Source organism: Salmo trutta, chromosome 23, assembly GCF_901001165.1.
Source record: "Salmo trutta chromosome 23, fSalTru1.1, whole genome shotgun sequence".
NCBI classification, from domain to species: Eukaryota; Metazoa; Chordata; class Actinopteri; order Salmoniformes; family Salmonidae; genus Salmo; species Salmo trutta.
This window is the reverse complement of record NC_042979.1, coordinates 49421211-49493299: the sequence shown is the minus strand read 5'-3', so window position 1 is coordinate 49493299 and position 72089 is coordinate 49421211. Positions and strand designations below refer to the sequence as shown.

Below are 72089 nucleotides of genomic sequence, written 5' to 3'. Positions count from 1 at the left end.
AAATTATTTGTGTTTCTTATTGTTTTCTAGAAAATTGTGAAAAAAATTACATTGAAAAGTATCACTATTGTGGTTCATTGGATATCACTATTGTGTTTCATGGGTATTGTGTTTCATGAGATATCACTATTGTTTTTCATGGGTATTGTGTTTCATGGGATATCACTATTGTTTATCATGCGATGAAGAAGCTTTGATTGGATGTTTCTGCTTAAGTCTGACGACACGGTGTCTCTCTGATTCTAATGTGTGTGTGGAGACAGTGTTAACTGAGTGACAGTGTTAACTGACAGTATTCTGCTTGCCTTGGTGGAGAGTGAGAGAGGGAAGAGAGCGAGAGAAGGGTCAGAGAGAGAGGAGGGGAGAGTGAGAGAGGGAAGAGAGTGAGAGAAGGGTGAGAGAGAGAGGAGGGGCGAGTGAGAGAGGGAAGAGAGCGAGAGAGAGAGGGAAGAGAGCGAGAGAAGGGTGAGAGAGAGGAGGGGAGAGTGAGAGAGGGAAGAGAGCGAGAGAAGGGTGAGAGAGAGGGGAGCGTGAGAGAGGGAAGAGAGCGAGAGAAGGGTGAGAGAGAGAGGAGGGGACTGTGAGAGAGGGAAGAGAGCGAGAGAAGGGTGAGAGAGAGAGGAGGGGAGAGGGAAAGAGCATTAATAGATTGACTTGAACTTCCTAAGATTGTCAGGGACGTTGAACTGAGATTGACCTGTGAACGAGGAAGTGGAACATAGTGCAGTACATAATCACGCTAATCAGTGATTGGCTGATAGGCAGAGGGCAGTTATTACTGAAAGACAGTGTTGATAGTTTGACATGATGAACAGGCTGACAAGGTTTTTCTATCTGAAAATAATAAATTTTAACTCACAAAAGTAGAGTTTTTTTTATCGCCTGGTAGCTGGTAGCTGGTAGCTTTGATGTGTATGGGAGACTTTTTTATGATGAGACTTTTTTTTATTTGTGCAGTGGAAAATAGTTATCCTGAGGCCTGTATTTAAATGCCGTGTACAGTCATCTAAACAAGCTGTGTGTGTGTGTGTGTGTGTGTGTGTGTGTGTGTGTGTGTGTGTGTGTGTGTGTGTGTGTGTGTGTGTGTGTGAGAGAGAGAGACGGTTCTCAGGATGGTAATAAATCCACAACAGATAAATATGCAAAGTCAAGGTTAGCAACAGGAGTGTCTGCTTTCCTAGCTTCACATCACAATGCTATTTGATTAGCGTAAGGCTAAATGTATACTGTGGCTATTGCCATATATGTCTTTAAAATGTACAGGTGTCTCTTAATATGACAATGCTTCTTGGGCATATGATGCAAAAATAGCACAAATCCTATAATTACATCAAGCTGAATTTGGTCTCGTAAACTTGAAAAGAAAGTAGTAATTTCTTGAATTAGTAAATGAGTAATCATATTTTATATTTGGTGGGATAATGCAGTTTGCCATGAGTGAATATTAAACCATTTAAGGGTTAGGGTCAGGACACAAATGAGGAAGTAGCAGATGAGCAATAACACACAATACAGTAATAATACACTATACAAGTGTTAAAATATTGGTGTTGTGGTTAAAAGGGTTATGAATGTTATATCTGAGTGTTGATTCTAGTAGCGTTAACACCAGTGTTATATTTCAGTGTTGATTCTAGTAGCGTTAACACCAGTGGTATATCTGAGTGTTGATTCTAGTGGGGTTAACACCAGTGGTATATCTGAGTGTTGATTCTAGTAGCGTTAACACCAGTGGTATATCTGAGTGTTGATTCTAGTGGGGTTAACACCAGTGGTATATCTGAGTGTTGATTAAGATGGCTTTATTTATCGTTATAACCGCAAAATACTTTGCTATACTATTTTACCGTATATACCACCATCCAAAGTGGAGAGCCCCATGATTGAGGCTCTGTAGGTTACATCGTGGAGTAGACCCTACTGGGAGCGGGAATAGGTTACCCAGTGAAATAGACCCTACTGGGAGGGGGAATAGGAGGGGGAATAGGTTACCCAGTGGAGTAGACCCTACTGGGAGCGGGAATAGGAGGGGGAATAGGTTACCCAGTGGAATAGACCCTACTGGGAGCGGGAATAGGTTACCCAGTGAAATAGACCCTACTGGGAGGGGGAATAGGAGGGGGAATAGGTTACCCAGTGGAGTAGACCCTACTGGGAGGGGGAATAGGAGGGGGAATAGGTTACCCAGTGGAATAGACCCTACTGGGAGCGGGAATAGGTTACCCAGTGGAATAGACCCTACTGGGAGGGGGAATAGGAGGGGGAATAGGTTACCCAGTGGAATAGACCCTACTGGGAGGGGGAATAGGTTACCCAGTGGAGTAGACCCTACTGGGAGCGGGAATAGGAGGGGGAATAGGTTACCCAGTGGAGTAGACCCTACTGGGAGGGGGAATAGGAGGGGGAATAGGTTACCCAGTGGAGTAGACCCTACTGGGAGCGGGAATAGGTTACCCAGTGGAGTAGACCCTACTGGGAGGGGGAATAGGTTACCCAGTGGAGTAGACCCTACTGGGAGGGGGAATAGGAGGGGGAATAGGTTACCCAGTGGAATAGACTCTACTGGGAGGGGGAATAGGAGGGGGAATAGGTTACCCAGTGGAATAGACTCTACTGGGAGGGGGAATAGGAGGGGGAATAGGTTACCCAGTGGAATAGACCCTACTGGGAGGGGGAATAGGTTACCCAGTGGAATAGACCCTACTGGGAGCGGGAATAGGTTACCCAGTGGAGTAGACCCTACTGGGAGGGGGAATAGGAGGGGGAATAGGTTACCCAGTGGAATAGACCCTACTGGGAGGGGGAATAGGAGGGGGAATAGGTTACCCAGTGGAGTAGACCCTACTGGGAGGGGGAATAGGAGGGGGAATAGGTTACCCAGTGGAATAGACCCTACTGGGAGGGGGAATAGGTTATACTGTGGAGTAGACCCTACTGAGAGGGGGAATAGGTTACCCAGTGGAATAGACCCTACTGGGAGGGGGAATAGGTTACCCAGTGGAGTAGACCCTACTGGGAGGGGGAATAGGAGGGGGAATAGGTTACCCAGTGGAATAGACTCTACTGGGAGGGGGAATAGGAGGGGGAATAGGTTACCCAGTGGAGTAGACCCTACTGGGAGGGGGAATAGGAGGGGGAATAGGTTACCCAGTGGAATAGACCCTACTGGGAGGGGGAATAGGAGGGGGAATAGGTTACCCAGTGGAGTAGACCCTACTGGGAGGGGGAATAGGTTACCCAGTGGAGTAGACCCTACTGGGAGGGGGAATAGGAGGGGGAATAGGTTACCCAGTGGAATAGACCCTACTGGGAGGGGGAATAGGTTACCCAGTGGAATAGACCCTACTGGGAGGGGGAATAGGAGGGGGAATAGGTTACCCAGTGGAGTAGACCCTACTGGGAGGGGGAATAGGAGGGGGAATAGGTTACCCAGTGGAATAGACCCTACTGGGAGGGGGAATAGGTGATGTGATGAAGAAGCAATGTAAAGCCCTACCTATGTTTATATTTTAACCACTTGTATGTTCATATTCTGCCTCTGTTGGTTTATATAGTAGGCTACAGCTATATAATTATTTTCTCATTAAAAAGAAAATCTGTAATTTGTGACTAATTCTCTATTATTATTTAATTGATTATGCAGCTGATCGGTTTCCCTGTTGGAGTCATTTTACAGTCTTTCATGACCTAATAAAATATTGTCACTGTTAACACTAACACTGATTCACCTCTCACTGATTCACCTCCCACACACACTGATTCACCTCTCACTGATTCACCTCCCACTCACACTGATTCACCTCCCACACACACTGATTCACCTCTCACTGATTCACCTCCCACACACACTGATTCACCTCTCACTGATTCACCTCCCACACACACTGATTCACCTCTCACTGATTCACCTCCCACACACACTGATTCACCTCTCACTGATTCACCTCCCACTCACACTGATTCACCTCACACACCACAGCCACCACAAGGGGGGGGGGGGGGGGCACATGAGCTCCTGTAGCCCCTGTCATCAATCTGTATTTTTGTATGTAATAAATAATTTGGACATTAACCCGCCAAAAACTCATTGATAAACCTTTTTAATGTCCAAATGAACTAGGAAGCTAAGGGTTTGTTTCTGGGGCTTCCGAAAGTCTCTACCCTCTCTCTATTCCTGTGGAGTCTATACCCTCTCTCTAACCCTGTGGAGTCTCTACCCTCTCTCTATCCCTGTAGAGTCTATACCCTCTCTCTATCCCTGTGGAGTCTCTACCCTCTCTCTAACCCTGTGGAGTCTCTACCCTCTCTCTGTCCCTGTGGAGTCTCTACCCTCTCTCTATCCCTGTGGAGTCTCTACCCTCTCTCTATCCCTGTGGAGTCTCTACCCTCTCTCTAACCCTGTGGAGTCTCTACCCTCTCTCTAACCCTGTGGAGTCTCTACCCTCTCTCTAACCCTGTGGAGTCTCTACCCTCTCTCTAACCCTGTGGAGTCTCTACCCTCTCTCTAACCCTGTGGAGTCTCTACCCTCTCTCTAACCCTGTGGAGTCTCTACCCTCTCTCTGTCCCTGTGGAGTCTCTACCCTCTCTCTAACCCTGTGGAGTCTCTACCCTCTCTCTATCCCTGTGGAGTCTCTACCCTCTCTCTAACCCTGTGGAGTCTCTACCCTCTCTCTAACCCTGTGGAGTCTCTACCCTCTCTCTATTCCTGTGGAGTCTCTACCCTCTCTCTATCCCTGTGGAGTCTATACCCTCTCTCTAACCCTGTGGAGTCTCTACCCTCTCTCTATCCCTGTGGAGTCTCTACCCTCTCTCTATCCCTGTGGAGTCTCTACCCTCTCTCTAACCCTGTAGAGTCTCTACCCTCTCTCTAACCCTGTAGAGTCTATACCCTCTCTCTAACCCTGTGGAGTCTCTACCCTCTCTCTAACCCTGTAGAGTCTATACCCTCTCTCTAACCCTGTGGAGTCTCTACCCTCTCTCTAACCCTGTGGAGTCTCTACCCTCTCTCTAACCCTGTGGAGTCTCTACCCTCTCTCTAACCCTGTGGAGTCTCTACCCTCTCTCTAACCCTGTGGAGTCTCTACCCTCTGTCTAACCCTGTGGAGTCTCTACCCTCTCTCTAACCCTGGGGAGTCTATTCACTCTCTCTAACCCTGTGAACATAATGTTACATTTCACTGCTATGCGGATGACACACAGCTGTACATTTCAATGAAACATGGTGAAGCCCCAAAATTGCCCTCGCTAGAAGCCTGTGTCTCAGACATAAGGAAGTGGATGGCTGCAAACGTTCTACTCTTAAACTCGGACAAAACAGAGATGCTTGTTCTAGGTCCCAAGAAACAAAGAGATCTTCTGTTGAATCTGACAATTAATCTGGATGGTTGTACAGTCGTCTCAAATAAAACTGTGAAGGACCTCGGCGTTACTCTGGACCCTGATCTCTCTTTTGAAGAACATATCAAGACTGTTTCAAGGACAGCTTTTTTCCATCTACGTAACATTGCAAAAATCAAAAACTTTCTGACCAAAAATGACGCAGAAAAATGTATCCATGCCTTTGTTACTTCTAGGTTGGACTACTGCAATGCTCTACTTTCCGGCTACCCGGATAAAGCACTAAATAAACTTCAGTTAGTGCTAAATACGGCTGCTAGAATCCTGACTAGAACCAAAAAATGTGATCATATTATTCCAGTGCTAGCCTCTCTACACTGGCTTCCTGTTAAGGCAAGGGCTGATTTCAAGGTTTTACTGCTAACCTACAAAGCATTACATGGGCTTGCTCCTACCTATCTTTCCGATTTGGTCCTGCCGTACATACCTACACGTACGCTACGGTCACAAGACGCGGGCCTCATAATTGTTCCTAGAATTTCTAAGCAAACAGCTGGAGGCAGGGCTTTCTCCTATAGAGCTCCATTTTTATGGAATAGACTGCCTACCCATGTGAGAGACGCAGACTCAGTCTCAACCTTTAAGTCTTTACTGAAGACATCTCTTCAGTAGGTCCTATGATTAAGTGTAGTCTGGCCCAGGGGTGTGAAGGTGAACGGAAAGGCTGGAGCAACGAACCGCCCTTGTTGTCTCTGCCTGGCCGGTTTCCCCTCTTTCCACTGGGATTCTCCGCCTCTGCCCCTATTACGGGGGCTGAGTCACTGGCTTACTGGTGTTCTTCCATGCCGTCCCTGGGAGGGGTGCGTCACTTGAGTGGGTTGAGTCACTGACGTGGTCTTCCTGTCTGGGTTGGCGCCCCCCCTTGGGCTGTGCCGTGGTGGAGATCTTTGTGGGCTATACTCGGCCTTGTCCCGGGATGGTAAGTTGGTGGTTGGAGATATCCCTCCAGTGGTGTGTGGGCTGTGCTTTGGCAAAGTGGGTGGGGTTATATCCTACCTGTTTGGCCCTGTCCGGGGGTTTCATCGGATGGGGCCACAGTGTCTCCTGACCCCTCCTGTCTCAGCCTCCAGTATTTATGCGTCGGGGGGCTAGGGTCAGTCTGTCACATCTGGAGTATTTCTCTTGTCTTTTCCGGTGTCCTGTGTGAATATTCTCTCTCTCTCTCTCTCTCTCTCTCTCTCTCTCTCTCTATCTCTCTCTCTCTCTCTCTCTCTCTCTCTCTCTCTCTCTCTCTCTCTCTCTCTCTCTCTCTCTCTCTCTCTCTCTCTCTCTCTCTCTCTCTCTCTCTCTCTCTCTCTCTCTCTCTCTCTCTCTCTCTCTCTCTCTCTCTCTCTCTCTCTCTCTCTCTCTCTCTCTCTCCCTCCTCTCCTCTCTCTCTCTCTCTCTCCTCTCTCTCTCTCTCTCTCTCTCTCTCCTCTCTCTCTCTCTCTCTCTCTCTCTCTCTCTCTCTCTCTCTCTCTCTCTCTCTCTCTCTCTCTCTCTCTCTCTCTCTCTCTCTCTCTCTCTCTCTCTCTCTCTCTCTCTCTCTCTCTCTCTCTCTCTCTCTCAGCCCTAGGACCATGCCTCAGGACTACCTGGCTTGATGACTCCTTGCTGTCCCCAGTTCACCTGGCCGTGCTGCTGCTCCAGTTCCAACTGTTCTGCCTGCAGCTATGGAACCCTGACCTGTTCACCGGACGTGCTACCTGTCCCAGACCTGCTGGAACCTTGACCTATTCACCGGACGTGCTACCTGTCCCAGACCTGCTGTTTTCAACTCTCTAGAGACAGCAGGAGCGGTAGAGATACTCTCAAAGATCGGCTATGAAAAAGCCAACTGACACTTGTGTTACTGACTTGTTGCACCCTCGACAACTACTATGATTATTATTATTTGACAATGCTGGTCATTTATGAACATTTGAACATCTAGGCCATGTTCTGTTATAATCTCCACCCGGCACAGCCAGAAGAGGACTGGCCACCCCTCATAGCCTGGTTCCTCTCTAGGTTTCGGCCTTTCTAGGGAGTTTTTCCTAGCCACCGTGCTTCTACACCTGCATTGCTTGCTGTTTGGGGTTTTAGGCTGGGTTTCTGTACAGCACTTTGAGATATCAGCTGATGTAAGAAGGGCTATATAAATACATTTCATTTGATTTGAGTCTCTACCCTCTCTAACCCTGTGGAGTCTCTACCCTCTCTCTAACCCTGTGGAGTCTCTACCCTCTCTCTAACCCTGTGGAGTCTCTACCCTCTCTCTAACCCTGTGGAGTCTCTACCCTCTCTCTAACCCTGGGGAGTCTCTACCCTCTCTCTAACCCTGGGGAGTCTCTACCCTCTCTCTAACCCTGGGGAGTTCTTACGTTCTCCCCTCGGGTGTAGCTCGTCTGAGGAGGAGACGTAAATGCCTGGGCCTAAACACACCAGGTAACACGGATGAAATGGGAAGAAATGTGGGGTGCAATGGGCGATGAATAAATCAGACCACAACCAGAACTCAATTTTAACCCTCAGGGGATGTTTAGTGAATTAGTTAAATAAACAATATATAAACACCCATAAATAATCAGTAAGAAACAAAACAACCACAACAAGGGAAGGTAAGAGAAGGGAATGTTTGGGATCGGGGTCCAAGTAATGAAAATAAACAAAAGGTCCCTCCTCTTCTACACACCTATTCCTTCCTAACACATTCTAAACCCTAACCCACTGTCCTACCTGGTTCCAAGAAAAATACAAGGGTGACACCCGACCGGCTAACCTAGTGTATAAAACAATGGGTTATCTACGTCAGAATGTACACCCATGGGCAGATCTACCTTTTCCCTTTTCCAGGACCTAGGTAGGGTGGAGCGCCTCAGGGGACAGGCTGAAACACAAACAAAGAAATTAACACCAATAATCAAACAAAAAACAAGTGTCCTCTCTCTCCCCCTCTCTTCTTCTCTTCTCACACGGCAAACAGATATCCTCTCTGTAATCAGCTACAGCCACACCCACCATCGTTAGCCGCAACTCGGTACACCTGTAATGCCCAGGACACAAAACACACTAACAGGGGAAAATGGGGAACAAGAAAAACGTAACACATAACACGCCCCCCACAAAAAAAGAGTAAACCCCTGGGTTTATGATAAAACCCTTACATACATATATTTTTTCTTATTATACCAACTACTTACAACACCACCTAGTTGTCAATGCCTTGTTCTTGTTTTTTAACTAGGCACGGGACAAAGCATCCGCAACTATGTTTTCTGAACCCTTTGTGCTGAATTTCTAAATTATAACCCTGTATAACCAACGCCCAACGCATAAGACGTTGGTTGTGGTTATACATGCGGCTCAAGAAAGTTAAAGGGTTGTGGTCTGTGTATACCACAACAGGCAACACACTGGAACCAACATAAACCTCAAAAAATTGTAGGGCAAATAACAGCGCCAGGGTCTCCTGTTTGATAGTGGAATACCGTGACTGACAGCTGTTGAATTTACGAGAGAAGTAGCAAACTGGGTGATCTAGACCATCGTGTTCCTGTAATAGTACAGCACCTGCACCTACTGAACTGGCATCCACCTCCAACTTAAATGGTTTCTGGAAATCAGGGGCAGAAAGAACAGGAGAAGTACACAATAGTGCTTTTACAGAGTCAAAAGCAGATTGACACTCCGCGGTCCACTCAAAGGACACTGAAGGACTGAGTAACCTAGTCATTGGGGCTACAACTGTTGAGAAATTCCTACAAAATGTACGATAATAACCCGTCATGCCTAAGAATCTGCGTAATTCTTGTCGAGTGGCAGGAAACCGGGTGATAGCATCCACCTTAGTTGTTACGGTACGCACCTGACCCCGACCCACCTCTTTACCCAAATATGTAACAGTTGCCTTTCCAAACTCACATTTGGCTAAGTTAAGGGTCAAAGAAGCATTGGCCAAGCGTGCAAACACAGCCCTCAATGTGCTCATGTGATTAAGCCAGGTAGTCGAATGAACAACCAGGTCATCCAGATATGCTGTACAATCAGGAACATCAGCCAACACAATATTTACCAAACGTTGAAACGTGGCCGGAGCATTCCTCATTCCAAAAGCCATCACTGTGTACTGGCAGAAACTGTCAGGAGTTACAAAAGCAGACACCTCAGAGGCACGAGGGGTTAAAGGCACCTGCCAATAACCTTTTAACAAGTCAAGCTTCGTAACATACGCAGCCGATCCAATGGTGTCTATACAGTCATCCATGCGAGGTAAAGGGAATGAGTCAGGTATAGTTACATTATTCACTTTCCTGTAGTCAGTGCAAAACCTTTGAGTCCCGTCAGGCTTTGGAATCAGCAGACAGGGGGAACTCCAAGGACTGCCACTGGGGATTGCCATCTCATTTTCCAGTAAATAAGTTACCTCTTTCTTCATCACTCCTCTCTTGATTGAATTCACACGATAAGGGTGCTGTTTGATTGGAGCAGCATCACCTACATTTATATCATGTTTCAACACATTGGTACGACTGGGAACATCCTGAAAGAGACTTGGAAAATCAGTGATTAGTAACTCAATATCAGCCCTCTGCTGATCATTCAAATGCAACAAATGGGTTGGGAGAGACGCCACGATCTCAGAATTACACAAACGAGCACACTGCTCAGGAGTATTCCGCATCACCAAACCGTCCTCATCATTTATGCTGACTCCTGGGTGAATAACCAGGCTCACAGAAGCAACAGAGGATACAACAGGTTTTTCACTGGTAATGGGAGACTCGATACCACCTCTAACAAGATAGGCTTTAATCATGTTAATGTGACATACCCGAAATGGTCGTCTACGGTCTGGCGTTTTGATAACATAATCAGTATCACTGAGTTTTCGGTCCACTACATATGGGCCAGAGAAACTGGAAGAGAGACACGAGCCGGGTACCGGCAACAACACCAAGACTTGGTCACCTGGTTGAAAAGAACAACACACAGATTTAACATCAAAATTACGTTTCATTTTCTTTTGTGTGGAAGACAGATTTTCTCTGGCTACAGCACAGGCGTCATGCAACCTCTCCCTGACTTGACTAACATAGTCTAGTACATTAGTAGAGGACCCAACTGAATCATCAGCCATAAGTTGTTCTTTCAGTACCTTGAGAGGCCCTCTCACGGTATGACCAAAGATTAGCTCAGCTGGGCTAAACCCAAGAGACTCTTGTACGGTCTCCCGAATAGCAAACAGCACGTAGGGCACCCCCTCATCCCAATCTTTTCCTGTGTCCATACAGTATTTACGCAACATAGCTTTTAGCGTCTGATGCTAACGTTCCAGCGTGCCCTGACTCTCCGGGTGGTAAGCGCTAGACATCTGATGGGACACTGACAAGGACTTCAACACACTTCCAAACAATTTGGATGTAAAATTTGTGCCTTGATCCGTCTGTACAATTTTTGGAAATCCAAAGGTAGAGAAATACTTAATCAGCGCCTTCACAATTGCCTTACTTGTGATTTTACGCATAGGAATCGCCTCTGGGTACCTTGTAGCAGTGCACATTATTGTTAACAAGAATTGATTACCCGACTTAGTCCTGGGTAAGGGACCAACACAATCGATGATTACCTTCTCAAACGGCTCTCCCATAACCGGAATAGGGCAGAGAGGAGCCGGGGAAATAACCTGGTTAGGTTTCCCCACCACTTGGCAAGTACTACATGTACGGCAATAGCGAGCCACATCCCGTTTCATTCCCGGCCAGAAGAAATGACGGAGGATTCGGTCGTAGGTTTTAGTCACCCCTAGATGACCAGACCAGGGAATATCATGAGCTAGGGACAACACCTTCGTCTGAAACGGGGCAGGAACTACAATCTGGCAAACAGAACTCCAATCATTTTCTAGGTCAGCACGGGGAGTCCATTTTCTCATCAGAAGCCCCTTCTCAAGGAAATACATCACCCCTTTCCTGTTTTTCTCCCTCAAAGGTAACATGGAGGAAAAACATTTGGCCAAGCCCACATCCTCTATCTGGGCAGCTATTAGCTCCTCCCGAGTAACTGACAACCTTAAACAGTCCACCGAGGAAGCCATTGTCTTGTCTTTATTTCCATCATCATGATCAGAACTCACTGGGAACACAGGAGTAGAACACTGAATATCTTCCCCATTCAACATAGGTGCAAGCACAGAGTCAGCTAAGTCTACCATGGTACCTAAGCGACGTGACTGCGCACGCGTAATGGCACACGCTGGAAATGCTTCGGGAAACGTAGTTCCCAAAACATCAGCACTTGACTGAGCATCAGGCTTGTCTAGCACTTCTAACACAGGCACAACTTTGCCTCCTGCTAGATCGTTACCCATAATTAGGTCAACCCCCCATTTACGGGAAGCTCGGACTGTACACCGATTCTGAAATATCCACTCACTAGATCAGAAGTCAAATGGACAGTATGTAACGGAACAGGCACACAACCCATTTCGATCCCCCTCAATAATACACTAGAGCCACAATAAGACTCTTCTGACCAAGGCAGAACACTCGAGAGAATTACAGACTGAGCCGCACCCGTATCTCTCAATATCAAAACTGGCTTTTGGTCTCCAGAATCACCTGTCAGGGAAACAAAGCCTTTAAATAAGAATGGGTCGTACGTGTGATCAGGACGACTTAGTACAACTTCAGGACTCTCCTTTACAGAGCTCTTATTGGTTACTTTAATCAAACCCACACTTTTATGGAGTTTAGGGGTTGAAGCTGGTGACTTGTGTTTTAGAGACATACATTCCGAAATTACGTGTCCTACTTTATGACAGTAAAAACATGCGCGTTCCTCTTTTTGATTCAGCCGTGTACTTCCTGAGTAACTGTCACGTCCTGGCCAGTATAAGGGTTAATTAGTATTGTAGTTTGGTCAGGACGTGGCAGAGGGTATTTGTTTTATGTGGTTCAGGGTGGTGTGTTTGTTAAAAGGGTGTTTGAATAAGTATTCTGGGGTTTTTGGCCACTGTTTGGTTTTCATGTATTTCTGTTTAGTCTAGTGTGTGTGGTTCTATGTTGAGTTAATTGGGGTTGGACTTCCAATTGAAGGCAGCTGTTTGGTGTTGCCTTTGATTGGAAGTCCTATATTAGTTGGGTGTGTTTGTTTTGTATTTTGTGGGAGATTGTTCTGTGTTTAGCCTTGTGCCTTACCAGACTGTTTTTTGTCGATCGTAATTCTGTTTGTTATTTTGGGTGTTCATTTTGATAGTTAATAAAAGTCAAGATGAGCCTGCACATGCCTGCTGCGTTTTGGTCCTCCTTCACCGACGACAACGTGACAGTAACGGTGTGAATTGTAGACAGAAGAGGATACAACCGGTCTAGTCTCACTACGGTGTGGGGGAAACACCGTTTTATGTGTTAACACAAATTCATCTGCAAGCACCGCGGCGTCAGATAACTTTAACACTTTCTGTTCATTAATGTATACAACCAACCGCTCTGGGAGGCTGTTTTTAAATTCTTCCAATAACATTAATTCATGAAGACCTTCAAAGTCTTTGATTTTACTCGCTGAGCACCATATGTCAAAGAGAGACTCCTTCTCTCTAGCGAATTCAACAAAAGTTTTTATAGAGGATTTGGAGTGCTTTCTAAACTTTTGTCTATAAGCCTCCGGCACAAGCTCATACCCACAGAGCACAGTAGCCTTAACTATGTCGTAATTAAGACTATCAGCGAGAGAGAGTACCCAATACCTCCTGCGCTTTACCGGACAATTTACATTGGAGTAAAAGCGGCCACACGTCCCTAGGCCAATTCAAAGCCACTGCTATGCGTTCAACTGCACAAAAGCAAGAGTCAACCTCAGACTCACGGAATTGTGGAACTAAAGCAATATGCCGGCTAATGTCAAAGGTAGAGGCAGATCCTGGGGTGGAAAACACACTATTGGAAACGGCAGGGACAGCGGCCAACCCTCGCCATCTCCGCCTCTAATTCCAATTTGCGCATTTCGAAGTCCATCTGCCTTATCTTAAGGTCCTTTTCTGCTTCCAACTCCAGTCGGCGCATCTCCAACTTGAGATGTAGCTCATCCTTTCGGATTTGTGCTCGCTCTTCTGCATCCATCTGCAAATGTATAGCTGTAGGCATAGGAGAAAGAGGGTCAAATCGAGGCAAGGTGGCCGGGGCCTTATACTCGACCTCATCGTCGGGCCTAGACGGGGTACCCAGAGCATCCACCACCTCTCCAACCGTAGGCCGAGGCAAAACCAACACCTGCTTTTCAATCAGCGCCGCTAACACCAACCCCTTGCGCCTTAACAAAACCCCTTGGCACAGAGATATCGAAATGGTCTGCCAAAGTCTCTAAATCCACTCTCCTACAATTCTCAAAACCCTCCCACGTTGGGTTATCCAGAAAACTTCAGGTTAAAGTTGGCCATATTCTAAATCCACCACCTAACTACTACACAGCACTAAACACTACACCAAACACAACAACCACCCAATCCACCTTTACTACCCTAGTGTGCGGGCACAAGCTGGATTAATAAATATCCCGGATGAGCCCCCATCTTACGTTCTCCCCTCGGGTGTAGCTCGTCTGAGGAGGAGACGTAAACGCCTGGGCCTAAACACACCAGGTAACACGGATGAAATGGGAAGAAATGTGGGGTGCAATGGGCGATAAATAAATCAGACCACAACCAGAACTCAATTTTAACCCTCAGGGGATGTTTAGTGAATTAGTTAAATAAACAATATATAAACACCCATAAATAATCAGTAAGACACAACAACAACAAGGGAAGGTAAGAGAAGGGAATGTTTGGGATCGGAGTCCAAGTAATGAAAATAAACAAAAGGTCCCTCTTCTACACACCTAATCCTTCCTAACACATTCTAAACCCTAACCCACTGTCCTACCTGGTTCCAAGAAAAATACAAGGGTGACACCCGACCGGCTAACCTAGTGTATAAAACAATGGGTTATCTACGTGAGAATGTACACCCATGGGCAGATCTACCTTTTCCCTTCTCCAGGACCTAGGTAGGGTGGAGCGCCTCAGGGGACAGGCTGAAACACAAACAAAGAAATTAACACCAATAATCAAACAAAAAACAAGTGACCTCTCTCTCCCCCTCTCTTCTTCTCTTCTCACACGGCAAACAGATATCCTCTCTGTAATCAGCTACAGCCACGCCCACCATCGTTAGCCGCAACTCGGTACACCTGTAATGCCCAGGACACAAACACACTAACAGGGGAAAATGGGGAACAAGAAAAACGTAACACGTAACAGGAGTCTCTACCCTCTCTCTAACCCTGTGGAGTCTCTACCCTCTCTCTAACCCTGTGGAGTCTCTACCCTCTCTCTAACCCTATGGAGTCTATTCCCTCTCTCTATTCCTGTGGAGTCTATACCCTTTCTCTAACCCTGTGGAGTCTATACCCTCTCTCTAACCCTGGGGAGTCTCTACCCTCTCTCTAACCCTGTGGAGTCTCTACCCTCTCTCTAACCCTGTGGAGTCTCTACCCTCTCTAACCCTGTGGAGTCTCTACCCTCTTTAACCCTGTGGAGTCTCTACCCTCTCTCTAACCCTGTGGAGTCTCTACCCTCTCTCTAACCCTGTGGAGTCTCTACCCTCTCTCTAACCCTGTGGAGTCTCTACCCTCTCTCTAACCCTATGGAGTCTCTACCCTCTCTCTAACCCTGGGGAGTCTATTCCCTATCTCTTAGACATGCTACAAGGTTTTGGGACATTCTCTGGTTATAGGTTAAACCTAACAAAAAGTGTGCTCCTGCCAATGAATCAGTTAGCAGAAGGTATTGGGTATGACCACTTCCTGTTTTAGCATCAGATCTTTATTTATTTGAGAGAATGCCAAGAGTGTGCAAAGCTATCATCAAGGCAAAGGGTAGCAACTTTGAAGAATCTCAAATATTGTCCCACCCTGATCTGTTTCACCTGTCTTTATGCTTGTCTCCACCCCCCTCCAGGTGTCGCCCATCTTCCCCATTATCCCCAGTGTATTTATACCTGTGTTCTCTGTTTGTCTGTTGCCAGTTCGTCTTGTCAAACCTACCAGAGTGTTTTTCCGTGCCCCTGTTATTCCTACTCTCTGTTTCTAGCCCTCCCGGATCCGACCTGTTCTGCCTGCCCCCCTGTCACTTTCGGATTCTGACCCGGTTAAGAAACTTCTGCCTCTACTCAACCTGCCTATTTTCCTACCCCTTGTATTTTAATAAATATCAGAGACTCGAACCATCTGCCTCCTGTGTCTGAATCTGGGTCTCGCTCTGTGTCGTCATGGTACGAACTGGCCATGACAGACCCAGCAGACTTGGACCGGCTCCGCAACGCCGTCTACCTGCAGGGAGTCACCATTGAAGAACACGAGGAGCTAATACAGAGCCTTATGGAAGGTCTCCATACGCTGTCGGGATGCCATGACCCCTTATGCCATTAGTTCGTACATCTCAACTATCAGTAGAAACCACATTTGTTTAATAAACAAGTCAGCCATATCAGCTATGAGGCTGAATGAACTGTTTTGCTGCCAGACAAGACTCCGCTGAAAGCCAGGTGTAACAGTGGTAAGGTGTTGGGACTCTGCTGTTGGGATAGCTTTATGCCCTAACTGTTTGTGGGCACCATTTGTCAGCGTTATCAGTGGTGGATTTAGGTATAGGAGACATGGGCAGTCGCCCTGGTTGACATTTTGCCGGGGCCGGCATGGAGCACCTGCACAAAATAATAATAATAATAATAAAATAAATACATTAGAATGGTGACATTTGCACGATCGGTTTTCTATCGCTTTATTTGCACGTCACGTCAATGATATCATTGTGGGTCAATTAACCTTGTCGGAGTGGGCACCCTGATTCTAGTTTGTGAGCTAGACAGGCTACTGCCAGGGAAGGTCTCCCACTCAGAAGAACGAGATGGGGAGGGGGGCAGGGGTAGGTTGACCTCAGGTCTACCCACTGGAAGCCCGAGGTAAGGAGAGTGGGGGAATCTATCAAATAGTGCACCTCTTAACTTTGTACAGTACTAATGCAATTAGATGTGTAATTTAGTTTGTGTGTTTCTTGTTTGAAGACCAATAGTGTAATAATCAGGTTCTCTTCTTTATAAGTGTGTTATTCTATTTGTGTGATATAGAATTTGTGCAATTTAGTTTTATTTGTGTGTTTTTTGTTAGTAATAGTGTAATAGTGTAATAATTCAATTCTTTTTTTTATTTTGTATTTATATACTACAATTTGTTACTTATTTTTGATATTTATGAGTCTTATTTTTGTATATATATATTTATATAGTTTTAAATGTTATGATTATTTATTTGTGATGTTCCTAATGTCTGAATATAAACTACAGTGTGGTGCTTTGGTGGGGGGGGGGCTGATTTGTTCTCCCAGGGAGCAATACAGGCCAGAACCGCCACCGACCGTTATAGAGCAACTAATGTATTGTTCAGTGTTGTGTAGTGGCTTTGATGGCAAGCATCTAAAAAAAAAATGGGGGAGCTTGCCCCACCAAGATTTACATGCTAAAATCGCCACTGGATAAAACATAGCCTATATCAGCTCTATAAAGGCAATGTTCCCACGGTGGCAGAGGCTGCGTTCACGATAAACGCTGCATATCGGCTCAAACGAAAATTACCTTTACATTTCTTGTGCGCAATCTGTAACTCTTCAGCGATACAGATTGAATACAGACCTACATTGGTGTACTGACATCGACATAAAGAAAAGTAAAGACTAAACCATTGAACCAAAGAGATTGTATTAATTAACGTGGAAATGTTACTCGTGCAGAATAAATATTGTCTCTGAGCAAACTAGTCAAATTACTTTTTTTATTTTTTATTTGTTTTATACATACTGTATTGTGAAACCGTTTCTTTGTTTTTGTTTTTTATATACTGACAAAAACCAAATTGTGTATACTATGATTTTCCTTCTTTTGACAAAATGTTAGATTGTATTCCAAAAAGATTTTCATATTATCGCACTGCGTTGTATTAAATGCACCTAATTTAGTTGTTTTGTCTTGTATACTAATTCATATTTGATTCCAAGCGGTTACTGATTTTTAAGCCTTGCAAGATTGTTTCTCTTTTCTACCCTAAACAGTCGTCCCAGTCCCATCCAGTGTTTTTTGTCATCATGTACGTAGCTCCTACTCCATCTGTTTGAAACACGGAACTACTGTAGGAGGTGAATGGGTAGGGTCGTGATGAGCACATTTCAACTCCGGTGACTCCTTGGTGAAGTTTGGCGCCGGCGTCAGAGAATTACACCGAGTCTGGTGGTTGTTGTTGTTTTATCGGGACTAATCATGTTGCCATTGGGGACACTGCGTAAACGCATCGAGCCAGTGGTCCTATGTGCTCAAATAGCAAGCGCGTTTTTCGACACCGGCTTGCAGATGGTAGTAAAAGAGCAATGCGCCATTGCGACTGATGCGCTGAATCCAATCCCCAACGAGGACAGCCGGCAGAAAGCTATGTCCAACTTTTACATGATATATAATATGCTGTCCAAGTTCGTTCCGATCCTACCAGCCATTATCTTAGCCAGGGTAAGTCAGTGCACAGCAATATTTTCGATTGGAATTTTAACACACACACACAATGTTAAATGTGGAAATAAAATGTGAATCGAAATTGTGTTAAACTAACAAGCAAATTCCGATTTAAAAGGTGGGATTTTCTTTCTTCATTTTTATCTCCATTGTAATTTCAGAAAATGTCCATAATATATCTAGGGGTTTAAAGTGAAATGATAGTGTTTGACAGTATTACTTACCCCGACAGTATTGTGATTGGCGGTGATATTCGCCTATTGATTTCTCCGGCCAGGGCAGCATCTTTTGTCAAACTGGGAAAGCCCTTCTGACTCTGTGGCTGTGTTATCTAGTGAAAATTGCTCATTTCCTGGTTGCTAAAATTCTACTCTATTCGCTCAATACATCGACAGCCTAGTTTTGCACTATCACAGGGGTCTGAAACTCCTGGTTTGCAGGCCGCATCAGCAAGTCACATTATGATGGCTTGCAAAGTGTTATATATTTCCTATTGGAATCCAGCCAGAGTTAAGATAGCCAACAATTGGATCTTTTAAATACGTGCGGCTGCAGTTAGAATGACTGCCAAGGTAGGGAAGATTGATAAATGAGACCGCATAAACCATCTAAACTGGAACAACTGTCTCAATAACGGGCGAAGTAAGTCCAACCACTTACAGATTGTTTTAATTTAGAAACGTTTATGTTACTTATCTTTTTGTAGTGTAATATCAATTAATCAATCAATGTGCAGAAACATAGATTAAAATTAAAATAACGATTCTATAAAGAAACCTGAAACAAAGTATGATGATAATGATGAGACCCCTCCCATATTTTTTTCACCCAAAGAATTAACGGAAATGAACTCAACGCAGTCGAGTAACAACAACAAAACTTAATGTATTCACTGCAGGGGGTTTAAATTTCAATCCCACTGGTGTTAAATCCCACTAGAATCAACACTCAGATATACCACTGGTGTTAAATCCACTAGAATCAACACTCAGATATACCACTGGTGTTAAATCCACTAGAATCAACACTCAGAAATAACACTTTTTGCCTCAACACCGAGATTTTAACAGCCACAAATTTGCTGTGTAGACTTTGTGTTTTGAAATCCTTGACAGTCTTTACTATACCCTATTGTTGTAACCTACACAAATTGCTGAAGCAACTATAAGTATTTTATTTAGGTCTGATGAAATGCTTTCATTTATTAATTTGTTAATTCATTAATTTGTTCATTCATTGAAAAGGTAGGGGACCTGGGGTACCGGAAGATCCCCATCGTTATCCCTCTGGTGGGTTACCTGGTCTCCAGAGTGGTCTTACTCCTGGTCATAGTGATGGAGCTCCCGGTACAGGCTATGTTCGGCGGGGTGGTGGTCCACGGACTCAGCGGCGGGTTTTGCTCCTACTGGGCCGGGGTCATGGCCCTGGTGTCGCTCACCTCCTCCAAGGAGGACCGCTCTCTCCACATGATGCAGATGGAGCTGGTCTATGGCATAGCTGGACTTATAGGTAGTTTGGTGTCTGGGCACCTCTTCCAGTTGTACAGTGTAGATTTTAAACAGGGGACTCTGTTAGTGAGCCTGAGTGTCTTCCTCTACTTTGTGTGTCTCATCTACACAATTTTTATCTTTCTAATGCCAACCGTGTCGCCAAGCGCACAAGAGCGCAACGAGACCAATGGTATCGACACGCCATATTCCAAGAATATTCTGAACATTCTGCTTCTTTTTGCGGGTGGGATTCTATATGACGTGGCGGTGGGAGGAGGCATGGAGATACTGATGACCTTTGAGATGAAGGAGCCACTAAACTGGAACGCCACCCAGGTGAGTTGAAATGCATTAGATTTTTGGGGGTTAAAATATGTGTGTGTGTGTGTGTGTGTGTGTGTGTGTGTGTGTGGATTTGTAGCCTGAGTACTGGTCTGTTGTGTCATCATGCCACTCCTGACACTGTCATGCCAAACATGTTTACAACAAGGAGTTGGAAAGATAGAAGCAAAAGATCTAGACCCAGGCTAGTGCATTTGGTCCCAGAGAGTAACATTTGAAAACATTCATTATAACACATTTCCAAACCAGCGCCCTCTATTGCAGAGTTGTGAGACTATTAATTTATAGCGGGCTCTGGTTAAACACATCAACAGGTAGGCTACGGTAACGCCGCCGGGTTCCTGGTCTTCCTGACGAGCTTCCTGGGTGTCATGGTAATGTCCAGATGGGTGAGTGACGTCACCCTCATCATCATCGGCATGGTGTCCTTCGCTGCCGGGATCTACTTCATGGCCTTCGTCACGGCAACGTACATGTTCTATCTGGGTAAGAGGAAGTTCATCATGACTGGTTTGATTTCAGACAATATTACAATGTAACACACAGGGTCCACAGTGAATGACAAGGCTCCTCTTTATTACAGTTAAAACCAGGTTAAACACACACACAGAGAGAGAGAGAGACAGACAGAGAGAGAGCGAGAGAGAGAGAGAGACAGAGACAGAGAGACACACACAGAGAGACAGAGAGAGAGAGAGAGATAGAGACAGAGAGACAGACACAGCGAGAGAAAAACACAGAGAGAGACACAAAGTTTTGAAACTTCTGTATGTGTAACGTTTACTGTTAATTTTTATTCTTTATTTCACTTTTGTATATTATCTACCTCACTTGCTTTGGCAATGTTAACATATGTTTCCCATGCCAATAAAGCCCCTTGTATTGAATTGAGAGACACACAGAGAGAGAGAGAGAGAGAGAGTGACAGAGAGAGAGAGACACAGAGAGAGAGACACAGAGAGAGAGACACAGAGAGAGACAGAGACACAGAGAGACAGAGAGACACAGACCCAGAGAGAGAGAGACAGAGACAGCACAGTACAACAGCAAGCAGCTGAAACTAATTGAGGAGTCCATAAACACAAACAACTTCTGGCAAAATTGGAAAAAATAAAATAAAATCAAAACAAGAGGAATTAGCGATACAAAATGGTGACATATGGACAACCCATTTTAAAACACTCTACAACACCGTTCAAATTGACACAAACGCAGAACAACGCCAAATTCATGAGAAGTTGAATGGATTAGAAACAGCTATAAAGGACAATCAAAATCCATTGGACTCCCCAATTACTGACCAGGAGCTCTATAAGAAACTTCAGGCCCTCAAATGTAAAAAAAGCATAGGGACCTGGTGGCATCCTGAATGAGATGCTCAAACTTACTAGTGCAAAATTTCAATTGGCTATATTAAAACTGTTTAATTTGATCCTGAGTGTAGGTTATTTCCCTGACATCTGGAATCAAGGACTCATAACCCCAATCTTTAAGAACGGAGACAAATTTGACCCTAACAATTACAGAGGCATTTGTGTGAACAGTAACCTGGGGAAGGTCTTCTGTAGTATTATAAATGTAAGAGTTCTAAACTTCCTTAATAAGCACGATGTCTTGAGTAAAAGCCAAATTGGATTTATACAATAACATCGCACAACTGATCATATTTACACCCTACACACCCTGATAGATGAACATGTCCACCAAAATAATACCAAAATATACACTTGCTTTATTGACTTCCAAAAAGCATTTGATTCTATTTGGCATATAGGACTGTTCTACAAAGTTATTGAAAGTGGTGTAGGGGGTAAAACATATGACATAATTAAATCAATGTATACTGGCAATACGTGCAGCATTAAAATTGGCAAGAAAAGAACAGAATTCTTTAACCAGGGGCGGGGCCAGGGTTGCAATCTGAGCCCTGCACTCTTCAATATTTACATCAACGAATTGGCCACTATTCTAGAGAAATCCTCAGCCCCTGGTGTTAGTCTCCACAATTCAGAAGTTAAATGCCTACTCTTCGCAGATGACCTATGCCTGCTGTTACCCACAGCACATGGCCTACAGCAGAGCCTGGACCTGCTAGAGCAGTACTGCCAGACCTGGGCCCTGGCAGTAAACCCCAAAAATACTAAAATAATGATTTTCCAGAGAAGATCCAGATCTCAGGGAATTAGACCAAAGTTCTCAATTGGTACAAAATATATAGAGTACTGTACACACTACAATTACTGAGGTTTAAAAATAAGCTCAACTGGACACCTTAATGATCCAGTGAATGAACTGAGACAGAAAGCACGCAGGGCATTCTACCCCATTAAAAAGCAAATTCAAATTGAAATACCTATTAAAATTTGGCTAAAAGTAATTGAATAAGTAATTGAATATGTCAATTGCACTTTATGGCAGCGAGGTGTGGGGTCCACTTGCAAAACAAGATTTCATCAAATGGGACAAACACCCCATTGAAACCCTGCATGCAGAGTTCTGTAAGATTCTCCTACATGTCCAGAGGAAAACTACAAACAATGCATGCAGGGCAGAATTAGGCCAATATCCACTAATAATAAAAACACAAAAAAGAGCAATTCAGTTTTGGAAACATCTAAAATACAGTAACATTACCAAGCCCTGCAATGCCAAGAGCTGAGCAAAGAAAAGAGTCCCCTCATCCAGCTGGTCCTGGGGCTGAGTTCACAAACCTGTTCTACTAACACACTGAAGCCTCAGGACCAGAACATTCAATCAATCAGAATAAACCAAATTACAACACAGTCAAAACAAAACTACATTGCTTATTGGGAAACACAAGCACAAACACAAAGCAAAATGCAGTGCTATCTGGCCCTAAATCGACAGTACACCGTGGCTAAATATTTGACCATAGTTACTGATCAAAATCTTAGAAAAACCTTGACAAATACAGGCTCAGTGAGCACAGCCTTGCCATTGAGAAGAGTAGACACAGGAAAACCTGGCTCCCTGTAGAGGAAAGGCTGTGCAGCCACTGCACAACAGCAGAACCTGAGACGGAGCTGCATTTCCTGACAAAATGTAAAAAATATAAAACAATTAGAGATTGTCATTTTCCCAAATTTGAAACCCTTATTAAAGGTTTAAAGACCTCTCTGATGAGAGTAGGCTACCCATCCTGTTGGGGGAGGACGCAGAGAGCTGTGGGTTGGCAGCGCACTACATTGCTGCCTGCCATAAGTTGAGGGACAGTGTCTGACAGACCAATCAACCTGCACATGTCCTCTACTGTATGATTATTGTTATTTTTGAATGTATGGTTATTTTGACCCTTGGTTATTGTTGTTACTGTTGTCCCATTGACAATTTTGATTCTCATTTTTATTTATTTTTATATTGTAAATATCCAAAATAAGCTTTGGCAATATGTACATTGTTACGTCATGCCAATAAAGCGAATTGAATTGAATTGACAGAGAGAGAGAGACAGACAGAGAGAGAGAGAGACAGAGAGAGAGACACAGAGAGACAGACGCAGAGAGTGTGAGAGAGAGAGAGAGAGACACAGAGAGAAAGACACAGAGAGTAAGAGAGAGAGAGAGACAGAGAGAATGACACACAGAGAGAGAGACACAGAGAGAGAGGAGAGAGACACAGAGACAAAGAAACAGAGAGAGAGCTAGAGAGCGAGAAGGAGCGAGACATCAATGATTTGCGTAACCTGTAAACCTTGACAGAGATGAGGAAGTGAAACACTGCCCAGCATGTCTGAAAGCATAGTTTTAAAAGGAAGCGTCACCTTATTTATTTAAAAACGAGTCTTATCTTCACACTGTAAAGTCTCTCTCAGCCCCTTCAAATTGTGGACTGTATTATTAGTGGAGAGGCTAGAAGAGGAACTCGCCTGGGGACTTGAGTCAACAGAATTGTGGTTACACCCTTCACACACTCACTCACTGCTTTCTTACAAAACTCCACAGCAGACAGAATATAATATAATAGACAGCTGACAGAATATAATATAATAGACAGCTGACAGAATATAATATAATAGACAGCTGACAGAATATAATATAATATAATAGACAGCTGACAGAATATAATATAATAGACAGCTGACAGAATATAATATAATAGACAGCTGACAGAATATAATATAATATAATAGACAGCTGATAGAATATAATATAATATAATAGACAGCTGACAGAATATAATATAATAGACAGCTGATAGAATATAATAATATAATAGACAGCTGACAGATATAATATAATATAATAGACAGCTGACAGAATATAATAATATAATAGACAGCTGATAGAATATAATATAATATAATAGACAGCTGACAGAATATAATATAATATAATAGACAGCTGACAGAATATAATATAATAGACAGCTGACAGAATATAATATAATATAATAGACAGCTGACAGAATATAATATAATATAATAGACAGCTGATAGAATATAATATAATATAATAGACAGCTGACAGAATATAATATAATATAATAGACAGCTGACAGAATATAATATAATATAATAGACAGCTGATAGAATATAACATAATATAATAGACAGCTGACAGAATATAATATAATATAATAGACAGCTGACAGAATATAATATAATAGACAGCTGACAGAATATAATATAATATAATAGACAGCTGACAGAATATAATATAATAGACAGCTGACAGAATATAATATAATATAATAGACAGCTGATAGAATATAATATAATATAATAGACAGCTGACAGAATATAATATAATATAATAGACAGCTGACAGAATATAATATAATAGACAGCTGACAGAATATAATATAATAGACAGCTGATAGAATATAATATAATATAATAGACAGCTGATAGAATAGAATATAATAGACAGCTGACAGAATATAATATAATATAATAGACAGCTGACAGAATATAATATATATAATAGACAGCTGACAGAATAATATATAGACAGCTGACAGAATATAAGATAATATAATAGACAGCTGACAGAATATAATATAATTAATAGACAGCTGACAGAATTAATATAATATACTATGACAGCTGACAGAATATAATATAATATATAGACAGCTGACAGAATATAATATAATATAATAGACAGCTGACAGACTATAATATATATAATAGACAGCGACAGAATATAATATAATATAATAGACAGCTGACAGAATATAATATAATATAATAGACCAGCTGACAGAATATAATATAATATAATATAATGCCAGCTGACAGAATATAATATAATAATAGGACAGCTGACAGAATAGAACTAGAATATAATTAATAATAATAGACCGCTGACAGAATATAATATAATAGACCGCAGACAGAATATACTATTAATATACTATAATAGACAGCTGACAGAATATAATGTAATATAATAGACAGCTGACAGAATATAATATAATAGACAGCTGCCAGAATATAATATATAATATAATAGACACGCTGACAGAATATAATAATCTATATAGACAGCTGACAGAATAATATAATATATAGACAGCTGTCAGAAATAATATAATATAATAGACAGCTGACAGAATATAATGTAATAGACAGCTGACAGAATAATATAATATAATATAATAGACAGCTGACAGAATATAATATAATATAATCGACAGCTGACAGAATATAATATAATCTATAGACAGCTGACAGAATATAATAAAATAGACAGCTGACAGAATATAATATAATAGACAGCTGACAGAATATAATATAATATACAGCTGACAGAATATAATATAATATAATAGACAGCTGACAGAATATAATATAATAGACAGCTGACAGAATATAATATAATTGAAAGCTGACAGCATATAATATAATATAATAGACAGCTGATAGAATATAATATAATATAATAGACAGCTGACAGAATAAATATAATAGGGACAGCTGACAGAATATACTATAATAGACAGCTGATAGAATATAATATAATATAATAGACAGCTGACAGAATATAATATAATATAATAGGACAGCTGATAGAATATAATATAATAGGACAGCTGACAGAATATAATATAATAGACAGCTGACAGATATATCATATAATAGACAGCTGATAGAATATATATAATAATAGACAGCTGATAGAATATAATATAATATAATAGACAGCTGATAGAATATAATATAATATAATAGACAGCTGACAGAATATAATAAATATAATAGGACAGCTGACAGGAATATAATATAATATAATAGACAGCTGACAGAATATAATATAATATAATAGACAGCTGCAGAATATAATATAATATCATAGATAGCTGACAGATATAATATAATATACTAGACAGCTGACAGAATATAATATAATATAATAGACAGCTGACAGAATATAATATAATATAATAGACAGCTGACTAGAATATAATATAATATAATAGACAGCTGATAGAATATAATATAATATAATAGACAGCTGACAGAATATAATATAACATAATAGACAGCTGACAGAATATATATAATAATAGACAGCTGACAGAATATAATAATAATAGACAGCTGACCAGAATATAATAATAACTAGGACAGCTGACAGAATATAATATAATATAATAGACAGTGACAGAATATAAATAATATAGTAGACAGCTGACAGAATATAATATAATATAGTAGACAGCTGACCAGAACTTAATATAATAGACAGCTGACAGAATATAATATAATATAATAGACAGCTGACAGAATATAATATAATATAATAGACAGCTGACAGAATATAATATAATATAATAGACAACTGACAGAATATAATATAATATAATAGACAGCTGACAGAATATAATATAATAGACAGCTGATAGAATATAATATAATAGACAGCTGACAGAATATAATATAATAGACAGCTGACAGAATATAATATAATATACAGCTGACAGAATAAATTAATAGACAGCTGACAGAATATAATATATATAATAGACAGCTGACAGAATATAATATAATATACAGCTGACAGAATATAATATAATATAATAGACAGCTGACAGGAATATTAATATAATGAGAAGTGACAGAAATAATATAATAAAGACAGCTGACAGAATATAATATAATATAATAGACAGCTGTGACAGAATATAATATAATAGACAGCTGATAGAATATAATATAATATAATAGACAGCTGACAGAAATAATATAATATAATAGACAGCTGACGAATATAATAATATAGACAGCTGACAGAATATATATAATATAATAGACAGCTGACAGAATATAATTAATATAATAGACAGCTGACAGAATATAATATATATAATAGACAGCTGACAGAATATAATATAATAGACAGCTGACAGAATATAATATAATATAATAGACAGCTGACAGATATAATCAAATAATAGGACAGCTGACAGAATATAATATAATAGACAGCTGATAGATAATATAATAGACAGCTGACAGAATATAATATAATATACAGCTGATAGAATATAATATAATAGACAGCTGACAGAATATAATATAATAGACAGCTGACAGAATGTAATATAACATAATAGACAGCTGACAGAATATAATATAATATAATAGACAGCTGACAGAATATAATATAATATAATAGATAGCTGACATAATATAATATAATATAATAGACAGCTGACAGAATATAATATAATATAATAGACAGCTGACAGAATATAATATAATATAATAGACAGCTGATAGAATATAATATAATATAATAGACAGCTGACAGAATATAATATAATAGACAGCTGACAGAATATAATATAATAGACAGCTGATAGAATATAATATAATATAATAGACAGCTGACAGAATATAATATAATATAATAGACAGCTGATAGAATATAATATAATAGACAGCTGACAGAATATAATATAATAGACAGCTGACAGAATATAATATAATAGACAGCTGATAGAATATAATATAATATAATAGACAGCTGATAGAATATAATATAATATAATAGACAGCTGACAGAATATAATATAATATAATATAATAGACAGCTTACAGAATATAATATATATAATAGACAGCTGACAGAATATAATATAATATAATAGACAGCTGACAGAATAATATAATATAATAGACAGCTGACAGAATATAATATAATATCATAGATAGCTGACAGAATATAATATAATATAATAGACAGCTGACAGAATATAATATAATATAATAGACAGCTGACAGAATATAATATAATATAATAGACAGCTGATAGAATATAATATAATATAATAGACAGCTGATAGAATATAATATAATATAATAGACAGCTGACAGAATATAATATAACATAATAGACAGCTGACAGAATATAATATAATAGACAGCTGACAGAATATAATATAATATAATAGACAGCTGACAGAATATAATATAATATAATAGACAGCTGACAGAATATAATATAATATAGTAGACAGCTGACAGAATATAATATAATATAGTAGACAGCTGACAGAATATAATATAATAGACAGCTGACAGAATATAATATAATATAATAGACAGCTGACAGAATATAATATAATATAATAGACAGCTGACAGAATATAATATAATATAATAGACAACTGACAGAATATAATATAATATAATAGACAGCTGACAGAATATAATATAATAGACAGCTGACAGAATATAATATAATAGACAGCTGATAGAATATAATATAATAGACAGCTGACAGAATATAATATAATAGACAGCTGACAGAATATAATATAATAGACAGCTGGTAGAATATAATATAATAGACAGCTGACAGAATATAATATAATATAATAGACAGCTGACAGAATATAATATAATATACAGCTGACAGAATATAATATAATATAATAGACAGCTGACAGAATATAATATAATAGACAGCTGACAGAATATAATATAATATAATAGACAGCTGACAGAATATAATATAATATAATAGACAGCTGACAGAATATAATATAATAGACAGCTGATAGAATATAATATAATATAATAGACAGCTGACAGAATATAATATAATATAATAGACAGCTGACAGAATATAATATAATAGACAGCTGACAGAATATAATATAATATAATAGACAGCTGACAGAATATAATATAATATAATAGACAGCTGATAGAATATAATATAATATAATAGACAGCTGACAGAATATAATCTAATATAATAGACAGCTGACAGAATATAATATAATAGACAGCTGATAGAATATAATATAATAGACAGCTGACAGAATATAATATAATATACAGCTGATAGAATATAATATAATAGACAGCTGACAGAATATAATATAATAGACAGCTGACAGAATGTAATATAACATAATAGACAGCTGACAGAATATAATATAATAGACAGCTGACAGAATATAATATAATATAATAGATAGCTGACAGAATATAATATAATATAATATAATAGACAGCTGACAGAATATAATATAATATAATAGACAGCTGACAGAATATAATATAATATAATAGACAGCTGACAGAATATAATATAATAGACAGCTGACAGAATATAATATAATAGACAGCAGACAGAATATAATATAATATAATAGACAGCTGACAGAATATAATGTAATATATAGACAGCTGGACAGAAATATAATATAATAGACAGCTGACAGATATAATATAATATAATAGACAGCTGACAGAATATAATATAATATAATAGACAGCTGACAGAATATAATATAATAGACAGCTGACAGAATATAATATAATATAATAGACAGCTGACAGAATATAATATAATATAATAGACAGCTGACAGAATATAATATAATATAATATAATAGACAGCTGACAGAATATAATATAATATAATAGACAGCTGACAGAATATAATATAATAGACAGCTGACAGAATATAATATAATAGACAGCTGTCAGAATATAATATAATATACAGCTGACAGAATATAATATAATATAATAGACAGCTGACAGAATATAATATAATAGACAGCTGACAGAATATAATATAATATAATAGACAGCTGACAGAATAATAAATATAATAGACAGATGATAGAATATAATATAACATAATAGACAGCTGACAGAATAATATAATATAATAGACAGCTGACAGAATATAATATAATATAATAGACAGCTGACAGAATATAATATAATAGACAGCTGACAGAATAAATATAATAGCAGCTGACAGAATATAATATAATATAATAGACAGCTGATAGAATATAATATAACATAATAGACAGCTGACAGAATAATATAATATAATAGACAGCTGACAGAATATAATATAATAAATAGACAGCTGACAGAATATAATATAATAGACAGCTGACAGAATATAATATAATATAAATAATAGACAGCTGACAGAATATAATATATAATAGACAGCTTATAGAATATAATATAATAGACAGCTGACAGAATATAATTAATAGACAGCTGACAGAATAGAATATAATAGACAGCTGATAGAATATAATATAATATAATAGACAGCTGATAGAATATAATAATATAATAGGAACAGCTGATAGAATATAATATAATATAATAGACAGCTGACAGAATATAATATAATATATAGACAGCTGACAGAATATAATATAATATAATAGACAGCTGACAGAATATAATATAATATAATAGACAGCTGACAGAATATAATATAATATCATAGATAGCTGACAGAATATAATATAATATAATAGACAGCTGACAGAATATAATATAATATAATAGACAGCTGACAGAATATAATATAATATAATAGACAGCTGATAGAATATAATATAATAGACAGCTGATAGAATATAATATAATATAATAGACAGCTGACAGAATATAATATAACATAATAGACAGCTGACAGAATATAATATAATAGACAGCTGACAGAATATAATATAATATAATATAATAGACAGCTGACAGAATATAATATAATATAATAGACAGCTGACAGAATATAATATAATATAGTAGACAGCTGACAGAATATAATATAATATAGTAGACAGCTGACAGAATATAATATAATAGACAGCTGACAGAATATAATATAATATAATAGACAGCTGACAGAATATAATATAATATAATAGACAGCTGACAGAATAATATAGTATAATAGGACAACTGACAGAATATAATATAATATAATAGACAGCTGACAGAATATATTATAATAGACAGCTGATAGAATATAATATAATAGACAGCTGACAGAATATAATATAATAGACAGCTGACAGAATATAATATATATAATAGACAGCTGACAGAATATAATATAATATAATAGACAGCTGATAGAATATAATATAATATAATAGACAGCTGACAGAATATTATAATATAATAGACAGCTGACAGAATATAATAATATAATAGACAGCTGACAGAATATAATATAATATAATAGACAGCTGACAGAATATAATATAATATCATAGATAGCTGACAGAATATAATATAATATAATAGACAGCTGACAGAATATAATATAATATAATAGACAGCTGACAGAATATAATATAATAGACAGCTGACAGAATATAATATAATATAATAGACAGCTGACAGAATATATATAATATAATAGACAGCTGACAGAATAAATAATATCATAGATAGCTGACAGAATATAATATAATATAATAGACAGCTGACAGAATAAATATAATATAATAGACAGCTGACAGAATATAATATAATATAATAGGACAGCTGATAGAATATAATATAATAGACAGCTGATAGAATTATAATATACTATATAGACAAGCTGACAGAATATAATATAACATATAGACAGCTGACAGAATATAATATAATAGGACAGCTGACAGAATATAATATAATATAATAGACAGCTGACAGAATATAATATAATATAATAGACAGCTGACAGAATATAATATAATATAGTAGACAGCTGACAGAATATAATATAATATAGTAGACAGCTGACAGAATATAATATAATAGACAGCTGACAGAATATAATATAATATAATAGACAGCTGACAGAATATAATATAATATAATAGACAGCTGACAGAATATAATATAATATAATAGACAACTGACAGAATATAATATAATATAATAGACAGCTGACAGAATATATTATAATAGACAGCTGATAGAATATAATATAATAGACAGCTGACAGAATATAATATAATAGACAGCTGACAGAATATAATATAATAGACAGCTGACAGAATATAATATAATATAATATAATAGACAGCTGACAGAATATAATATAATATAATATAATAGACAGCTGACAGAATATAATCTAATATAATAGACAGCTGACAGAATATAATATAATAGACAGCTGATAGAATGTAATATAATAGACAGCTGACAGAATATAATATAATATACAGCTGATAGAATATAATATAATAGACAGCTGACAGAATATAATATAATAGACAGCTGACAGAATGTAATATAATATAATAGACAGCTGAAAGAATATAATATAATATAATAGACAGCTGACAGAATATAATATAATATAATAGATAGCTGACAGAATATAATATAATATAATAGACAGCTGACAGAATATAATATAATATAATAGACAGCTGACAGAATATAATATAATATAATAGACAGCTGACAGAATATAATATAATAGACAGCTGACAGAATATAATATAATAGACAGCTGACAGAATATAATATAATAGACAGCAGACAGAATATAATATAATATAATAGACAGCTGACAGAATATAATGTAATATAATAGACAGCTGACAGAATATAATATAATAGACAGCTGACAGAATATAATATAATATAATAGACAGCTGACAGAATATAATATAATATAATAGACAGCTGACAGAATATAATATAATATAATAGACAGCTGACAGAATATAATATAATAGACAGCTGACAGAATATAATATAATATAATAGACAGCTGACAGAATATAATATAATATAATAGACAGCTGATAGAATATAATATAACATAATAGACAGCTGACAGAATATAATATAATAGACAGCTGACAGAATATAATATAATATAATAGACAGCTGACAGAATATAATATAATAGACAGCTGACAGAATATAATATAATAGACAGCTGACAGAATATAATATAATATAATAGACAGCTGATAGAATATAATATAACATAATAGACAGCTGACAGAATATAATATAATATAATAGACAGCTGACAGAATATAATATAATATAATAGACAGCTGACAGAATATAATATAATAGACAGCTGACAGAATATAATATAATAGACAGCTGACAGAATATAATATAATATAATAGACAGCTGATAGAATATAATATAATAGACAGCTGACAGAATATAATATAATAGACAGCTGACAGAATATAATATAATAGACAGCTGATAGAATATAATATAATATAATAGACAGCTGACAGAATATAATATAATATAATAGACAGCTGACAGAATATAATATAATATAATAGACAGCTTATAGAATATAATATAATAGACAGCTGACAGAATATAATATAATATAATAGACAGCTGACAGAATATAATATAATATAGTAGACAGCTGACAGAATATAATATAATATAGTAGACAGCTGATAGAATATAATATAATATAATAGACAGCTGACAGAATATAATCTAATATAATAGACAGCTGACAGAATATAATATAATAGACAGCTGATAGAATATAATATAATAGACAGCTGACAGAATATAATAATATACAGCTGATAGAAATAATATAATAGACAGCTGACAGAATATAAATAATAGACAGCTGACAGAATGTAATATAACATAATAGACAGCTGACAGAATATAATATAATAGACAGCTGACAGAATATAATATAATATAATAGATAGCTGACAGAATATAATATAATATAATATAATAGACAGCTGACAGAATATAATATAATATAATAGACAGCTGACAGAATATAATATAATAGACAGCTGACAGAATATAATATAATAGACAGCTGACAGAATAAATATAATAGACAGCTGACAGAATATAATATAAATAATAGACAGCTGACAGAATATAATGTAAATAATAGACAGCTGACAGAATAATAATATAATAGACAGCTGACAGAAATATATAATATAATAGACAGCTGACAGAATATAATATATAATAGACAGCTGACAGAATATAATATAATATAATAGACAGCTGACAGAATATATAATATAATAGACAGCTGACAGAATATAATATAATATGATATAATAGACAGCTGACAGAATATAATATAATATAATAGACAGCTGACAGAATATAATATAATAGACAGCTGACAGAATATAATATAATAGACAGCTGTCAGAATATAATATAATATACAGCTGACAGAATATAATATAATATAATAGACAGCTGACAGAATATAATATAATAGACAGCTGACAGAATATAATATAATATAATAGACAGCTGACAGAATATAATATAATATAATAGACAGCTGATAGAATATAATATAACATAATAGACAGCTGACAGAATATAATATAATATAATAGACAGCTGACAGAATATAATATAATATAATAGACAGCTGACAGAATAAATAATAGACAGCTGACAGAATATAATATAATAGACAGCTGACAGAATATAATATAATATAATAGACAGCTGATAGAATATAATATAACATAATAGACAGCTGACAGAATATAATATAATATAATAGACAGCTGACAGAATATAATATAATATAATAGACAGCTGACAGAATATAATATAATAGACAGCTGACAGAATATAATATAATATAATATAATAGACAGCTGACAGAATATAATATAATATAATAGACAGCTTATAGAATATAATATAATAGACAGCTGACAGAATATAATATAATAGACAGCTGACAGAATATAATATAATAGACAGCTGATAGAATATAATATAATATAATAGACAGCTGATAGAATATAATATAATATAATAGACAGCTGATAGAATATAATATAATATAATAGACAGCTGACAGAATATAATATAATATAATAGACAGCTGACAGAATATAATATAATATAATAGACAGCTGACAGAATATAATATAATATAATAGACAGCTGACAGAATATAATATAATATCATAGATAGCTGACAGAATATAATATAATATAATAGACAGCTGACAGAATATAATATAATATAATAGACAGCTGACAGAATATAATATAATATAATAGACAGCTGATAGAATATAATATAATATAATAGACAGCTGACAGAATATAATATAACATAATAGACAGCTGACAGAATATAATATAATAGACAGCTGACAGAATATAATATAATATAATATAATAGACAGCTGACAGAATATAATATAATATAATAGACAGCTGACAGAATATAATATAATATAGTAGACAGCTGACAGAATATAATATAATATAGTAGACAGCTGACAGAATATAATATAATAGACAGCTGACAGAATATAATATAATATAATAGACAGCTGACAGAATATAATATAATATAATAGACAGCTGACAGAATATAATATAATAGACAACTGACAGAATATAATATAATATAATAGGACAACTGACAGAATAATATAATATAATAGACAGCTGATCAGAATATAATATAATAGACAGCTGACAGAATATAATATAATAGACAGCTGACAGAATATAATATAATAGACAGCTGACAGAATATATATAATATAATATATAGACAAGCTGACAGAAATAATAATATAATATAATAGACAGCTGACAGAATATAATATAATAGAGAGCTGATAGAATGTAATATAATAGACAGCTGACAGAATATAATATAATATACAGCTGATAGAATATAATATAATAGACAGCTGACAGAATATAATATAATAGACAGCTGACAGAATGTAATATAATATAATAGACAGCTGAAAGAATGTAATATAATATAATAGACAGCTGACAGAATATAATATAATATAATAGATAGCTGACAGAATATAATATCATATAATATAATAGACAGCTGACAGAATATAATATAATATAATAGACAGCTGACAGAATATAATATAATATAATAGACAGCTGACAGAATATAATATAATAGACAGCTGACAGAATATAATATAATAGACAGCAGACAGAATATAATATAATATAATAGACAGCTGACAGAATATAATGTAATATAATAGACAGCTGACAGAATATAATATAATAGACAGCTGACAGAATATAATATAATATAATAGACAGCTGACAGAATATAATATAATATAATAGACAGCTGACAGAATATAATATAATATAATAGACAGCTGACAGAATATAATATAATATAATAGACAGCTGACAGAATATAATATAATATAATAGACAGCTGACAGAATATAATATAATATAATAGACAGCTGACAGAATATAATATAATATAATAGACAGCTGACAGAATATAATATAATAGACAGCTGACAGAATATAATATAATAGACAGCTGTCAGAATATAATATAATATACAGCTGACAGAATATAATATATATATACAGCTGACAGAATAAATATAATGAGACAGCTGACAGGAATAATTAATATAATAGACAGCTGACAGAATATAATATAATATAATAGACAGCTGACAGAATATAATATAATAGACAGCTGATAGAATATAATATAACATAATAGACAGCTGACAGAATATAATATAATAGACAGCTGACAGAATATAATAATAATAGGACAGCTGACAGAATATAATATAATAGACAGCTGACAATAGAATATAATATAATAGGACAGCTGACAGAATATAATATAATATAATAGACAGCTGATAGAATATAATATAACATAATAGACAGCTGACAGAATATAATATAATATAATAGACAGCTGACAGAATATAATATAATATAATAGACAGCTGACAGAATATAATATAATATAATATAATAGACAGCTGACAGAATATATATAATATAATAGACAGCTTATAGAATATAATATAATAGACAGCTGACAGAATATAATATAATAGACAGCTGACAGAATATAATATAATAGACAGCTGATAGAATATAATATAATATAATAGACAGCTGATAGAATATAATATAATATAATAGACAGCTGACTAGAATATAATATAATATAATAGACAGCTGACAGAATATAATATAATATAATAGACAGCTGACAGAATATAATATAATATAATAGACAGCTGACAGAATATAATATAATATAATAGACAGCTGACAGAATATAATATAATATCATAGATAGCTGACAGAATATAATATAATAGACAGCTGACAGAATATAATATAATATAATAGACAGCTGACAGAATATAATATAATATAATAGACAGCTGATAGAATATAATATAATAGACAGCTGATAGAATATAATATAATATAATAGACAGCTGACAGAATATAATATAACATAATAGACAGCTGACAGAATATAATATAATAGACAGCTGACAGAATATAATATAATATAATAGACAGCTGACAGAATATAATATAATATAATAGACAGCTGACAGAATATAATATAATATAGTAGACAGCTGACAGAATATAATATATATAGTAGACAGCTGACAGAATATAAATATAATAGACAGCTGACAGAATATAATATAATATAATAGACAGCTGACAGAATATAATATAATATAATAGACAGCTGACAGAATATAATATAATATAATAGACAACTGACAGAATATAATATAATATAATAGACAGCTGACAGAATATATTATAATAGACAGCTGATAGAATATAATATAATAGACAGCTGACAGAATATAATATAATAGACAGCTGACAGAATATAATATAATAGACAGCTGACAGAATATAATATAATATAATATAATAGACAGCTGACAGAATATAATATAATATAATATAATAGACAGCTGACAGAATATAATATAATATACAGCTGACAGAATATAATATAATATAATAGACAGCTGACAGAATATAATATAATATAATAGACAGCTGACAGAATATAATATAATATAATAGACAGCTGACAGAATATAATATAATAGACAGCTGATAGAATATAATATAATATAATAGACAGCTGACAGAATATAATATAATAGACAGCTGACAGAATATAATATAATAGACAGCTGACAGAATATAATATAATATAATAGACAGCTGACAGAATATAATATAATATAATAGACAGCTGATATAATATAATATAATAGACAGCTGACAGAATATAATATAATATAATAGACAGCTGACAGAATATAATATAATAGACAGCTGATAGAATATAATATAATAGACAGCTGACAGAATATAATATAATATACAGCTGATAGAATATAATATAATAGACAGCTGACAGAATGTAATATAATATAATAGACAGCTGACAGAATATAATATAATAGACAGCTGACAGAATATAATATAATAGATAGCTGACAGAATATAAATAATATAATAGACAGCTGACAGAATATAATGTAATATAATAGACAGCTGACAGAATATAATATAATATAATAGACAGCTGACAGAATATAATATAATATACAGCTGACAGAATATAATATAATAGACAGCTGACAGAATATAATATAATATTCAGCTGACAGAATATAATAGACAGCTGACAGAATATAATATAATATAATATAATAGACAGCTGACAGAATATAATATAATATAATAGACAGCTGACAGAATATAATATAATAGACAGCTGACAGAATATAATATAATATAATATAATAGACAGCTGACAGAATATAATATAATATAATATAATAGACAGCTGACAGAATATAATATAATATAATAGACAGCAGACAGAATATAATATAATATAATAGATTGCTGACAGAATATAATATAATAGACAGCAGACAGAATATAATATAATATACAGCTGACAGAATATAATATAATATAATAGACAGCTGACAGAATATAATATAATATAATAGACAGCTGACAGAATATAATATAATATAATAGACAGCTGACAGAATATAATATAACATAATAGACAGCTGACAGAATATAATATAATATAATAGACAGCTGACAGAATATAATATAATATAATAGACAGCTGACAGAATATAATATAATATAATAGACATTTGACAGAATATAATATAATATAATAGACAGCTGACAGAATATAATATAATAGACAGCTGATAGAATATAATATAATAGACAGCTGACAGAATATAATATAATAGACAGCTGACAGAATATAATATAATAGACAGCTGACAGAATATAATATAATATAATAGACAGCTGATAGAATATAATATAACATAATAGACAGCTGACAGAATATAATATAATATAATAGACAGCTGACAGAATATAATATAATATAATAGACAGCTGACAGAATATAATATAATAGACAGCTGACAGAATATAATATAATATAATATAATAGACAGCTGACAGAATATAATATAATATAATAGACAGCTGATAGAATATAATATAATAGACAGCTGACAGAATATAATATAATAGACAGCTGACAGAATATAATATAATAGACAGCTGATAGAATATAATATAATATAATAGACAGCTGATAGAATATAATATAATATAATAGACAGCTGATAGAATATAATATAATATAATAGACAGCTGACAGAATATAATATAATATAATAGACAGCTGAGCCTGACAGAATATAATAATATAATAGACAGCTGACAGAATATCATATAATATCATAGATAGCTGACCAGAATATACATATAATAATAATAGACAGTGACAGAATTAATATAATATAATAGACAGCTGACAGAATATAATATAATATAATAGACAGCTGATAGAATATAATATAATAGACAGCTGATAGAATATAATATAATATAATAGACAGCTGACAGAATATAATATAACATAATAGACAGCTGACAGAATATAATATAATAGACAGCTGACAGAATATAATATAATATAATAGACATCTGACAGAATATAATATAATATAATAGACAGCTGACAGAATATAATATAATATAGTAGACAGCTGACAGAATATAATATAATATAGTAGACAGCTGACAGAATATAATATAATAGACAGCTGACAGAATATAATATAATATAATAGACAGCTGACAGAATATAATATAATATAATAGGACAGCTGACAGAATATAATTAATATAATAGACAACTGACAGATATAATATATATAATAGACAGCTGACAGAATATATTATAATAGACAGCTGATAGAATATAAATAATAGACCGCTGACAGAATATATATAATAGACAGCTGACAGAATATATATAATAGACAGCTGACAGAATATAATATAATATAATATAATAGACAGCTGACAGAATATAATATAATATAATATAATAGACAGCGACAGAAATATAATATAAATATACAGCTGACAGAATATAATATAATATATAGGACAGCTGACAGAATATAATATATATAATAGACAGCTGACAGAATATAATATAATAGACCGCTGACAGATATAATATAATATAATAGACAGCTGACAGAATATAAATATAATATAATAGACAGCTGACAGAATATAATATAATAGCAGCTGATAGGAAATATATATAATATAATAGACAGCTGACAGAATAATATAATAGACAGCTGACAGAATAGACAGCTGACAGAATATATATAATAGACAGCTGACCGAATATAATATAATATAATAGGACAGCTGACCAGAATATAAATATAATATAATAGTGACAGCTGATATAATAATATAATAGACAGCTGACAGAATATAATATAATATAATAGACAGCTGACAGAATATAATATAATAGACAGCTGATAGAATATAATATAATAGACAGCTGACAGAATATAATATAATATACAGCTGATAGAATATAATATAATAGACAGCTGACAGAATGTAATATAATATAATAGACAGCTGACAGAATATAATATAATAGACAGCTGACAGAATATAATATAATAGATAGCTGACAGAATATAAATAATATAATAGACAGCTGACAGAATATAATGTAATATAATAGACAGCTGACAGAATATAATATAATATAATAGACAGCTGACAGAATATAATATAATATACAGCTGACAGAATATAATATAATAGACAGCTGACAGAATATAATATAATATTCAGCTGACAGAATATAATAGACAGCTGACAGAATATAATATAATATAATATAATAGACAGCTGACAGAATATAATATAATATAATAGACAGCTGACAGAATATAATATAATAGACAGCTGACAGAATATAATATAATATAATATAATAGACAGCTGACAGAATATAATATAATATAATATAATAGACAGCTGACAGAATATAATATAATATAATAGACAGCAGACAGAATATAATATAATATAATAGATTGCTGACAGAATATAATATAATAGACAGCAGACAGAATATAATATAATATACAGCTGACAGAATATAATATAATATAATAGACAGCTGACAGAATATAATATAATATAATAGACAGCTGACAGAATATAATATAATATAATAGACAGCTGACAGAATATAATATAACATAATAGACAGCTGACAGAATATAATATAATATAATAGACAGCTGACAGAATATAATATAATATAATAGACAGCTGACAGAATATAATATAATATAATAGACATTTGACAGAATATAATATAATATAATAGACAGCTGACAGAATATAATATAATAGACAGCTGATAGAATATAATATAATATAATAGACAGCTGACAGAATATAATATAACATAATAGACAGCAGACAGAATATAATATAATATAATAGACAGCTGACAGAATATAATATAATAGACAGCTGACAGAATATAATATAATAGACAGCTGACAGAATATAATATAATATAATAGACAGCTGACAGAATATAATATAATAGACAGCTGATAGAATATAATATAATATAATATAATAGACAGCTGACAGAATATAATATAATATAATAGACAGCTGATAGAATATAATATAATAGACAGCTGACAGAATATAATATAATAGACAGCTGATAGAATATAATATAATATAATATACAGCTGACAGAATATAATATAATATAATAGACAGCTGACAGAATATAATATAATAGACAGATGATAGAATATAATATAATATAATAGACAGCTGACAGAATATAATATAATAGACAGCAGACAGAATATAATATAATATAATATAATAGACAGCTGACAGAATATAATATAATATAATAGACAGCTGATAGAATATAATATAATAGACAGCTGACAGAATATAATATAATAGACAGCTGACAGAATATAACATAATAGACAGCTGACAGAATATAATATAATATAATAGACAGCTGACATAATATAATATAATATAATAGACAGCTGACAGAATATAATATAATATAATAGACAGCTGACAGAATATAATATAATATAATAGACAGCTGATAGAATATAATATAATATAATAGACAGCTGACAGAATATAATATAATATAATAGACAGCTGATAGAATATAATATAATATAATAGACAGCTGATAGAATATAATATAATAGACAGCTGATAGAATATAATATAATAGACAGCTGACAGAATATAATATAATAGACAGCTGACAGAATATAATATAATATAATAGACAGCTGACAGAATATAATATAATATAATAGACAGCTGACAGAATATAATGTAATATAATAGACAGCTGACAGAATATAATATAATAGACAGCTGACAGAATATAATATAATAGACAGCTGACAGAATATAATATAATATAATATAATAGACAGCTGACAGAATATAATATAATATAATAGACAGCTGATAGAATATAATATAATAGACAGCTGACAGAATATAATATAATAGACAGCTGACAGAATATAATATAATATAATAGACAGCTGACAGAATATAATATAATATAATAGACAGCTGGTCTTGTCACTTACCTCTTCAGTTGTGTTCTGTTTTAATTCACAGCCTAACACTTACACATCCCTTTCAGCACGAGCCCTCACACTGTTCGCCCTGATTCCCATGCCCACCATCCGTGCCCTACTGTCTAAACAGGTCAATGGCTCGTCATATGGTAAGTTCTGTAATACATGTCTTTCAGTCATATAAACTGACAGAATATAATATAATAGACAACTGACAGAACATAATATTGTCTCTAGTTCTATTACCCCCTACTCCAGTTCTATAACCCCGTCTCTAGTTCTATTACCCCATCTCTAGTTCTATAACCCCGTCTCTAGTTCTATAACCCCGTCTCTAGTTCTATTACCCCCTAGTCCAGTTCTATAACCACCGTCTCTAGTTCTATAACCCCGTCTCTAGTTCTATAACCCCGTCTCTAGTTCTATAACCCCGTCTCTAGTTCTATTACCCCCTACTCCAGTTCTTTAACCCCCGTTTCTAGTTCGATAACCACCGTCTCTAGTTCTATAACCCCGTCTCTAGTTCTATAACCCCATCTCTAGTTCTATTACCACCGTTTCTAGTTCTATAACCCCGTCTCTAGTTCTATAACCCCATCTCTAGTTCTATTACCACCGTTTCTAGTTCTATAACCCCGTCTCTAGTCCTATTACCCCGTCTCTAGTTCTATAACCACCGTCTCTAGTTCTATAACCCCGTCTCTAGTTCTATAACCCCGTCTGTAGTTCTATAACCACCGTTTCTAGTTCTATAACCCCGTCTCTAGTTCTATAACCCCCGTCTCTAGTTCTATAACCCCCATCTCTAGTTCTATAACCCCGTCTCTAGTTCTATAACCCCGTCTCTAGTTCTATAACCCCGTCTCTAGTTCTATAACCCCGTCTCTAGTTCTATAACCCGGTCTCTAGTTCTATAACCCCGTCTCTAGTTCTATAACCCCGTCTCTAGTTCTATAACCCCGTCTCTAGTTCTATTACCACCGTTTCTAGTTCTATAACCCCGTCTCTAGTTCCATTACCCCAGTTTCTAGTTCTATAACCACCGTTTCTAGTTCTATAACCCCGTCTCTAGTTCTATTACCCCCGTTTCTAGTTCTATAACCACCGTCTCTAGTTCTATAACCCCGTCTCTAGTTCTATTACCCCCGTTTGTAATTCTATATCCCCCGTTTCTAGTTCTATAACCCCGTCTCTAGTTCTATAACCCCGGCTCTAGTTCTATAACCCCGTCTCTAGTTCTATAACCCCGTCTCGAATTCTATAACCCCGTCTCTAGTTCTATAACCCAGTCTCTAGTTCTATAACCCCGTCTCTAGTTCTATAACCCCGTCTCCAGTTCTATAACCCCGTCTCTAGTTCTATAACCCCCGTTTCTAGTTCTAGAGCCCCCGTCTCTAGTTCTATTACCCCGTCTCTAGTTCTATAACCCCGTCTCTAGTTCTATAACCACCGTCTCTAGTTCTAGAGCCCCCGTCTTTAATTCTATAACCCCCGTCTTTAGTTCTATAACCCCCGTCTCTAGTTCTATAACCACCGTCTCTAGTTCTACAACCCCGTCTCTAGTTCTATAACCCCGTCTCTAGTTCCATAACCACCGTCTCTAGTTCTATAACCACCGTCTCTAGTTCTATAACCCCCGTCTCTAGTTCTATAACCCCGTCTCTAGTTCTAGAGCCCCCGTCTCCAGTTCTAGAGCCCCCGTCTCCAGTTCTAGAGCCCCCATCTCCAGTTCTAGAGCCCCCGTCTCCAGTTCTAGAGCCCCTTTCTCTAATTCTAGAGCCCCTGTTTCTAGTGAAATCAGTAGGGTATATTAGGGTCATGTTAGGGTGAAATCAGTAGGGTATATTAGGGTTATGTTAGGGTGAAATCAGTAGGGTATATTAAGGTCATGTTAGGGTGAAATCAGTAGGGTATATTAAGGTCATGTTAGGGTGAAATCAGTAGGGTATATTAGGGTCATGTTAGGGTGAAATCAGTAGGGTATATTAAGGTCATGTTAGGGTGAAATCAGTAGGGTATATTAGGGTCATGTTAGGGTGAAATCAGTAGGGTATATAAGGGTCATGTTAGGGTGAAATCAGTAGGGTATATTAAGGTCATGTTAGGGTGAAATCAGTAGGGTATATTAGGGTCATGTTAGGGTGAAATCAGTAGGGTATAATAGGGTAATGTTAGTAGTTATAATTAGCTAGTCAGTCAGGTGTGGTCAGGAGGGATTGTGTGTCTCTGAAAGGGTATAGTCAATGACGGACTGGCCATCTGGAGCACCAGGAGTTTTCCCAGTGGGCCGCTTGACAATTGGGGCCGGTGCAACACGAAATATAAATAACCCCAGCAAATAAAAACAACCAAGTGCTCTGTGTCTGACTGGCCCAGGCGAGTGGGCTGCCGGCCCACTGCCACTGCGGTTGGGTATTACATCTGTCAGTCTCTCTCTCCCAGCCAATTACTTTTGGTCCAGTCCATTCTAACTTTACCCGGGTAAATAGTGGAGTGGAGCAGATGGACAAACAATGGAGGGGAGCAGATGGACAAACAATGGAGGGGAGCAGATGGATAAACAGTGGAGGGGATCAGATGGATAAACAGTGGAGGGGAGCAGATGGATAAACAGTGGAGGGGAGCAGATGGATAAACAGTGGAGGGGAGCAGATGGATAAACAGTGGAGGGGATCAGATGGATAAACAGTGGAGGGGAGCAGATGGATAAACAGTGGAGTGGAGCAGATGGATAAACAGTGGAGTGGAGCAGATGGATAAACAGTGGAGTGGAGCAGATGGATAAACAGTGGAGTGGAGCAGATGGATAAACAGTGGAGTGGAGCAGATGGATAAACAGTGGAGTGGAGCAGATGGATAAACAGTGGAGTGGAGCAGATGGATAAACAGTGGAGGGGAGCAGATGGATAAACAGTGGAGGGGAGCAGATGGATAAACAGTGGAGTGGAGCAGATGGATAAACAGTGGAGTGGAGCAGATGGATAAACAGTGGAGGGGAGCAGATGGATAAACAGTGGAGGGGAGCAGATGGATAAACAGTGGAGGGGATCAGATGGATAAACAGTGGAGTGGAGCAGATGGATAAACAGTGGAGGGGAGCAGATGGACAAACAAAAATAGAAAACACATAAAGGTGGTGCTGAAAAGCGAAGAGAGAGAGAGAAGAGGTTGAAGTCCCTTGAGGCTGATGCAGCCAAATGTTTTAAAGTAACAAATTATTCATTTGGCGCCGTTACCAGTCAATCATCTCAGACTAGTGAGCCTGAAGGCACTGGCAGCAGAGAGGAGAGAGAGGAGAGAGAGCAACCTATTGTTGAGCCCAGCGATACCAGTTCAACTGTTCGTCAAGGTTTTGCAGCTGAAGCGGTAAGACAGAAGACAATAGGGATAAGATAAGCAACGTTTGGGTTTGGCTAGCTGGCGATTTAGCTATATCGGGTGCCTTTTGTTGAAACAAGCGCTCGTCAATGTCACTTTTCATGAACCGACCAATCACAGCCTGGATGGGGAGAGAGATTTTAAAAAGGTTGACAAGCTACAGCAAATGTTGGAAACGTTGAACTCATTGTTCTGCATGAATGGTTATGATTATTGACAATTACTTAGCATTAACACACTAGAGACTAACCACCAATGTAGACCATTTTTCTTGTACAAGGATTTCATGACGGAACAAAACCTACAAAAATGATAAATGTTGGATGTGTATTTCTTAAAATGCTGTATTGTCCAATTGGAATTAACATTATACTAGTGGTACAGTTGAAGGCGGAAGTTTACATACACCTTAGCCAAATACATTTAACCTCAGCTTTTCACAATTCCTGACATTTAATCCTTGTAAAAATACCCTATCTTAGGTCAGTTAGGATCACCACTTTATTTTAAGAATGTGAAATGTCAGAATAATAGTAGAGAGAAGGATTTATTTCAGCTTTTATTTCTTTCATCACATTCCCAGTGGGTCAGAAGTTTACATACACTCAATTAGTATTTGGTAGCATTGCCTTTAAATTGTTTCATTTGGGTCAAACGTTTCGGGTAGCCTTCCACAAGCTTCCCACAATAACTTGGGTGAATTTTGGCCCATTCCTCCTGACAGAGCTGGTGGAACTGAGTCAGGTTTGTAGGCCTCCTTGCTCGTACACGCTTTTTCAGTTTTGTCCACAAATGTTCTATAGGATTGAGGTCAGGGCTTTGTGATGGCCACTCCAATACCTTGACTTTGTTGTCCTTAAGCCATTTTGCCACAACTTTGGAAGTATGCTTGGGGTCATTGTCCATTTGGAAGACCCATTTGCGACCAAGCTTTAACTTCCTGACTGATGTCTTGAGATGTTGCTTCAATATATCCACATCATTTTCTATCCTCTTGATGCCATTCATTTTGTGAAGAGCACCAGTCCCTCCTGCAGCAAAGCACCCCCACAACATGATGCTGCCACCCCCGTGCTTCACGGTTGGGATGGTGTTCTTCAGCTTGCAAGCATCCCCCTTTTTCCTCCAAACATAACAATGGTAATTATGGCCAAACAGTTCTATTATTTTTGTTTCATTAGACCAGAGGACATTTCTCCAAAAAGTATGATCTTTGTCCCCATGTGCGGTGGCAAACCGTAGTCTGGCTTTTTTATGGCGCTTTTAGAGCAGCGGCTTCTTCCTTGCTGAGCGGCCTTTCAGGTTATGTCGATATAGGACTCGTTTTGCTGTGAATATAGATACTTTCGTACCTGTTTCCTCCAGGATCTTCACAAGGTCCTTTGTTGTTGTTCTGGGATTGATTTGCACTTTTTGCACCAAAGTACGTTCATCTCTAGGAGACAGAACGTGTCTCCTTCCTGAGCGGTATGGCGGCTGCGTGGTCCCATGGTGTGTATACTTACATTTACATTTACGTCATTTAGCAGACGCTCTTATCCAGAGCGACTTACAAATTGGTGCATTCACCTTAAGATATCCAGTGGAATAGCCACTTTACAATAGTACATCTATATCTATTTTGGGGGGGGGGGGGGGTTAGAAGGATTACTTTATCCTATCCCAGGTATTCCTTAAAGAGGTGTGGTTTCAGGTGTCTACGGAAGGTGGTGATTGACTCCGCTGTCCTGGCGTCGTGAGGGAGCTATAGTACTTGCGTACTATTGTTTGTACAGATGTTTGTACAGATGAACGTGGTACCTTCAGGCGTTTGGAAATTTCTCCCAATGATGAACCAGACTTGTGGAGGTCTACAAATATTTTTTCTGAAGCAGCTTATACGCTAGATGACAGGAGTATTGACCGTGGCAACTTTTTAGAGATGATCATTCTGCTGGGAAAGTACGACCTGTGTATGAAAGAGTATCTCACTGCCTGCGTAGAGAAAAGCAAAACACGGAGTCCTGGTCAAGAAGGGGCAGAGGCTCTCTAATCACTCTTATCAAAGACTACCATCAAATCAATTTATAACATTTTTGACATGCGTTTTTCTGGATATTTTTGTTGTTATTCTGTCTCTCATTGTTCAAATAAACCTGCCATTAAGATTATAGACTGATCATTTCTTTGTCAGTGGGCAAACGTACAAAATCAGCAGGGGATCAAATACTTTTTTCCCCTCACTGTATGTGTCGAACTGCTTTGCTTTATCTTGGCCAGGTCGCAGTTGTAAATGAGAACTTGTTCTCAACTTGCCTACCTGGTTAAACAAAGGTAAAATAAGAGACCTTTAGGGATGCACCCTATTCCCTTTAGAGTGCACTACGAACCCTTTCACACCTGCAGGGAACAGGAGACCTTTAGGGATGCACCCTTGTTGTGGTGAAAGGGGAAGTTATAACGACCATAGCAAGCAGACAAATCAACCTATTACACACCACCACCACCACAGCATGAATAGATTTACTTTCTGCCAACAACTTTACTCAACTGGAACTATCCGACCAGCTAGTATATCCAGTTCTGTTTCCTTTAAGGGCTCTATGTAGCGTTACAGCGTGGTTGAAAGTTAAAGGCAATGTGCCCGCATTAGCGGAGACTGCATTTACAGGTAAATGCTGCATATGTCAACTCAATCAGAATTACCTTCAAATGTAGGTTACGCAATCTGTAAGGCTTCAGCGATAGAGATTGAATAGATCCCTAATCATTTGAAATAGGGAGCACTACACTGATTTGTCTGAGAGAAAATAGTAAATGCCTTTCACCCATTGACATAATGCTTTCATCTGCTCCTCTCAGACCTGCAGTGTGTGGAGTACCAGCTTCCTCTACTGACACTGGTTGGAAACTGCAGCAGACAGACAATGCTAACTGACATGTCTTTTCTCTTCACAGGGATCACCCTCATCTCACTGCAGCTGTCCTTTAAGATCGCCAGCCTGGCCTACACTCCCATCTACACCAAGGTTTACCAGGCTACGCTGGACTGGTTCCCTGGGTTCGTCTTCACCCTGTCCAGCATCATCACTGTCTTTGCCACCATACCTGTCAGGTAAGATATGACATCATCAGTCCTCGCCACTATACCTGGTCAGGTAAGATGTGACATCATCAGTCCTCGCCACCATACCTATCAGGTAAGATATGGCATCATCAGTCCTCACCACTATACCTGGTCAGGTAAGATATGACATCATCAGTCCTCACCACTATACCTGGTCAGGTAAGATATGGCATCATCAGTCCTCGCCACTATACCTGGTCAGGTAAGATGTGACATCACCAGTCCTCACCACTATACCTGGTCAGGTAAGATATGACATCATCAGTCCTCGCCACCATACCTATCAGGTAAGATATGGCATCATCAGTCCTCGCCACCATACCTGTCAGGTACATAATATATAATAGTATATTCCATTTAGCAGACACTTTTATCCAAAGGAACGTACAGTCATGCGTAAACACATTTTACATACGGGTGGTCCTGGGAATCCAACCCACAATCTGTCATTATAAGCGCCATGCTCTAGCAACTGAGCTCCAGAGGAAACCATACCCCTAACCCCAGTGTAAGTACAGGTAGTTGTTACACTGAATGGTGACACAGTAATAAGGGCCCTGTAATGTAAAGTATAACCACATTTCCTTTGTAAGATTTGTTTTCCTCTCCTCTAGCATGGTGGGCTGCAGAGCTGGCCGGGCTGATGGTTATGAAAGGATCCTGGGGGACTGAGGGTGGTGATGTCATCGTGTCACCATGTCAGGCTATGAGACAATACTGGTGGTGAACTGTGAATGTTGGGGAAACTGCACTATAATGAGCCTTGGATTGATTCCCAGCCTGAGACTGAGCCAATGGACATGAACTGACAGGGTATTAATGAGAAGAGTGGCCTTAATATAGAATAATTATAGACTGATCCACTGCCTACTACCCATGGCCTTAATATAGAATAATTATAGACTGATCCACTGCCTACTACCCATGGCCTTAATATAGAATAATTATAGACTGATCCACTGCCTACTACCCATGGCCTTAATATAGAATAATTATAGACTGGTCCACTGCCTACTACCCATGGCCTTAATATAGAATAATTATAGAATAAATCATCACATAATGTATGCCATTTAGCTTTCAGTTACGTACGGGTGGCGGTGCAAGCCCCAGGCTGTACCGACTGAGACACACACTTCTTCTTGTGGTCACTGTCAAGACAAGCTGATTGTACTATAGTTTCTAAAGACAAGCTGTCACACCCTGATCTGTTTCACCTGTCTTGTGCTTGTCTCCACCCCCCTCAGGTGTCGCCCATCTTCCCCATTATCCCCTGTGTATTTATACTCTGTTTATCTGTTGCCAGTTAGTTTTGTCTTGTCAAGCCTACCAGCGTTCTTCCCATACTCCTGTTTTCTCTCTAGTCCCTGTTTTATAGTTTTCCCGGTTTTGACCATTCTGCCTGCCCTGACCGCCGTTCTGTACCTTGTGACACTGCCCTGGATTACTGACCTCTGCCTGCATCTGGGTCTGATCCTGAGGTCTGATCATACGAACTGGCCACTATCAAACCTCATGTCTCAAATGTGTCAAGGATTAAAAATCCTTCTTTAACCGGTCTCCTCCCCTTCATCTACACTGATTGGAGTGGATTTAACAAGTGACATCAATAAGGGATTATAGCTTACATTTACATTTTTTTAAACATTTTTAGGCATTTAGCAGACACTCTTATCCAGAGCGACTTACAGTAGTGAATACATACATTTCATTTCATGCATTCTTTTTATTTGTTTTTATTTTTTGTACTGGCCCCCCGTGGGAATCGAACCCACAACCCTGGCGTTGCACATGCCATGCTGGCGTTGCAAACACCATGCTCTACCAACTGAGCCACAGGGAAGACAAGCTTTAACCTGGATTAAGCTGGTCAGTCTATGTCATGGAAAGAGCAGTTGTTCTTAATGTTTTGTATACTCAGTGTATGTCACAAGTAAAAGCCTTGTGTGGCGAGTTGATATGATTCCAAGTCTGGAAGATTAAAACCACTCTCAGATTTAGGGACATGTAAAACTTTCCTATTTATTCTATGAGTTTTATATGAAGTCTGTTATGGCTGGGTTTACTTTTGTAAAGAATGTCTTCGGTGGGGTAATTGGTACTCCCATTAAATCAATATGAAAACTTTGGGAGCCATACCATTCTAAAGAGGTGTATTCTACCTGTAAGATTTATGGGGGGCTTGTTCCATTTACCTAGATCTGCTTTCATTTTTTTGAGTAATGAGATAAAGTTATCTTTATATATATTTGTTGTCACTTAAGCATTCTAAGTATTTCATCTTTTTTGTAGTATACTTAAAGGTTTGCTGTAGATTTTTCCTATTGACATTATTTCCACGTTCATTTTAAATCCTGAGATTTTTGAGTATTACGGATTTGTTTTTAACAAGGGGGGCATTGAGTTTTCACTATTAGTCAGGTATATCAGGAGATCGTCAGCAGACAAGTTTAGTTTATATTCATGTTTACCAATACTGACACCTGTTACGTTTGGATCCTGTCAAATTCTTACTGGATGTGGTTCAAATGCCAGTGCAAACAGGAAGGGGGAGAAGGGACGTCCCTGCCTTGTGCCCCTTTCTAAAGAAATGTAATCAGATAATGGATTCGTTTTGTATATTTTAGCTATATGATTTTTGTATAATATTTGTATGAAATGTATTATTTCAGCTGGAAAGATGAATGCTTCCAAAGTTTTAATATAAACAAGACAGTCAAAAGCCTTTTCAGCATGAACAGTCATTGTTGATAAATCTTTTTTTTTTTGCATATTGTATTATACTAAAACATGTCATTGTATTTGTTTGTAAGCCTTTTTTAATAAACCCTTAATATGTATCAAGTACTTTTGCTATTCTGTTGCTTATAAGTTTTGTTATTATTTTATTGTTGCCAATTTATAAAAATGAATCTTTAATCTGCAGGGGAATCTGGTTTTAATGACTGAAATAACCGTTTGATACATGGATATTGGAAGTACTGAATTGAGTGTTGTCAATTATTTATTTTCATATCTGCTGATAATTGCTTCAGGGTTGTTGAGTCTAAGAAGACTATCAGTTATCAGATCTGTTATTTAATTCTGATTTATATTGATTTTCATAGAAGCTTTTATATTTTCTATTGTTATTAATAGCGTTGTTTCTAATTAAAGCATTTGCATCCTTATCTTTTAAAAATTATAACTGGTTTGGTGTGTATTCATTTGTGAGGGCTGTGAGACATTTACCGGATTTATTTGCCATCAAATATTTCAGTTTAACCTGTTGTTACAGTGGCTCTTTCTTTGTGACGACCCTCCCACTCTGTCTGCCGTATTCTCTCTCTTTGTTCTTGTTTCCTTATTAGGATGCCGGTGGGCGGAGTTGGGAGGGTCGTCAGCTACATGGGAAACACCTGGGTCCGGGTGTGTCCCAGGATAAATAGACCTCTTCCACAGTCATTGGAGAGACTCTCTCCACGCAGACACCTTGTTGTTTTTGGTTGTGCTAGTTGTGGCTTTTTGGTTGCTTGCTTTGGCACCCTTCAACACCCTGCATTATTACATTCAGGTATGCAAACACTCACTTACACTACTGATTACACACACACCATGGTTCATTGTTCTTAGGTTACTTTATTTAATAAATATATATTTTGATACTCCTTGTCTCCACGTTGTCTCCCTTTTGTTGCGAACTCTGAGCCGGTTCGTAACACTTTAAAAGATGCGTCATACTGCAGCACACCTTGCAGGCTGCCGCAGAATTCTATGGCATGTTATTTAATTGTCAGCCATTGCTACCATGTTACCACCAGAGGGAATCTTTGAGAAGCATTTGAAAACCTTCAATATTGGCTGTACTAGAGAGTTTAAAACCTTTTTTGTAAGAACATAGTATATGGGATCGATTAAGAAATTTAGCTTCATTAATTTGATTCATATTATGGTATTTCTATTCCAAGAAAAATGAAAAAAACGAAACCCTCAGGGTTTCCGTTAGGATGGAACATAAAATATGGTGCTGTACAACGTGTCGGTCGGGAGTAGGCTACAGTACTAAGAGCATAACATTTCCACACCCTAATTGTAGTCTAACCAAACACCCAAACAGAGATTCCGTCAAAATAAAAATCTAATTGATTTATCAAGACCAGTCCCCCATGCTTGTCTCAGAGCAGCGTTAAACGGTGCTGAAATAGTTGTAGGCTTTTGCTTCAAATCCTATTGCTTCTAACTTCAATATGCTCTTAAAATAAATAAGACCTACACCACTTTTAACAGCACATTAGTCAACACTAGTGAGACTCATGTCGCCTACGGTAGGTCTACAGTATATCAACAAATATTTTTTCAATGACGTGACTCAGCCAATAATTAGATTTAGAAGATTGAGGATTCTAAACTAATATCTAAGGGGCATTTTTCATTAAGATCTGTGAGAAAATCTAAAGGGCTTTTATATAATTCTAAATTAGATACTGTAATAAACATGGTAGGTGCCTAATTCCTTACATTAGGGAGAGCAGGCCATGTCCAGACTTTCTCATTGACCTCAAGTACTCATTAACTCTTGTCTTTAATGCTTTTTCAGGTTTTTCTTGGGTTGCATCAATCATGGATAGACACTTCTGAGACACAGTATTAATGATGAACAACCGGAGGTTCACTGGTAAGACACATTGCCTTCGGGATCCACCCCAGTTGGTATTCTGTGTCCACTCGTGGTATCTCTCTTCGATTACACATCCTTGGAATAGCAGAACAGCAAAACGGTCCGGACGGCCCTTGCTATACCTGGTGAGCAGTTGGTCAAGTTCTGTTGTCAGAAGAGGAATGGAAATGTCAGGGTGAACCGACAACCTGACGAACCCGCCAGGTATGTTGACTCTGCCTGTCAGAAGTGAGTTCCAAAGCTCACAGACTCCGTCTCATTCCTCGCCCTCTTCAACGCGTCATTCTCCGCCTGACTCTCTGCCAATACCGCCTGGCTCTGGACCAATGCATCAGCTGTTGCCCGTATCTCTGCGACAGATAATGTTTCTCTTTCTGCTGATCTGCCTTCAATGACTCGATATCGGTCTTCAAAGTTTGAATCACATCCATGGGCACCTTCATCAGATGAGCAGAATGGTACCGCCCTGAGCCCCCATCGATTAGTGGCCTATGATAGAAACGGTAGATCAATTAAGAATTAAAAGTGATTCCAATACACAAATGCTGCGTACACATTACAAATTCACCACTTTTACCAGCACATTTGTAGAAAAAGCCCATGGAGTTGGTGGAATAATCCTTTAATTCATTGCCACTTACTCAGCTGTGCCAGGGGTGCTTTAACCCCTGGTCTGACGGACATCCAGCGAAAAATCCTAGCGCAATTAGCATAACAATAAAACAAAAATATATATACATTTTTTTCTAATTATATCGTTTTATAGATACACCTCTCCTGAATCGTACCACTTTGTCCGATTTCAAAAAGGCTTTACAGCAAAAGCAAAACATTAGATTATGTTAGAGGAGTATATCGTAAAAGTAGCCACATAGCCATTTTCCGACCAACCACATGCATCACAAATAACCAAAAAACAGCTAAATGCAGCACTAAACTTTGACAATCTTCATCAGATGACACACCTAGGACATCATGTTACACAATACATGCATTCTTTTGTTCGATAAAGTTCATATTTATATATAAAAACAGCATTTTACATCGGCGCGTAACGTTGACTAACTATTTTCCCTCAAATGCATCCGGTGAAACAGCGCTACAATTTACTAAATTACTATTCGAAAACATTTTTAAAATGTAATATTGTCATTCTAAGATTTATAGATGAATATCTCTTGAAAGCACCTGTAATACCAGATTTAAAAATAACTTTACTGGGTAATCACACTTTGCGATAAAAGGGGATGCGATACTCAGAACAATAGGCTAGCAATACAGGTCAGCGCCATCTTGGAACAATCGCATATCAAATCTAGTCTTGTATACTATTGTCAATAATCCCTTACCTTTGATTATCTTCATCCTTAGGCACTTCCAGGAATCCCAGGTCCACAACAAATGTATTTTCGTTCGAAAAAGTTAATCCTTTATGTTCCAATAGCTTGTTCTTGTTAGCGTGTTCTGAAGGCTGCACCAAAAGCTCCGTCGTGCGCGGGGCTACTCTTTCAACAAAATGCAATTTTTTCTTATTTAGGTTCGTTCAAACATGTCAAACGTTGTATAACATAAATCTTTAGGGCCTTTTTCAACCAGAGCTCCAATAAGATTCAAGGGGGACGATTGCATTGTCTTTATAAACGTTTCGAAAGGGGAGGGTAGCCAGGGGCGCCGGCATCATAATGGTGATGGCCCTCCTCATGTGACCACGTTCCACAGCGTGTCATTCAGTCAGTTTTCACAGTAGGAGACTCAAATCACTTTGTAAAGACTGGGGACATCTAGTGGAAGCAATAGGAAGTGCTCAATGAACCATTGCTCACGGTGTGATTTATAGGCACTGAGATGAAGTTGAGTCCGCAATTCAGAATTCCACTTCCTGTTTCGATCTGTCTCTGGGTTTTGACTGCCATATGAGTTCTGTTATACTCACAGACACCATTCAAACAGTTTTAGAAACTTTAGGGTGTTTTCTATCCACAAGTATTAATTATATGCATATCCTAGCTTCTGAGTTTGAGTAGTAGGCCGTTTAAAATGGGCACGAATTTTTTTCAAAAAGCGCTGTAGTGCCCCCTATCCTAGGCGACCGTCAAGAGGTTAATTAGATCAGGTGGAAATGTCCGACAGATCTCCACTCCATAAAAGGAGGAAATCACCATCGCCTGATCGCGCTGCTTTCTCTTCCATCACTCTGTCAAATCCAGAAGTTCTGTGCGTCCATGAATCCACATAAGTCCACCGACTCTGTTACCTTTCATCTGAACTTTCATCTGAACTATCTGTTCGCTCGCTTCAAACATTTTGTCTAATGTGAATGGTCAATGATTACGGCCCTACGGATCATAATAGGACAATTATGCAATTGGTATAGTTAATATGTAATGAAATTCCGTGTACACATGAAGACACTTGAAAGGGTGAAATAAGAAAGTAATTGTTTGTTGAACTGATCGGCTCTGATATCCAACTAATGGCGATTATAGATTGAATAACCGATCACTGTTTGTATTATTCTTTCATGATTTATGATAAATAGTTACAAGCCTAAATTACTCACCGACGATTCCTATTGACTTATAAATGAACTGGATTGTTGAATTCCCTAAATGATGTTAACAATGAATGATTGTTATGATTAGATCTTTGTGATGATGGATTTGATTGGATACACGTTATTGGCCTACGTATATCTATAAAAAATAATAATACAATGACGTGACTCTTCGCCAATAATTAAACTTAGAGGACTGGAGGATTCTAAATGAATATCTAAGGGGCATTTTATCAGTTAGTATATTTGAGTTTAACCACAATATTTGTTGTATTATTTGTTCTGTCTTTTCTGGTGGATTAAATTGAAATTGCAACCAACTTTCTGTGGCTTGTTTAAAAAATAGCGATATTTTGGAGATTGAACATGGGATGACACATTGTTACTAATTTGTAAATAAAGCCAGTTTGTTATTTTGAATGATTTATTTCTTTTTTTTAAGAAGGAGAGAAACCAAAAGCCTACCCTCGTCTCATGGGTCTCAGCCCGGCACGGGTATCAAACCAGCATCTGAAAGCAATGCAGTTTGCACTGCGATGCAGTGTCTTAGACCACTGCGCCACTCGGGCGCTGTACAACGTGACCAGTCGCGAGTACAGGCTACAGGACTACAGTAAGAGCAAAATAATCCCAACATTTCCACACCCTAATTTTAGTCTAAGTTTCTCTTAGAATAAAAACCTTAGTGTAACAACAGTTTTAGTAAGTAATACTGAAGTCGTGCACAATTATCAGTTTCTATTTGGTTTATGTCGCCCATTCATTGTCAGTTAGAGACACAGTAGTGCCTTGGGACCCAAAAGCATAATCAGCGCACTAACTCCCCCTTGCGCTGGTCTGGAGCAGTGAATTAGTGACGCAGGGTACCGTACTAAACCACAAATTATCTCTAATAAATGTTGGGTCTTTGTAACGGCTTGTCTGTGGTGGAAAGAAGCGCAGGAAGCAGCGAACACGGTGTGGTAATTTTAATCAACCACAACGTACAAAATTAAAGGGCTCCCAACAACAGGGAAAATTACAGCAAAACAAGCACAGTCGAACAAACTATAGTCGACACACAGAAAGACAATCCCGCACAATAGGAAGCGGGCCAGCTGAACTAAATAGCCCTCCTAATGACTAACTCAGGGCAGGTGAGAAAACATAAAAAAAGGGAAAAACAAAAAGGGAATCGGTGGCAGCTAATAGGCCGGTGACGACGACCGCCGAGCGCCACCCGAGCAGGAGGGGGCGCCACCGTCGGTAGGACTCGTGACAGTACCCCCCCCCTGACGCGCGGCTCCTGCAGCGCGCCGACACCGGCCTCGAGGCCGACCCGGAGGACGAGGCGCAGGGCGATCCGGACGGAGGCGGTGGAACTCCTTCAACATGGATGGGTCCAAGACGTCCTCCGTCGGTACCCAGCACCTCTCCTCCGGACCGTACCCCTCCCAGTCCACGAGGTACTGCAGGCCCCCCGCCCGGCGTCTCGAGTCCAGAATGGCCCTTACGCTGTACGCCGGGGACCCCCCGATGTCCAGGGGGGGTGGAGGGACCTCCGGCACCTCATCTTCTTGTAGGGGACCAGCTACCACCGGCCTGAGGAGAGACACATGAAACGAGGGGTTAATACGGTAATAGGAAGGGAGTTGCAACCGATAACACACCTCGTTTATCCTCCTCAGGACTTTGAAGGGCCCCACACACTGCGGCCCCAGCTTCCGGCAGGGCACGCGGAGGGACAGGTTCCGGGTCGAGAGCCAGACCCTGTCACCCGGTGCGAACACCGGCGCCTCACTGCGGTGGCGGTCAGCACTTCTCTTCTGCCTGGCACTGGCCTCCTTCAGTGAGTCCTGTACTGCTCTCCAGGTCTCCTTGGAGTGCTGAACCCAGTCCTCCACCGCAGGAGCCTCGGTCTGGCTCTGGTGCCATGGGGCCAGGACCGGCTGGTACCCTAACACACACTGGAAGGGTGACATGTTAGTAGAGGAGTGGCGAAGTGAGTTCTGGGCTAACTCTGCCCAGGGAATATACCTCGCCCACTCCCCTGGCCGGTCCCGGCAATACGACCTCAGGAACCTGCCCACCTCCTGGTTCACCCTCTCCGCCTGCCCATTGCTCTCGGGGTGATAACCGGAGGTTAAACTGACCGAGACCCCCAGCCGCTCCATAAACGCCTTCCAGACCCTGGATGTGAACTGGGAACCCCGATCAGAGACAATATCCTCCGGCACCCCGTAGTGCCGGAAGACGTGGGTAAATAGGGCCTCCGCAGTCTGCAGGGCCGTAGGGAGACCGGGCAAAGGGAGGAGACGGCAGGACTTAGAAAACCGATCCACAACCACCAGGATCGCAGTGTTCCCCTGAGAGGAGGGAAGATCTGTCAGGAAGTCAATAGACAGGTGCGACCATGGTCGTTGCGGAACGGGGAGGGGCTGTAACTCCCCTCTCGGTAAATGCCTAGGAGCCTTACTCTGGGCACACACCGAACAGGAAGAGACATATGACCTCACGTCCTTAGCCAAGGTGGGCCACCAATACTTCCCCCTTAGGCTCCGCACTGTCCTCTCTACACCAGGATGACCCGCCGCAGGTAGCGTGTGCGCCCACCGAATCAACCGATCGCGAACATCGAGCGGCACATACATGCGCCCCTCGGGCACCTGCGTCGGCGCAGGTTCCAACACCAGTGCCCGCTCGATGTCCGCGTCCACCTCCCACACCACTGGTGCCACCAGCCTTGACGCTGGAATGATGGGAGTTGGATCGATGGGTCGGTCATCCGTGTCATACAGACGGGACAGCGCGTCGGCTTTAGTATTTAGGGAACCCGGTCTATATGAGATGGTAAACCTAAACCGGGCGAAGAACATGGCCCACCTTGCCTGACGTGGATTCAGTCTCCTCGCTGCCCGGATGTATTCCAGGTTTCGGTGGTCGGTCCAGATGAGAAAGGGGTGCTTAGCCCCCTCAAGCCAGTGTCGCCACACCCTCAAGGCTTTGACTACCGCTAGCAACTCCCTGTCCCCCACATCGTAATTACGCTCCGCCGAACTGAGCTTCCCTGAGAAGAAAGCACAGGGGCGAAGTTTCGGTGGCGCACCCGAGCGCTGTGATAGCACGGCACCCACCCCAGCCTCGGATGCGTCCACCTCTACTACGAACGCTAAAGACGGGTCCGGGTGCGCCAACACGGGCGCGTCGGTGAACAGTGTCTTCAACTTCTTGAAGGCTCTGTCCGCCTCCGTCGACCACCTCAAACGCGCCGGCCCCCCCTTCAGCAGTGAGGTAATGGGAGCCGCTACCTGGCCAAAACCCCGGATAAACCTCCGGTAGTAGTTGGCAAAGCCCAAGAACCGCTGCACTTCCTTCACCGTGGTTGGAGTCGGCCAATTACGCACGGCCTTAACGCGGTCACACTCCATCACCACCCCCGTGGTGGAAATGCGATAACCCAGAAAGGAGACGGCTCGTTTGAAAAACTCACACTTCTCAGCCTTAACGTATAGGTCATGCTCCAGCAGTCTACCAAGCACCTTGCGCACCAGGGACACATGCGCGGAGCGGGTGGCAGAATATATCAGAATGTCATCGATATAAACAATCACGCCCTGCCCGTGCAGGTCCCTGAGAATCTCGTCAACAAAGGATTGAAAGACGGCTGGAGCATTTTTCAACCCATACGGCATGACGAGGTACTCATAATGGCCTGATGTGGTACTAAAGGCGGTTTTCCACTCATCTCCCTTCTTGATACGCACCAGGTTATACGCGCTCCTGAGATCCAATTTTGTGAAGAGCTGTGCTCCGTGAAATGATTCCACCGCCGTAGCGATAAGAGGTAGTGGGTAACTAAACCCCACCGTGATCGCGTTTAGACCTCTATAATCAATGCACGGACGCAGACCTCCCTCCTTTTTCTTCACAAAAAAGAAACTCGAGGAAGCGGGTGAGATGGAGGGCCGAATGTACCCCTGTCCCAAGGATTCCATGACGTATGTTTCCATAGCCACCGTCTCCTCTTGTGACAAGGGGTACACGTGACTCCTGGGAAGCGTAGCGTTAACCTGGAGATCTATCGCACAATCCCCTTGTCGATGAGGTGGTAATTTAGTCGCTCTCTTTTTACAAAAAGCGATCGCCAAATCGGCGTATTCAGGGGGAATGCGCACGGTGGACACCTGGTCTGGACTCTCCACCGACGTGGCACCTATGGAAACTCCTAGACACCTCCCTGAACACTCCTCCGACCACCCCTGGAGAACCCCCTGTTTCCATGAAATGAGGGGATTGTGACCAGCCAGCCAGGGGACCCCCAGCACCACCGGAAACGCAGGTGAATCAATAAGGAAAAAGTTAATGCTTTCCTTATGACTCCCCAGCGTTACCATGTCCAGCGGCACCGTAGACTCCCTGACTAGCCCTGACCCTAATGGTCGGCTATCTAAGGAGTGCACGGGTAAGGGGGAATCTATCGGCACCCGTGGAATGCCCAGCTTAATGGCAAGTCCACGGTCCATAAAGTTCCCAGCTGCGCCTGAATCGACTAGCGCCCTATGCTGGGAAGAGGGAAAAAAGTTAGAAAATAAAACAGGCAAAAACACATGAGCAACAGGGGGTTCTGGGCGAGTCTGGTGCTGACTCACCTGAGGTGACCGAGAAGTGTTCTGCCTGCCTTCTCGACTCCCAGACTGGCTCCTCCAGCACCGGTCGGCCGTGTGTCCTCTCCGACCACAGCTGGTGCAGGAGAAGCCACCTCCTCCGGTGCCCCTTGACACGGCCCCCCCCACCTCCATAGGGGTAGGGGCGGGGGTGCCCGGGGGTGGAACGGGCAGGACCCTCTCCGAACGCCCGCGGGCAGCCAGCAAATTGTCCAACCATATGGACATATCAATCAGTTCGTCCAGGGACAGATTGGTGTCCCTACAGGCCAGCTCCCTGCGGACGTCCGCCCGGAGACCACACCTGTAGTGGTCTATGAGGGCCCTGTCATTCCACCCCGCTCCAGCAGCCAAGGTCCTAAACTCCAGCGCGAAGTCTTGGGCGCTCCTCGTCTCCTGCCTGAGGTGGAACAGCCGTTCACCCGCCGCTCTACCTTCGGGGGGGTGGTCGAAAACAGCCCGAAAGCGGCGGGTGAACTCTGGGTAGTGGTCCCTCGCCGAGTCCGGAGCGTTCCAGACCGCGTTAGCCCACTCCAGAGCTCGGCCCGTCAGGCAGGAAACGAGGGCACTCACGCTCTCCTCTCCTGTAGGAGCAGGCCTGACGGTGGCCAGGTACAGCTCTAACTGGAGAAGAAACCCCTTGCACCCAGCCGCCGTCCCATCGTACTCCCTCGGGAGTGCCAGGCGAAGCGCGCCAGCGCCAGACGTCGTAGGAGGAGCAGATGGTTGTATCGGGGGGGGGGTGTAGGTGGAGAGAGGATACCACTCCTCTCCCATCGGTCCATCCTCTCCATCACCTGGTCCATGGCGGATCCGATGCGATGCAGGACCGAAGTATTATGAAGGACACGTTCCTCCATCGAGGGTAGTGGAGTGCCCGCTGCTCCCGCTGATTCCATGCTCTTAGTGGTGCGGGATTCTGTAACGGCTTGTCTGTGGTGGAAAGAAGCACAGGAAGCAGCGAACACGGTGTGGTAATTTTAATCAACCACAACGTACAAAATTAAAGGGCTCCCAACAACAGGGAAAATTACAGCAAAACAAGCACAGTCGAACAAACTATAGTCGACACACAGAAAGACAATCCCGCACAATAGGAAGCGGGCCAGCTGAACTAAATAGCCCTCCTAATGACTAACTCAGGGCAGGTGAGAAAACATAAAAAAAGGGAAAAACAAAAAGGGAATCGGTGGCAGCTAATAGGCCGGTGATGACGACCGCCGAGCGCCACCCGAGCAGGAGGGGGCGCCACCGTCGGTAGGACTCGTGACAGTCTTGAAGATGTGCTCCGTTCGTTCTCCATATTCTCACTAAGTGTATTTTCTGTTGGTGTAATTAAGCATGATACAGGAGAATGATCCAATATCACTATATTTAAGCAGTAAGGCCAAAGGAGGTGTGATGTATATGGCTAATATACCACGGCTAAGGGCTGTTCTTAAGCACGACACAACGCGGAGTGCCTGACACAGCCCTTGACCGTGGTATATTGGCCATATATCACAACCCCCCCAGAGGTGCCTTATTGCTATTATAAACTGGTTATCAATGTAATTATAGCAGTAAAAATACTTTGGTCATACTCATGGTATACGGTCTGATATACCATGGCTGTAAGCCAATCAGCATTCAGGGCTCGAACCACCCAGTTTATAATATGGATTTCAGAACCCAGTATATTGTATGGAAGTAAAAATGTAGTCAATTCTTGAAAAGCTTTACTTACTTTGAGAAAACAAGTTGGGAATAATAGAGAAGAGATGAACATTTTCAGGCTCTTTGGAATTTCCTTCACTTTCCCTTATTTATTTCTATGTCCGTCTAACTTGCTGAATGATCGATTTAGGTCACCTGCTAAAATAATTCTTAATGTCTGGGTTTGATCTAACATGAATTCTATCTAAAAACATCAAGTTTGCCTCTTGGTGGGATATACAATGAAATCAATGTGTATTCTTTCCCCATGTAAGGTACAATTCAAAATTAGCAAATGTCTTTCTTGGTCTGTATGCTGGGAAACAAGGGAAAAGGGTGCAATCTTATGTATCAGGATACCTACACCTCTGCTGTTACTACAGTAGGGGGCAGTATAGACCTGTTGTTACTACAGTAGGGGGCAGTATAGACCTGTTGTTACTACAGTAGGGGGCAGTATAGACCTGCTGTTACTACAGTAGGTGGCAGTATAGACCTGCTGTTACTACAGTAGGGGGCAGTATAGACCTGCTGTTACTACAGTAGGTGGCAGTATAGACCTGTTGTTACTACAGTAGGTGGCAGTATAGACCTGTTGTTACTACAGTAGGGGGCAGTATAGACCTGTTGTTACTACAGTAGGGGGCAGTATAGACCTGCTGTTACTACAGTAGGGGGCAGTATAGACCTGTTACTACAGTAGGGGGCAGTATAGACCTGCTGTTACTACAGTAGGGGGCAGTATAGACCTGTTGTTACTACAGTAGGGGGCAGTATAGACCCGTTGTTACTACAGTAGGGGGCAGTATAGACCCGTTGTTACTACAGTAGGTGGCAGTATAGACCTGTTGTTACTACAATAGGGGGCAGTATAGACCTGTTGTTACTACAGTAGGGGGCAGTATAGACCTGTTGGTACTACAGTAGGGGGCAGTATAGACCTGCTGTTACTACAGTAGGGGGCAGTATAGACCTGTTACTACAATAGGGGGCAGTATAGACCTGTTGTTACTACAGTAGGGGGCAGTATAGACCTGCTGTTACTACAGTAGGTGGCAGTATAGACCTGTTGTTACTACAATAGGGGGCAGTATAGACCTGTTGTTACTACAGTAGGGGGGCAGTATAGACCTGTTGTTACTACAGTAGGGGGCAGTATAAACCTGTTACTACAGTAGGGGGCAGTATAGACCTGTTGTTACTACAGTAGGGGGCAGTATAGACCTGTTGTTACTACAATAGGGGGCAGTATAGACCTGTTGTTACTACAGTAGGGGGCAGTATAGACCTGTTACTACATTAGGGGGCAGTATAGACCTGTTGTTACTACAGTAGGGGGCAGTATAGACCTGTTGTTACTACAGTAGGGGGCAGTATATACCTGTTGTTACTACAGTAGGTGGCAGTATAGACCTGTTGTTACTACAGTAGGGGGCAGTATAGACCTGCTGTTACTACAGTAGGGGGCAGTATAGACCTGTTGTTACTACAATAGGGGGCAGTATAGACCTGTTGTTACTACAGTAGGGGGCAGTATAGACCTGTTACTACAGTAGGGGGCAGTATAGACCTGTTGTTACTACAGTAGGGGGCAGTATAGACCTGTTGTTACTACAATAGGGGGCAGTATAGACCTGTTGTTACTACAGTAGGGGGCAGTATAGACCTGCTGTTACTACAGTAGGGGGCAGTATAGACCTGTTGTTACTACAGTAGGTGGCAGTATAGACCTGTTGTTACTACAGTAGGGGGCAGTATAGACCTGTTACTACAGTAGGGGGCAGTATAGACCTGTTGTTACTACAGCAGGGGGCAGTATAGACCTGTTGTTACTACAGTAGGGGGCAGTATAGACCTGTTGTTACTACAGTAGGGGGCAGTATAGACCTGTTGTTACTACAGTAGGTGGCAGTATAGACCTGCTGTTACTACAGTAGGGGGCAGTATAGACCTGTTGTTACTACAGTAGGGGGCAGTATAGACCTGTTGTTACTACAGTAGGGGGCAGTATAGACCTGTTGTTACTACAGTAGGGGGCAGTATAGACCTGCTGTTACTACAGTAGGGGGCAGTATAGACCTGTTACTACAATAGGGGGCAGTATAGACCTGTTGTTACTACAGTAGGGGGCAGTATAGACCTGCTGTTACTACAGTAGGTGGCAGTATAGACCTGTTGTTACTACAATAGGGGGCAGTATAGACCTGTTGTTACTACAGTAGGGGGGCAGTATAGACCTGTTGTTACTACAGTAGGGGGCAGTATAAACCTGTTACTACAGTAGGGGGCAGTATAGACCTGTTGTTACTACAGTAGGGGGCAGTATAGACCTGTTGTTACTACAATAGGGGGCAGTATAGACCTGTTGTTACTACAGTAGGGGGCAGTATAGACCTGTTACTACATTAGGGGGCAGTATAGACCTGTTGTTACTACAGTAGGGGGCAGTATAGACCTGTTGTTACTACAGTAGGGGGCAGTATATACCTGTTGTTACTACAGTAGGTGGCAGTATAGACCTGTTGTTACTACAGTAGGGGGCAGTATAGACCTGCTGTTACTACAGTAGGGGGCAGTATAGACCTGTTGTTACTACAATAGGGGGCAGTATAGACCTGTTGTTACTACAGTAGGGGGCAGTATAGACCTGTTACTACAGTAGGGGGCAGTATAGACCTGTTGTTACTACAGTAGGGGGCAGTATAGACCTGTTGTTACTACAATAGGGGGCAGTATAGACCTGTTGTTACTACAGTAGGGGGCAGTATAGACCTGCTGTTACTACAGTAGGGGGCAGTATAGACCTGTTGTTACTACAGTAGGTGGCAGTATAGACCTGTTGTTACTACAGTAGGGGGCAGTATAGACCTGTTACTACAGTAGGGGGCAGTATAGACCTGTTGTTACTACAGCAGGGGGCAGTATAGACCTGTTGTTACTACAGTAGGGGGCAGTATAGACCTGTTGTTACTACAGTAGGGGGCAGTATAGACCTGTTGTTACTACAGTAGGTGGCAGTATAGACCTGCTGTTACTACAGTAGGGGGCAGTATAGACCTGTTGTTACTACAGTAGGGGGCAGTATAGACCTGTTGTTACTACAGTAGGGGGCAGTATAGACCTGTTGTTACTACAGTAGGGGGCAGTATAGACTTGCTGTTACCACAGTAGGGGGCAGTTTAGACCTGCTGTTACTACAGTAGGGGGCAGTATAGACCTGTTGTTAATACAGTAGGGGGCAGTATAGACCTGTTGTTACTACAGTAGGGGGCAGTATAGACCTGTTACTACAGTAGGGGGCAGTATAGACCTGCTGTTACTACAGTAGGGGGCAGTATAGACCTGTTGTTACTACAGTAGGGGGCAGTATAGACCTGCTGTTACTACAGTAGGTGGCAGTATAGACCTGTTGTTACTACAGTAGGGGGCAGTATAGACCTGCTGTTACCACAGTAGGGGGCAGTTTAGACCTGCTGTTACTACAGTAGGGGGCAGTATTGACCTGTTGTTACTACAGTAGGGGGCAGTATAGACCTGTTACTACAGTAGGGGGCAGTATAGACCTGTTGTTACTACAGTAGGGGGCAGTATAGACCTGTTACTACAGTAGGGGGCAGTATAGACCTGCTGTTACTACAGTAGGGGGCAGTATAGACCTGTTGTTACTACAGTAGGGGGCAGTATAGACCTGCTGTTACTACAGTAGGTGGCAGCATTGGCTCTCTCCAACGAAGCCCCTCTTTAAATATGCCCCCCATCATTATTTTATTTTTTTAATTTAATTTAATTTATTTTTTTTATTTTTGGGGGGGCATTACAGGCCAGCATCATGAAGCCTGTGCACATTCCATGTAATAAATTAGATTTTGTTGGCCTTTCCATGTATAGAATCAAAGTTAACCTTATCTGTTCCATCTGTCATTGAGAAACCAGAGGCATATGAGGGCAGTGGACATCCCTTGGGTATGGAAGAGTCCATAGTATGGATGCATAGTTATTGTATACCTTACATATATAAAACCTATGAACATTAAGGCTGAGCAAACATTTAACAAGAACACAAAAAACATAAAGCTTCTTTGTACTTTGAGGCACTGTGCCTTTTTTAGGGCTTCAATATCCTACTCCTCTCCTAATATCTGTGGATTATGTCACTGTACATAGGAGAAAGACTGCGACTTAAATACTGTGGTCAGTTTGTAATACCTTGTGAGTTAAATTCAAGTATAGTGGCTGGTGGGGCTCTACTTGTGGAGAGTAGGTCCACTGAAAGACCGAAGTGAGACCGAAGTTCGATTCCCACGGGGGACCAGTACGGAGAAAAAAAAATGTATGAAATGTATGCATTCACTACTGTAAGTCGCTCTGGATGAGAGCGTCTGTTAAATGACTAAAATGTAAATGTAATGAGTGGAGGCACCACACATGCCCTCCCAGCTTCCCTGTCCCGATCCCTCGGATAGAGCCCCATCTCTACTCTCACCAATAACCACTAGTGGATCTTCACATTGGCTCAGTTGGTAGAGCATGGTGTTTGCAATGCCAGCATGTTGTGTGTAACGCCAGGGTTGTGGTTTCAATTCCCACGGGGGGCCAGTACAATTTTTTTTTAATGAAATGTATGCATTCACCTCTGTAAGTCGCTCTGGATAAGAGTGTCTGCTAAATGACTAAAATGTTAACTATAAATGAACAAACAAGGAATAATAACTTACAAAAAATGTCACAAAAATGAAATTACATTGTAGTGTACAAACCATTAGGAACACCTTCCTAATATTGAATTGCATCCCTCTTCTGCCCTCAGAAAAGCCTCAATTTGGTCGGGGCAGGGACTCTATAAGGTGTCCACAGGGATGCTGGTCCATGTTGATTCCACTGCTTCCCACAGTTGTGTCAAGTTGGCTGGTAGTGGATCTCTACTCCAAATAGCTTGTTCCACCTCACAGATGAGATTATATCCTGCTGAAAAATGTAATTTGCGGATGGATACACTGCTACCATGAAGGGATGCACCAGATTGGCAGTGATGTTCAGATATCTTGTGGCATTCAAAACGTTGCTCCACTTTTATCATATGGCCCAATGTGTGCCATGAAAACACACCCCACACCGTCACAACCTGGTTCAGGTTATCAGTCAACCTACCAGGGTAGTTACAAACAGCCCCTGTCTAGGGGTATCGTCAGATGGGGTCACAGCGTCTCCTGACCCCTCCTGTCTCAGCCTCTAGTATTTATGCTGCAATAGTCTGTGTCGGGGGGCAATTAAAATATATATATAATGTAACCTTTATTTAACTGGCTAGCCTACTCCACCAGCCAGCAGTACTGTATCATTTTCGTATCATTTTCGTCATTTTAGTCAATAAGATTTTTTGCAACGTAAGCTTAACTTTCTGAACATTCGAGACGTGTAGTCCACTTGTCATTCCAATCTCCTTTGCATTAGCGTAGCCTCTTCTGTAGCTTGTCAACTATGTGTCTGTCTATCCCTGTTCTCTCCCCTCTGCACAGGCCATACAAACGCTTCACACCGCGTGGCCGCTGCCACTCTAACCTGGTGGTCCCAGCGCGCACGACCCACATGGAGTTCCAGGTCTCCGGCAGCCTCTGGAACTGCCGGTCTGCGGCCAACAAGGCTGAGTTCATCTCAGCCTATGCTACCCTCCAGTCCCTAGACTTCCTGGCGCTGACGGAAACATGGATCACCACAGATAACACTGCTACTCCTACTGCCCTCTCCTCGTCTGCCCACGTGTTCTCGCATACCCCTAGAGCATCGAGCCAGCGGGGTGGTGGCACTGGAATCCTCATCTCTCCCAAGTGGACATTCTCTCTTTCTCCCCTGACCCATCTGTCTATCTCCTCATTTGAATTCCATGCTGTCACAGTTACCAGCCCTTTCAAGCTTAACATCCTCATCATTTATCGCCCTCCAGGTTCCCTTGGAGAGTTCATCAATGAGCTTGACGCCTTGATAAGTTCCTTCCCTGAGGATGGCTCACCTCTCACAGTTCTGGGTGACTTTAACCTCCCCACATCTACCTTCGACTCATTCCTCTCTGCCTCCTTCTTTCCACTCCTCTCCTCTTTTGACCTCACCCTCTCACCTTCCCCCCCTACTCACAAGGCAGGCAATACGCTTGACCTCATCTTTACTAGATGCTGTTCTTCCACTAATCTCATTGCAACTCCTCTCCAAGTCTCCGACCACTACCTTGTATCCTTTTCCCTCTCGCTCTCATCAAAAACTTCTCACTCTGCCCCTACTCGGATGGTATTGCGCCGTCCCAACCTTCGCTCTCTCTCTCCTGCTACTCTCTCCTCTTCCATCCTATCATCTCTTCCCTCTGCTCAAACCTTCTCCAACCTATCTCCTGATTTTGCCTCCTCAACCCTCCTCTCCTCCCTCTCTGCATCCTTTGATTTTCTCTGTCCCCTATCCTCCAGGCCGGCTCGGTCCTCCCCTCCTGCTCCGTGGCTCGACGACTCACTGCGAGCTCACAGAACAGGGCTCCGGGCAGCCGAGCGGAAATGGAGGAAAACTCGCCTCCCTGCGGACCTCGCATCCTTTCACTCCCTCCTCTCTACATTTTCCTCTTCTGTATCTGCTGCTAAAGCCACTTTCTACCACTCTAAATTCCAAGCATCTGCCTCTAACCCTAGGAAGCTTTTTGCTACCTTCTCCTCCCTCCTGAATCCTCCTCCCCCTCCCCCCCTCCTCCCTCACTGCGGATGACTTCGTCAACCATTTTGAAAAGAAGGTTGACGACATCCGATCCTCGTTTGCTAAGTCAAGCGACACCGCTGGTCCTGCTCACACTGCCCTACCCTGTGCTTTGACCTCTTTCTCCCCTCTCTCTCCAGATGAAATCTCGCGTCTTGTGACGGCCGGCCGCCCAACAACCTGCCCACTTGACCCTATCCCCTCCTCTCTTCTCCAGACCATTTCCGGAGACCTTCTCCCCTACCTCACCTCGCTCATCAACTCATCCTTGACCGCTGGCTACGTCCCTTCCGTCTTCAAGAGAGCGAGAGTTGCACCCCTTCTGAAAAAACCTACACTCGATCCCTCCGATGTCAACAACTACAGACCAGTATCCCTTCTTTCTTTTCTCTCCAAAACTCTTGAACGTGCCGTCCTTGGCCAGCTCTCCTGCTATCTCTCTCAGAACGACCTTCTTGATCCTAATCAGTCAGGTTTCAAGACTGGGCATTCAACTGAGACTGCTCTTCTCTGTGTCACGGAGGCTCTCCGCACTGCTAAAGCTAACTCTCTCTCCTCTGCTCTCATCCTTCTAGACCTATCTGCTGCCTTTGATACTGTGAACCATCAGATCCTCCTCTCCACCCTCTCCGAGCTGGGCATCTCCGGCGCGGCCCACGCTTGGATTGCGTCCTACCTGACAGGTCGCTCCTACCAGGTGGCGTGGCGAGAATCTGTCTCCGCACCACGTGCTCTCACCACTGGTGTCCCCCAGGGCTCTGTTCTAGGCCCTCTCCTATTCTCGCTATACACCAAGTCACTTGGCTCTGTCATATCCTCACACGGTCTCTCCTATCATTGCTATGCAGACGACACACAATTAATCTTCTCCTTTCCCCCTTCTGACAACCAGGTGGCGAATCGCATCTCTGCATGTCTGGCAGACATATCAGTGTGGATGACGGATCACCACCTCAAGCTGAACCTCGGCAAGACGGAGCTGCTCTTCCTCCCGGGGAAGGACTGCCCGTTCCATGATCTCGCCATCACGGTTGACAACTCCCTTGTGTCCTCCTCCCAGAGTGCTAAGAACCTTGGCGTGATCCTGGACAACACCCTGTCGTTCTCCACTAACATCAAGGCGGTGACCCGATCCTGTAGGTTCATGCTCTACAACATTCGCAGAGTACGACCCTGCCTCACACAGGAAGCGGCGCAGGTCCTAATCCAGGCACTTGTCATCTCCCGTCTGGATTACTGCAACTCGCTGTTGGCTGGGGTCCCTGCCTGTGCCATCAAACCCCTACAACTCATCCAGAACGCCGCAGCCCGTCTGGTGTTCAACCTTCCCAAGTTCTCTCACGTCACCCCGCTCCTCCGCTCTCTCCACTGGCTTCCAGTTGAAGCTCGCATCCGCTACAAGACCATGGTGCTTGCCTATGGAGCTGTGAGGGGAACGGCACCTCCGTACCTTCAGGCTCTGATCAGGCCCTACACCCAAACAAGGGCACTGCGTTCATCCACCTCTGGCCTGCTCGCCTCCCTACCTCTGAGGAAGCACAGTTCCCACTCAGCCCAGTCAAAACTGTTCGCCGCTCTGGCACCCCAATGGTGGAACAAGCTCCCTCACGATGCCAGGACAGCGGAGTCAATCACCACCTTCCGGAGACACCTGAAACCCCACCTCTTTAAGGAATACCTGGGATAGGATAAAGTAATCCTTCTAACCCCCCCCCCCCTTTAAAAGATTTAGATGCACTATTGTAAAGTGGTTGTTCTACTGGATATTATAGGTGAATGCACCAATTTGTAAGTCGCTCTGGATAAGAGCGTCTGCTAAATGACTTAAATGTAATGTAAATGTAACTAGGCAAGTCAGTTAAGAACAAATTCTTATTTACAATGATGGCCTACCTAGGGTCAGTCTGTTATATCTGAAGTATTTCTCCTGTCTTATCCTGTGTCCTGTGTTAATTTAAGTACGCTCCCTCTAATTCTCTCTCTCTCCATCTCCTCCCGGAGGACCTGAGCCCTAGGACCATGCCTCAGGACTACCTGGCCTGATGACTCCTTGCTGTCCCCAGTCCACCAGGTCGTGCTGCTGCTCCAGTTTGAACTGTTCTGCCTGTGGCTATGGAACCTTGACCTGTTCACCTGACGTGCTACCTTATCCCAGACCTGCTGTTTTCGACTCTCTCTCTCCACCTCACCTGCTGTCTCTAACGCTGAATGCTCAGCTATGAAAAAGCCAACTGACATTTACTCGAGGTGCTGACCTGTTGCACCCTCGACAACCACTGTGATTATTATTATTTGACCCTGCTGGTCATCTATGAACGTTTTAACATCTTGGCCATGTACTGTTATAATTTCCACCCGGCACAGCCAGAAGAGGACTTGCCAGCCCTCAGAGCCTGGTTCCTCTCTAGGTTTCTTCCTAGGTTTATG

At 39.8% G+C, this 72089-nt stretch overlaps 1 protein-coding gene across 2 annotated transcripts; it reads left to right on the top strand.

Annotated features, from left to right (window-relative positions):
• The first annotated feature begins 17536 nt into the window (after window positions 1-17536).
• Window positions 17537-50935, top strand: LOC115160191 (thymic stromal cotransporter homolog). 2 transcript variants are annotated; one of them, XM_029710573.1, is made up of 6 exons: window positions 17537-17946; window positions 19194-19775; window positions 20096-20267; window positions 42966-43049; window positions 49216-49372; window positions 49999-50935. In XM_029710573.1, exons 1-6 carry the CDS (start codon window positions 17704-17706, stop codon window positions 50054-50056), a joined length of 1296 nt encoding a protein of 431 aa, XP_029566433.1. In that variant the 5' UTR covers window positions 17537-17703; the 3' UTR covers window positions 50057-50935. The 2 variants fall into 2 exon arrangements, with proteins under 2 accessions (XP_029566433.1, XP_029566434.1); XM_029710574.1 differs by lacking the exon at window positions 42966-43049 and having other exon boundaries at window positions 17538-17946.
• The last annotated feature ends 21154 nt before the right edge of the window (window positions 50936-72089 follow it).

Bases quoted from the DNA above. Each gene is read 5' to 3' on its own strand.
- LOC115160191 (XM_029710573.1), top strand. From the start codon at position 17,704: ATGTTGCCATTGGGGACACTGCGTAAACGCATCGAGCCAGTGGTCCTA. The intron at 17,947-19,193 runs GTAAGTCAGTGC...TTCATTGAAAAG, and splicing joins CAGCCATTATCTTAGCCAGG to GTAGGGGACCTGGGGTACCG. The intron at 43,050-49,215 runs GTAAGTTCTGTA...TTCTCTTCACAG, and splicing joins GGTCAATGGCTCGTCATATG to GGATCACCCTCATCTCACTG.